This window comes from Notolabrus celidotus, chromosome 20 (genome assembly GCF_009762535.1).
Source record: "Notolabrus celidotus isolate fNotCel1 chromosome 20, fNotCel1.pri, whole genome shotgun sequence".
NCBI classification, from domain to species: domain Eukaryota; kingdom Metazoa; phylum Chordata; class Actinopteri; order Labriformes; family Labridae; genus Notolabrus; species Notolabrus celidotus.
The window spans coordinates 15713497-15785585 of NC_048291.1; the positions used below are offsets into that span (position 1 = coordinate 15713497).

Consider the following 72089-nt stretch of genomic DNA (forward strand, 5'->3'; position numbering starts at 1 on the left):
ACACACACACACAGAGCTAAGCTTCTAGTCTAACTCTCTCTCTTTCCTTCTTTCTTTCCTTCTTTTCTTTCTTTCTTTCTTTCCTATTTTCTTTCTTTCAAATACTCATTTTTCCCTCCATCTCCTCCTGTCCCTGGAGGCCTGGGTACATCGGTTCATCGACACATTTTGTTATGGTCGGTGGTCTCCATGGAGCCTCCTGTTTCATGTGACCTTTCTCCCCCTCCGTTCCGAGAGACTCGGGCGTCTGGTCACTCTGAATCACTCCCTCCGTCTGCCTTTGTTCGGGTAAAAAGGTTCGGCGGAGAAAGGGAACGAAGCGCATAAAAGGAGATGAATCAACAGACATCTCATGGCGCCTGCTTCTGCTAACCACGTGAAGGATAGTACTATTTGTACTCATCCACCTTATCACCCCTCCCCCTCCACATATCTCTGTACAACCTCCACCCTCCCATTGCCTCTGTTTTGTACTCATATGCTCTCTCCATCCATCCCAGGCACTCATTCTATTTTCACGGCTCATCATCAGAGCCGTTTGCTTCATTCCCATTAATAATGGAAGCATTTTTGACTGAATGAAAATAAACAAATCTCACAACTCGTGTGGTGGAGGCAGGGGGATACTACAGTGATTCCACCGGCTGCTGTCAGCCAATGAGAGTGGAGCTTTTAGTGGCTGAAATGAGATCAGAAGTGAGTATGTGCTCTGATCTTGTTGAAAGGAAAGTAAATTATTCAGGTGACATTTTTTTGCTGCAAATTCCCCTTAACCCAGCACAACTGTTTTCAGTCGGTGGGGGAACGCTGATATATCCAAGGAAGTAATTTTGTTTCCAGACAGTGTAAGATTTAAAGTGAAAATATGCATTTTGTGACAGCAATACTCAGTCATAAAAGGAAACACCATTTAAGATAATTAAACACATGCAAATAAGCTGATTAACCCCATATGCAAATTAATCCATTATTTGTGGAAGACATTTATATGTTAATGGACACAATGGCTCACTGTAGATTAATTATATATACATTCACTACAACATCATCTTTAGCAATAAATACAGATAAAAAGATAAGGATAACAATTAGTTGCTATCAGCATATCTCTCTTTCCTCATTGCTCTGATGTATGGCGCCGGCCCAAGTAACAAATTGAAGAAATCTCAATCTAATTTTCATGAAGCCGAGTGGAGCCTCTCTGAACATCCACGTCAAAGCAGAAGCTGTGCTCTGCATTCGCAAAGGATGGGTGTGGGGGGAGCGCTGCTAGTTGTAAGCTCTGTAGGATTCTCTCTCTTTGTCTTTTTCACCGACTCTCATCCCCTCTGTCTCCTGCCCCCCTGACCTGTGCAGGTCTCATGTTCCTGACTCCTCTCTCAGCAAGCAGCCGATCGATGGATGGATCTGACTTTACCCTGACTCAATAACCCCTCGTGCACATCCTCTTCCTCTGAGAAGTGAGCGTGCATGTGTGCGTTTGAGTGTGTGTGCCAGTAAAAGGAAGGGAATGGGTCTGCATGTGCAAGTTTGTCTTTGCGAGGCATGGTTTTGGGGGTTTTGGCAGAGCTGCGCATGTGTGTGTATGTGTGTGTCTGTGTCTGCCAGCTCCAGTCTCTCACCCTGGGGCCTAGAAGTCACGGCAGTGAGAAAACAGATTGATTTCTCTCCTCCCATGCACAAACAATTAACTACACAGCGCTCAATTAGACACACGCTGGAGACGCCTTCAGACAAGCCTTTGCCTTGACCTGGGATCTGTTTACTGCAAACCAACCTCTAGTACTTGTTTATCCCCTTAAACAAGCATCCCAGGTGTGGAGATGGGTGGGAGCCAATGGGATAATAGAAGGAAGGTGTCTATGTGCTGTGTTCTGGCAGAATTAGCTCTTCCTGTTGTTCACAGCATTCTAGGATTATGTGTCCCAGCACAAAATGAGTCAAGATTATCTTTAATGATGTAGATGGTGTGCGGTTTCATTATCGCCAGTGTTCACACACTGCTCCACAGCCTGCGCACACTGCTAGCTGACTAAGCGGAGTTAGGATGATAATTTAAAGGCAGGGGAATTCCAGTGGAGCATGGAACCCTCTGTTTCAGCCTCCCCATGTCCACCTTTGGGACCCATATTCTTGTAACACATGTTGATCACCCGGTAAAGGACAAATAAGGTTGTCCTCCCTCCGTCAGCTTTCTGTCACTTTTCATTTTTCCATGTGAAACACTTCAGTGAGCACGTCTTTCTCTGTATCTCTCCTCCTTTCCTTGAGCCAAGACATTTGTCAGAATTTCAACTGTGTCCTCCCACTGCTTCAGTAAACCCAGATCTGTCTGCTGACTGCCTCAAAAATAGATGTCTAGCAACAGAATAGAAACTGCTATTAGCCATCTCTCATTCCTATCCTACAGATAGATTTATCCAGCTGAGTGTAATTCATTTCACATCTATCACTCCATTTTCACCTTTTTCAAGAATAATTTTTTGAAAAATACTGTAATTAACAACTGATTCTCTCAATTATAATGAACTATCAAATTTGCAGCAGATGCAGAGAACAAATGAATAATCCTATTTGCAGAGAGATGTGAATTTGAAAAAGTATTCCTATTAAAAGTAGGAAAAACGGGTCATCAGCACATTAAAATTGAGCTGTGACAATTATTTCCACAGATGCTGGCGTTGATGTTAATTGTGATCCACTGCTGCATGGCCAAGTGGACACTCTAAGTGTGTCATTCATAACACGGGCTACGGGAGATAATAGAATTCAGGGTTGTGCATGTGTGCGTGTGTGTGTTTTAAAAGAAAAGACTGGAGAAAGAGCAAATGAGAGAGAGAGATAGAAAGAGAGAGAGAAAGAAAGAAAGAAAGAAACTGAGAACTCATAGAAGTACAAGCTCCAGTGAGTGTTAACATTTCTAATTATCTCACTGTCACGTCTGGAGGGTAAGAAGATAACACCTGAAGTCACCAGGGCGGCAGAGCAGGCACACACACACCTTTCAGAGTACGCACACATTCACACGCACACAAACAGGCACAAGCCCACATACCTCCCACCTCCTGAACCTCAATCCTCAGATTTGTCTCTCTCTGCACGAATGCCTCCACCTCTCACTTTCTTTTTTCTATCTTTCCCTACTTTTAAATTCTCCCCCTTTGCTGCTCTCACACACTCTGTGTGAAGTCTACGCCAGGTCCAGATTGTGGGCTCTCCCCTGTTTACTTACGCATGAGCTGATGTCATGACGCTGCACTCGTCTCACCCCTGCTGCCCTTCTATGCAGGCAGAACTGTAGGTTGCGTGCTTGTTTCCACTGATGTTTATCCTTGTCATGGCTATTGAACACGGCTTATGGCCTGTGTTTGATATTAAATCCCACGCTGAAGGGCTAGCTGGTTGCTCCACTGATCAGATAAATACCAGAGGGAAGGAGGGTGGATTTAACTGGTTTTAGTAATCACAAAAGCCCATCCCCCTCCGCCATCCACGCTACTGTACTTCCCAAACTGAGGGATTTGCATTACTACTGTAGGCTAGTTTGGACTCTGCTGCTATACTGTGTAAGTGTAAGCCCTTTACCCTACAGCCTGAGACATAATATAAGACCTGATAGTATAGCACTTCATTATTACTATACTCCACACCTCTGGCCAACCTGCTTTACGCTACAACTGGCTTAAAGGCTGATGAAATATTCACAGACCTGAGTGTTACAGCAATGTCTGGCACTGTGAAGCTTTTTAAGGTCAACTTTCACTGAGACGCTCGCTTGGCAGCCTGTCCTGTTTCCCTTCTGATGCCCTGCAGAGGGCCTTTTAGTAGCGTTCTCCTGAGACTTCCTTCCACCACTGTCACCCAGCCACCCGCCACCCCTCTGGCCTGCTAACCGTAAAGTTCTGTGAAAGCTGGAAACATTTCCTCCGCAGGACTGGGTCAGGGTGACTCACTGGGTGCTGGAGACCTTACTTGTGCTCTTTGAGACTGTTTAAAATTATAGAGACATTCACACAGAGGAGAGCCTTGAAATATTAATCATGTTAGAGTTAACAGAGCTGTCAATCAAACCCGATAGAGTGCATCGCCCCTGTGCCTTTAGTGCCTGGGCTCCTGTGTCACTGCCATCATCTGCAGAGTTACAAAAAGACAGAAATGCCAATTTTCTGCACAAGACATCTACATAAACACACAAGTAGCAAAGAGTTGAGTACAAGGCAGCTAAACTAAGAATAAATAAAAAGCTTGCACAGAAAAACTCTTCTAGCTAGTCGGTGAAGGATAAAAAACACAACACAACCCACATTCAGAGGTGCATAAACCATGACAGCCTGTTTTTAGTGACCCGGCATCCTGCTCAACAGCACAGTTCATCCCCTCTCCTCATCATCAAATCTGGTGACGCTCACTATGATGGCCTCATAGTGGTCCTATTAGCCAGCTACACCAGCACAGAGTTCCAGTGTGATTCATGGCATTTACCCCTCCAAGCTCCCAAGGAACCCAGAGCTCTGTCGCTCTGACATCACAGCCAGGGCCCTGATTGGTCACCAGATGGCTGCCCTGATTGGATTCACGCCCAAACTGTGCAGGCTGAATCACTGGCTCAATGCTGCTCTGGATACTGATCCAGCCCACCTGCACTGCCCAGAAAAGACACACACACATTCCCACACACTCACACTTTGAGACGTGGATACATGCACATACGCAAAGACAAGTATCAATGACATTCAATTAAAAATGCTCATTCATAAAAATTAGTCACTTAACTGCCAACAACTACACCTTCCACCTCTCAATCTGTCTTTACCTTTTATATGTCTTGTCAATTGATTTTAAAGCGCCCCTTTTTGAAGATTATGGCCCTTTAAAATCTAAGTGCCCTTGTTTAACTTAGCTTAAATGACTCTCCCTCTTTGCTTCGTGGGTTAGGCCCCATTTCAACATTTCTGAGCACTGTCCTGGGAGACATAAAGTGAATGAGAAAGCAAGGGCATACAAAGAGAGAGAGAGATACGAGAAGAGGTTTGCTGTGCTGTGTCAGTCTGTGAGTGTACTGAGGCTTTTACACATGTATCTACTTTCGCCTGCTCTCTCTGTTCGTGAAGCAATAAGTAGCCCTTAAGTGCAGGCATTCTCTTTTAAATACACTACAAATGGACGTCAGCTTCTACTTGAGCCTTGAGAGGCACTCCTGAAGCCTTCCTGATTGAGACATGAAACCAGAGCACTCCTCTATTCTCTCCCCTTCCTGCATTCCCAAAGGGATGTGTTTAGCGTGCCTCCTTAAAGATACCCCTGGCACACACATCCACACCAAATACACAGTTCCCCGAGGACAGCTGCAGGCGCACTGCAGTGTCCATCCGCACAGCTACACCTCAACTACATTCCTGGTGAGTCCCAGAGCTGCACAACTCTTTTAGAACAGTCATATCACTGCTGTCACTTATTTCAGTCCTGCAAACTCCTTTTCTTCTCTATAGTTTAAATTTCTGCTATTTTTTTAAGCACTTTGGTCTCACTCTCTTCCTTGCTTCCTGTTGTTTCGGCAAGCTGATCAAACACTTGCATTCCCAGCTTTCTTATCCCTCCAGAAGTGAAAGAAGAGCTCAGCACAACCCTCTCCTAAGCCCAAAGGAAACACAAGCACAACATTTGGCAGTTGGACAGACCTCCTGCTGCACCTGTGCCCGTTCAGGCAGATCAGTCTTTAGCTGGGGCCGCCTGCTGCCCCGGGGACAATGAGAGGGGATGGACGGATGGACTGAGGATTTGAGAGAAGGACTTGGACACCACTCCCCTGCCTTTGTGCCAGCGATATGGGTCGAGTGGACCAAATGTCTACTCACTGGCACTAACACACAGCTGTTTGGTGATCTGCCTTTGGGCCAGCCCCACACAGACACATTCAACATCTTGTCCAACATTGCCATCTCCTCCTTTTCTCTGCATTATAAAAGAAAAGGGGGGGAAAGGGAGGGTGCAGAAGCAGGGACACAATTACAATTGCTGCCAAAGCTACATTCACTTGCTATTAACAGACAGTGTGTGATCTAAATTAGCTCCATGGAAGTAGTAACAGTTCAGAAGGTTTGACTTTGTCAGTGGAATTTTAGTTATACGCATCATCTACACCTCCCTGCTTTGCATTTTAGTGCATGCAGTCTTTAGTTGTGTCACACTCCTTCCCAAAGGTCGTCATTACAAGAGAAAAAGCTTTGCTCTATATTCAGAGAGAAAGCGCTGCTCCCCTCTAATATTTAAGAAGCTGTTGATCACACCTGTTCCCTCTCCATTCTCGGATGTGGGAATCACGATGAAGGGAACGGCACAGAATGTGTTATCTGCTAAGGAGCTGTGACGCTGCGTTTCCATGACAACACTCCACCCAGTGTTACAGTCACTTTGCTGTCTTTTCCCTCGCTACCAGTCACTCTCTGTGAGACAGTCTGGGTCCTATAAAAAGGTCCGGCAGGAGTGGAGCCAAGAGAAAAGGGCAGGCTGCAGGCTCCCACAGAGACACCTTTAACTGATTTATGAGTATTTTTCTCTTTATTGTGTTTGTTTTCTCTCTCTTAACATAGTCATTAAGGCTAACATGAAGAATTTGGGGATACTTCTGTGCTGTTCATTACCCATTTTAGAGCTTATTATGAACAAAGGAAGCTTTAATACATTTTGCTATTGACTAAGAGCTATGTTTACCCAATTATGCTGAAAACAGACATTTATCAGAGTGGCACTTGTTTGTGCCCACTTTCCTCTTGAATAAATGAACACAGGAGCCTGTGGTGAGGCAGTAACGTTCTCCCCTGGGAGCCTGGTGTCTTGCAGGGCTGTCGATCTGCATGGTGACAAACTGCTGTCCTGGTCGATACTGACTGTTATTGATCAACTGCTGATGATCAATGACTGCCCCATGTCTGTATCGGTACTGTAATGACTGACATTAATGAGCCCCAGTGCTCCTATTATCCCAGCAAACATACTCTCACTTCCTCACACTGTGCGTCTTGCACTCACACTCACTGTGCTGACATACAGAGGCTAATACACAATGTGTTGTTTATTTAATTTGTTTATTAATTACAAAAGAAATCACACACAAACAAGAAGAGCCAGGCACAGTTGCACAAAGGGTAGAAATCTCGCTCTGTGCAGAATGATAAACTGGATCCAAGTCCTCACAGGGGAGAGAAGGGGAGTGAGCGCAGCAGAAGGGGGGAGGCAAGATGAGAGTGGAGGCAAGAGCATATAAGACCAGTGGTGATGTACACTAGCCATATCACTCTCCCTCTTTCCCTCTGGCTCTGAAGCTTTGCAGGAGAGAAGGGAAAGAGAAAGAATGTAAGTGAATAACAGTTTAGGTCTCTGAGGCTGCAGAGCGCTGAGGGCCAGTCTGGGTGCAGTAAAAAGGCAGAGCTGGGAGCAGACTACCACCACACCAACTCTTTTTCTCCTTATGATTCAAACATACAATCACACAGACATACTGAGGGCTTATAACAGACAAGTAATGGAGACGTGAGGAGAAAAGACAAGAGAGGCAGCAGCACAGAGGGGAGCCTGATGGGAAAAGACAAAGAGGAGGGGAGGGTGGAAGGGATGAGGGGGGAGATCAAGCACATAAAAGAGTTGTAATTTGCCTAACGAAAGACGAGAGTGACAGATAGTAGGAAAAGGGTATGTTGAGAGGAGGAGAAAATGATAGGCTAGGGAGCATGTCGACGGGTTAGAAAAGGTTGAAGGAGAAACACAGCACGGATGAAAATGAGAGAAGGTCAGATATGCAAATGCTAAAGGAGACGGAGTAAAGAGAGTGAGAAAAGTGAGTTAATGTGAGAGCTGAAAAGGACATGAGAAGGGGGATAGAAGGATGGGAGTACAGAGTGAAAGGGGAGCTGATGAAGATGAAGGAGGGCCGAGTGGGGAGGGTGGTCTTTAATCAAAATGTTTTTCAATTAATTTTACAATTAGGGCGCTGCTCGTTAGCTTTGGCACACACAAGAGATGACATTGCTAGCAGTGCTATGCGTGTCATTAATATAATGATGACAGATTGGTGCTCCTGTGGGACTGCCTCTGCTCCGTGACAGCTGGGCCCTCCAAACAACGTCACCTGACCAGCATGACATCACCTAACCTCATTCAACATGGCTGCCAGTGGTACAAGGGACACGGCCGGTACACAACAGCCACTGCACATGCACAACAGTCTCTGCCAGGAGGGGCAACGGCAGACAGACAGAGAGGCTGTTTTTTTTTTTTTCCTTCTCCCTCCCACAATCCCTCCCTTCGTCATTCATACAAGGACAAACGACCAAACAAACAGTGAAGGGAAACAAACTCCTGCCCACCTTTTTAACAAAAACATGCCCTAGGTGCATTCGTGTTACAGCAGCGCACTGTATATTGTCTCACACACAATCAATCACTTGAGAAGTAGAAAGCACACACGCAAACACACATACACATACTTAAACACATCCACATATACACACATCCACATACCACACACTCTGCTGGAGCCTGACTCTCTTATACACTGTTGTCATGGCAACCCCATTAAGGGAGGACACTCAGGCTGCAACTCTGGTGAAATCAGCTTGCCTCTCTTCTACCTCTCTCTCTGTCTTTCTCACACACACACATACACATATACACACACACACCTTCCTTTTCTTTCACTGCCAGCCATTTCTATTTGTCTCCCTCCATTACTTTCTCTCCCTCCCCCATTGTCCTTCTCCTTCTATCCTTGCATCACCCTTGGCGCACCTCTCTGCCCGTCTCCCTCCATTACTGTGCTATGTTTTTCATCTTCTCACCTCCCGCCTCCTACTTCCTGGGCGAATGTAAATATGTCATCTCGCTTCTCAAGCCCTCGTTGTGTTTAGATCTCTGACTTTTGGTCGGTCCCCTCCCACACATTCGGAGGACCTTTCTATCCTTCTCTCTGCCTGTCTCTATCTCTCGTCCATCCTTGGAGACACAGAATACATTTGTGATTGAGGCAACCCTCTCTTCTTGTGCCCTCTCCAATTAAAGGAGAGATTTAAAGGGTGAATCAGTCAGAGGGCAGCCTTGGAGGACAGCTTTAATAAGGGCTCCTTTCCGCACCGCTCTCTTTCCAGTCTCTCTCTTTCTCTCTCGTAGGAAGACGGCTTGCCATTTAGCTAGAGCCAGGACAGGAGACAGGAGGAACAGGTTACATGATAACCTCTCTCTGGCTGGAGCATTAAACAGTGGCCCTGCTTTTAAAAGGCCAGCCAACCAACAATGATCAACCTCGATTTGCGGGTGTTTTAACGCACTTAAAACAATCACATAAAAGCAAGCGAGAACTTAACTGCTAAGCCACACATTATTCAGGCTCATGCCTTGAGACTCAGCTGCCACATTAGTTCCAGCAGACATCTCATCCATCTTGGGGCTCATGAGCAGTTGGTGGGCTCACAGTGTAGCTTCACAACTTCATGATATTGATGGGATGGCATGCCTTAACAAATAATGGCCTGTTGTTTAGAAACCATACCGGCTCAGGAAAGATTGCTGAATAAACTCCGCCATCCTCTGTGCAGTTCACACTTATCGCTGTTAGTGCTTGTCCCCACAGATCCACCTGTTTGCCACAAGCCAGAGTATCCAGCCTCAACCCCCACTCACCCTGATCCACTCCAACCCACTTGATGAGCTGGATAACACAGTATGGTGGGAAGCACACACACACACACACACACACACACACACACACACACAGGACACCCCCAGAGAAATAATGTGGAGATACAGCAAGCGAATACAGAGGATAAGCAGCGAGGCCCAGGGCTGGCAGGAGGCCTGCATGATGAGAAGAGATGAAGAATAAAAGAAGGAGGGACAGAGAGAAAAAGGAGAAGGGGAGGACACACAGTGTGTGAGTAAAGAAAGGGAGGTGGATGAATGAATGGGAGATCGAGAGGGACGGGAAGAGCAAGTGGGGGGTAGTCTTCATTAAAGGAGTCAGGGATGTGAGATGTAGGGAGTGAGTAGGTGGTAGGAGAGTGGAGATGAAGGGAGGAGCGGGTAGCGAAGGGAGACTAAGGCATCTGCTGCTGCTCCACACGGATGTTTATACAGCCTGTGGCTTCCTGGGAGACACATAGTAGAACTTCTCTCCCCGGAAGCCGCCTGTCTTCTAACTCTACAGGCCTGTGTGTTTTTGAGTGTGCAGAGAAGTCCAGACACATTTCTACTCTTACTGCTCTTTGCGTGTATTACACACTGGCCAAATGTGCCTGTGGTGCGACTTCGCCTGACTAAGTATAGCATTAGTGTCTCTTTTGCATGTTTGCTAGCTTTCTCTTCCTCATCTCGCCTTTGGTTCCAGTGTAGTGTGAAGAAGCGCGACCCCTTTAGCAGGCTGGTGGTTGTGCTCAGCCCTGGGTGAGAGGGGGGAGGGTTGGGAGTGGATGGAGGGATGGCAGCAAAGAGAAAAGATGAGTGTTTATATTTAGCTCTGTGCACAATCAGTTGGGAGGACAGACTGAAGATTCAAAGCCCTGCTTAGTGCTTGCAGTATGTACTGCTACACACTAACCACAGAGTAGTTGACTTGGAGCACAGAAACTGTGTTCGGGCTAACAGCAGCTCCAGTATGAGAATTGCCTCTCAAAATGGAGAGTCTGCAGCGCAGAGTAGGGAGTTCTGCGTTGCAGCGTGGCTGTTATGAATATTTGAAGCAGCCATATCGCTAGGCTCCTGGTTGTTGCTTGAGGGGGAAAACATGGGCGCGGGCACAGAGCGGTTGGCAGTGCAGAGAGGCCGAGATAGAGGGGGGTGGTGGGCAGTGGCGAAGGCAGCGGCCCGTCCTGAGGCTGGCAGCAGGCGGCTCAGTGAGTGAAAGCAGGGCAGGTCATGTGTGGGTGGGGAGGCGGGACTCTCCTGCTGCTGAGACAGATGCCACGGTTGTTAGGCTTAATTTCTTCTGCCAAGCACCACCCCACACTGGCCAAAAACAAACTCAAATGCTCGTGGCCAGTGTTTGTCTGTTTGTGTCAATAGAGAAAAAGAGCACTGTTTGATTCGGTATCAGGCTCTTCCAGGAGCACACACAAGCAAAGAAGAAATCGCCTACTGTCCAGTCATACCACCTCCTATGTCCTCCTCTCTTCACTGAGCCTCTTTCTCACTCCTATCACCATTTCTCACCATCCATCTCCCTGTCTCTTTTTAGTATGTCTCGCTCTTTCTCTCTCCATCTTACTCCATCTTTCCCTCTGCAGCAAACCTGGCTCCCACTGCAGTGAAAAAGACATGAAAAAGGCAGAGAGGGTGGGGACAGACTGAGAGAGAGAGAGAGAGAGAGAGAGAGAGAGAGAGAGAGAGAGAAAGAGAAGTGAGAGATGAAGAAAGAGCAGTGTGGTATTTGGCTCAGTGTTGCATTATTGGCCCGGGTTGATCTGATCTGAGCAGATTACAGGAATACAATACTAACAAATCACCGCTCTGCCTCCTGAGCCTCACACCCCTTCAATCGCACGCTAACAACACACAAAACGTTAACACTCACACACATGAACACACACAAAAAAAAAATTGCACCCTCCACTGAGCCGACACCTGTGGCCTGTCTAGCCATCCTGTAGCTGCTGCTCTTTATAGCTTACACGACATACAACACTTGAGTGCACACGTCATTCACCACTCCACTGCTTTTCTTGACAAGAGGCATCACCCATGCAGCAAGACATAATTAACTCTCAACTAATAATGACTTAAATTAATACAAGGACAAGAAAGACAGGTTCTTAAAGCTGAATGCATTCAAACTAACACACTCAGAGTCGTCACCTCCACAGCTCTCTTTATCTCTCTTTACTCATCTCTTCTCTCAGCTGGGTTGGAGGCTGTGGGGGCGGGGGCGGGGCAGCAGTCTGTGCCAAGGCCAGTGCGACATGTTTTAGCTCTTTACTTGCACATTAATTCAAGTATTGATTATGTTTGTGTTAAGCGCGAGGGAAAAGAGAGCAGGGAAGTCAGAAAAACAGCAAACAGAATTCATCAGAAACAACAGGCGCAGTTGCCATTCAGGAAATAGAAATGCAGTTTGCACATTCACACACACACACACACACACACACACACACACACACACACACACACACACACACACACACACACACACAGACACACACAGAGACACACACACACACACACACACAGAGACACACACACACACACACACACACACACACACACACAGAGACATGCAGGCACGCACCTCTCGACTTCTAAGGATGAACACGTCATGCATACACTCGCACACCTATACATTTGAAGAAAGACTGAAAGCATCACAACAGCCTTCAAACCTGGCTCCCACCGCATCCCACTGACAAACAAACAAACACACACACAGACACACTCACACAACCTCCACCACCACACTCATTTCATGTGCAGCACAGCAGGTCTTTGAATGCCAATCCATAAACATTGATTCACACTTCGACAGCACTTATTCATTTATCTGTTTACTCATTCACTCTCTTATACATGTCACGTCAAAGAAGTGCCAGCTGCTGTGGCTGCTGTCTGGTAATTGATTGACTCATGTAGAATTTTATTTCATTTTTGTTCTCATGGGACACAAAAAATGAAAGTAAAGTTTCAGTTGTTCGTTATAGAAGACTGAAATGCTCCTGTGTACTTTTCCATCAATAAAAAAATCACTGTCTATCTCCTGCTGTAGTTCTGAACTGAGATCTACTGTTGACTGGTTGTCACTGTAAGATTTCTTAAAGAAAACAGAAAGAAACTGTGGCACAAATACATTATAGAGCTTAAAAAACCCCAGAGAAACTGTTGCACATTCACATCTTAATACAAATGATACTCTTGCCATTGTGCAGCACAGCAGTAATCTCTCTCACACACACACACACATATACGCACAATAGTGAAAGCGCAACCAAAGCACGTCATGGTGTCTTGGTGGTAGACAGGCTTTGGAGACAACAACGGTGAAAATTAAATTCCATTTAAGGCTAATCCCATTTCCAAACTCTGCAGAGTCTCAGTGCCATTGTGACAGTCAAGGAAATCTCTCTCAATTGTTCCATTGCAGGGAATTGATGGTGAAATGCGATATACAGCATAAATAATGGAGCTTGATCACCAAGAGACTGGTTCTGAAGGAGACTACGACAGGGTCAGACAAGCATGCTGCAGCCAAGGGTGGTGGAGAGGCCACGAGACAGAGCCATGCCAGAGGAGAAGGTGAGAGAGAGACTCAGGATTTTAGAGGGGACAGCAAACAATGTGTGTGCATTTACACCATGCTAATTCTCCTGACATTTCACGGGAAGTATTGTTTTGCTGCTGCTACGTTGACAGAGATGAGGTGACACCAGTGTCGCACACACGTAAACAAACTTGTTCAGACTTCTTGCCGTGGAAAGTGAATCAGCCAGTGGCATCTGAATGGATATTGAGGAAGAAGAAATGATCTTGCATGCTCTCTAGTAACAGCTCCTCTCTAATCGAGCACTGGCATTGTGTAGTGTTGCTCTCCCTATGAGAGTAAACATGCTCATTTAGTGCATGGAACAAAAGAGTTCCATGTTACAGTATGTCAACAAAGTTGGAATTATTATTTAATAGAGCGTAATATCAATTAAAGATACTGACCCTAACTTTGGTACCCTGAAGATGACAAGAGGGGAGGACAGAGGATCTACCCTCAAGTATGAAACGCAGAGCAATCCCACTTGATTACACAGAACGTGAAATTGGGTGTTCAAATGTAGCTGCAATTATGTGCCAAAGAGACTGGAGAGATGCTCATCCCTTTGGGCTCATCTGAGCAGAAACATCAGAAGACTGACACATAGAGATAGACGTGCAAACACCATCCACCTACTTCTCAGATTTGCATTCATTTCACATCCAAGTGGAATTTCACATCCAAGTTTACAGTCGGTTCACGTCCCAGCTGGCACTCAAACTCAGCCACTTGTGCATGCAGCTTGTATTCGCGGGTCAATGTGGTTAAAGCTGACACTTTATGTCAACACACCCATCACTAACCCCCATTACTTGCTCACTTAGTCTCTTTCATCATGCTTCACTCATTCATTGGCCCGCATGAGCATACGTGCATCAACACCCACGCGCCCTGCACAAACACACAGCCATCACCGACGTGTTTGTTCAGCAATTTGTTCGTTTGCTCAGGCATTCACTGCATCACAATAGTCTCACCCACTCATTCCACACTCGTTCATGGTCTCAGCCACTTGTGCTCTCTTTGCTCTCTTCTGGTCCCCAGTCTCTTCCACCACTTCTCAGTCACATGATCACTTTTGCTCCCACTCCTTCACTCCTCACCCATTGTTCCTCTTCACACTCTTTCTCTCTCTTTCTGCTCCTCTCCCACTGTCTCTGTCACACACTACACCTCCACTCGGTTCTTCCCCTTCATTAACCCTCTGGATGACACCGTCCTTGCACCTAGCCTCTCAGCTCATCCTCCATAACTCTCTCTGGCTTGGACCGCTGTCTCCCTTTCTGAATAGTTTGCCTCCACCCATTCCAATAAAAGATTTAAGAGCTCCTTTAAGTGCTAATCAGGTTGTCATCCGTGCAGCCAAAATCAGAGGGTTGATAAATAAAGGCTTGTCTCTGTTAGCTAGCGGCTCACTGTGTTTAAATAGGTGACACCGGAGTGCATCCTGAGCAAACCAGATCGATGCCAGAACCCCTGGGGTCCCCTGAAACGGCAAACAGAGACAAAGCTTAGCTCGCTAATAATGCAGGGATGGGCAGCTTGCTCCCTATTTTCAGGGGAACTCTCACCGGGCTTGTCCTCCACTCCCCCTCATTTTTTTTTTCTTCTCCCATCAAGACAGTCCTTTTCAACACGCCAGTTGGCCCAATTGCATAAACATAGAGACTCAAAACCTTTATTTCCCTATATTAAGCAGGAGGTTAAGCTGGTGCACTGAGGGAAGTGCATTAAAATATAGCAACAGACACAACAATTACTTCTATCTTCAGTCCCAAAACAGCACACTCTCTGCTGTCTAATCATCCCATCACATAGCACTGTGGCCAATTTGCCGCCATGCCCAATCTCTCCTCCACACTCAACTGCTCGCCGTCATTTGAAATAGCAAATCACCAGCCCTCGCTGTCACCCGCCATGCCATATCACCAAAACTCCCGCCTTTGTCCAATATATTCACCACTGAGCCCGGCTTGAAAGACATGTGCTGTCAATGACCCCTGCCTACACAGAACTACAACACCATGCCCCTCCTACACTCTTCTCACCCTGCGTCCACTCACACTCCCTCCCATGAAAGCTCTTCGGCCTGCAATGGCAATTTAGAGGTCCACCTCTCCCTCGGTGGTTCCTTTCCCCATGCTTTGATTTTCTGTCCATCAAGGGGGCGTGGATTAGCGCTCTCTTGTTTATCTGCTCGTCAGTTTTATCTATCTATCACTAAGCCATCCGTTGGGCTGCAGCGGCCTCAGCACTGCATTAATCCCCTATCAGCCAGCCAGCCATCCATCACCCTGCTGTCTATCACGTCAGATCCATCATCCGCCCATCTGTCTCACACCGCCCGTGCTCGGAGATGATCTCCTCGGAGAGCCCTACGAGCGAGTCACTGAGGGTGGAGGGGACAGCGGGGCAGGAGGAAATTAGAGGGAAATGCAAAAACACAAGACAGGGGAGAGGGAGAGAAGATTATACTCCGCTCTTCCCTTCCCCTCTGCCTCTCTAAGCTGGCATCCTGCTGAAAGCTTTCTCTTCATGTCACTACATGCTTATTAGCTGTTGTATTTGTTTCCTTGTAATTTGTTTGTTTTCCTCGCCTGCTAATTCCAGCCAGTGAGAGAGGTGCCAGCAGTGGGAGAGATAGCTGGTGGGGACGGGGGTCATAAATCCCATAAAACCCCGATGCAGTGAGCATCCCTGGCCCCTCCTTCTCCACATTGTTTGAGCAAGGAGGGGATATTGTCTAAAGCCCTGGGCTTTGAAACAGCTCAATATCTGGGTTCATCAGGGGTCATTTGTATTTCCATCCATATCTGCTACAATCGGAAGTTGAGGGAGGCGGACATGGGCAGGAGACAAGCTGAGTGTGGTGTAGGGCAAACATTAGTGCAGTTGCAGAGGAAGGAGAGTCTGAACAGGTGCATGTAAGGGCAGGGATCAGGGGCAGGAGAGTATTAACAGGTACACATTAGCAGAACCCATGAGTATAAAGACGTTCAGGTATGTACGTGGGCTGCGGCACTGCAATTATTTAGACAAGTCAACAAATACAGTCTGTGAGGGTGAGAGAGACTCTTTTCAGAGGGTTGTACAAAGAGCACAATGGGGTTAATGTAAATACTTCTACTCTGCAAAACAGACAGAGAAGAAGCTGGTTAACAGAAAGAAAACCCGAAACTCTATTGTGAATGTGAGTACTGAAAGTAGTAGATCAGTGGGGAACAGTTCATTTAAATACACTCTATAACCTGTTTACTGTGAATCACCTCAGGCGATTGTATTATCATGGTTTCCAGTAACTCGATTTGCTCAGTACACTGTGTTTACATGATTTATTTGATGCTAAGTAGCCGAGCAAAACATCTTTTTAGTACCACAAGGAAAATGAGGGGCTGTGTGTCGATGTTTTGTTATGATGATGACTTTACAGAAGCCTGTAACACCGACTCTGTCACTCGCAGAGAAAGATGTAACATAAAAGACGACTCTGCTGTCGCCCTGAGAGAGTGTGCTTCTCTGTCTTTGTATTGCAATGCTAGCCATGCTGCTGTCTGTGCAGAAATAAACAGGGGTGTGTCCAGGTTTTTTGAATTGGGTGGCCAAGCTGAGGCACTGGCTTTTGTAGGGGTGGCATGAAGTATGCACACACACATTTATTTACCCTATCATCTCCACTAACCATATCTACTTTACCTAACATTAATGTAACCACAAGATGTTATGTCCAGGTGTATTTTATTTTATTTTATTTTAAAAAGTAACATAACAGAGTGGGAAAAATAAAATATTTTTGCTTGTGTTCACCTGATCTCGTTAACTCTACCTTATTTTTAACTTTTCTTTCCACTGTTTCTTATTTTATACATTTTACTGTGTTGATTTTCTTTTATTTTAAGTATTTTATTCATAATCATGACTTTTATAATTTTACCATTGCTGTTATTTTCTGTCCGTTATTCTTTGAAGCACTTTGGGCTGCATGTTTTTATGTATGAAATTTGCTATTTAAATAAAGTTGAGTTGAGTTGGGTTGAATCTTAAAGGACTGAAGAAGAAGATATTTCTCCTAAATCGCAGCTTTGAATTGATGTGTGTGTCAGAGTACAGCCAGAAGGGATTGATTTTGGGATCAGACAATTTAGTGATTCCTTTCAAATTCTGTATTTAACTCAACTAAAATAATCCAGTTTAACACGTTTACATGATAACTGCAATGATTTGACAACTGCCTTGAAATGGTTAAAATCCAATTTCTGGTATTCATGTATACTCCTCCAGCAAACAAAGTTCTGTGATAGAAATTCAAATTCAAATTTTATTTCCTCACATGCATTTTAAGAATTTATGTATCCAAATCTCGTACTTCAAAACATTATCCTTTTGAGCAAAGTATCTTAAGTTGTTCAGCTTATTAACTATTTACATATAATATAATGCACAGCAGAAATGCCAGTGGAATACAGAGTGTTGCCCTTTGCAGTTCTTTGAACTTGTATGGTAATTATAACCTGAGCTGCAGCCCATGCCATATGATTAAATAAACATGTGGAGTAGGAGTTTTAATTTCTGCTGTTATTCATTACTTTATAAGTTTGCCCTCCAGTAACAAGCTAACACTGCTCTTGTTGGCCTTTCACCCAGAATTAAAAACAGCTTTCAGGACCAGCAACAGTAACGGCATACAGTTTTAGGATGGTTATGCACACTTCTTCCTGGCCCACACTAAAATATTTTTAAACCGTATCAGATGTTGAAAATGGGACAGAACCACAATCTGATGACAAACAATGACAGATTTAACATTGTCATTCTTATAGTGTGTAAAGTTCAAGGATATGACCAACACAGGCTAACATTAACCATAATTCCACTCTAAAAACAGAAAAATCTTGCAAAATATCTTGTAGTCAAATGTGACTGGTACATTCATGCAGTTTGAAAGGACTCTAGATTGATTATGGTATATTTTACAGTGTGGGCACTTGTGTTATTGCCACAAATCAACAAGTTGGATATTCATTTTTTGACACCCATCTAAGTTTGTGCTTCATGTTCTCTGTTATCAATAGATGCATTTCTTGTGCTTTCTTCCTCACCGGGTTGCTTCCAAGATGATAATTGTTTCATTTCACATGATAATCCACAGAGCTCGTTCTCAGCTGTACACAAAGTTCCCCAACACAACAAGATATCTGATCGTAACTGCTAAATATGTTTGAACATTTACAGTTTCAAATCAGTGCAGCCATGATAGTCTTCCAAAAAGATTGGGGAAGTAAATCTCAAGGAACATCAAAAATATTGTGACCTTTTTGTAAGAAAGGGGTGAAACGGGTTGAAAATCATTCTAATTATCATGTAGTATGGACCGCACCATACCTATATCAGATGTTTTTAACCTGTTTACTAATATAGTCATGTGAGATTTCGGCTTGGTTTGAATAAAGTCTTGTCAATGGGTCTCTGAATATGAACGGCCTCGAATTTACAGCTTTGATTCTCCTCTGTGTAATATCGGCATCTGTGGTCCTCCTTTACACATTGAATAAGAGGAAAAAGATGTGTCAAGGTTCTGCTTTTCTTAATAATGAGTCTAAACAAACATCTCCACACAAATGTTCTCCTTCCACATGCAGCTGAATCAGATGAGACAGCTGTCAGAAAGCATCCATATCCATCCTGAGTTAGCTCTAATTGGAGAACTACTCTTCTCCTCTGGCCCTATTTGACAGATACTGCTCAATCACCACACCAGTGCTGAACACCGCTCCAGCCTGGCAATATATGAGCTGCAATTACAAAAGGCTGTTACACAATGACACCACACACACTGCACACATTTCAGCACAGTCACACACACGAAATACTGTACGTCTCCGTGTCTGTGAGAAAGTGTGAGTGTGTGCATGTTCATGTGTGTGTTAATGGTGAGTGTACATGTGCTAAGCCTGCATCTGAGAGTTTATTACATAAAATAACAGCATGGAGAAAAGATATAACGGTATAGCAATGAAGGGGTGAAACCTGCAGTCCATAAAAGATGCAATTACAAGTTACACAAATATGCAAGGCAGGAAAGAGAGAGACACAAACATAAACACTCGCACAGCAGCAACAACACACACCTACATTATTTCGTACACACTGAATTAATCAGCTCTAAGACAAATAGCTGAATAAATACTGTGGATAACCAGATCAATATTGTACACTCAATTCATCTGAGTTCACAAAGATGTCAAATTCTGCATAGTTCCACATCGCACTGATTAAACTGGCACCACATTAATTCAGTAAATCAATAAAACCAATCTTTCAAATAAATCAAGCCGCATGGACGGCTAAAGCCAATTGGAGGGCAAGAACACATTAAAACTCCCTTGCTCCAACTGCATATCTATGTCAAGCAGGCGGCACACTGATTTGCTGTGTGGATTCCACAATTTGTGGAATGAAAACGATTAATCCATGAAACAATAACCAGGGTGCCAAGAAGGCACATGGTAATTCTATAATGATCAAAGACTCAATTAAATCCGTTTCCATTCTGTTCCCTAAATGCCTTACGTCTGTGGCTGCACTGCAAATGTGGGTGTGTCTGTGTGCTTTTGGTGGTCACTTTATGCCTCGTGTGAGTGTGTGTGTCTTTTTTGTCTTGGCACCGTGAGGTGACCAGAGGTTAAGCTGTGGTCTGTTGAGTGTCTTTTGTGGTTAGATGACGTATGACATGTGGTTCATGTTCATACTCTAATAGCACCACAGGGTGGGAGAAAAAGTGGTGTGATAGTAATGGTTATTGGATTATAAGCACATTCATATCCTGACAGACAAGCCGATGTACATTGTAAGAAATCTGTCCTTCAACCTCAGGCTTTTATGATGGCCATCAATGTGATTTTTTTCTTTCACAAAAGATTCCCCATTCCTTTGCCCCTGGTTCAAATTAAGTAGCAAAGCATGTGGTTTAAAAAATGCTCACCAGCATGTAGGTTTTAGAGACAAACTGAAAATACTTCACATTACCGGGAAAGGCTTGCTGAGCATGCATGGTCATTTTTAGCAGCATCTTACTCACACATACCTGGGTGCCAGAGGACAACCATTAGTTACATTTAAAATTGTTTGGGTGTGTGTGTGTGTGTGTGTGTGTGTGTGTGTGTGTGTGTGTGTGTGTGTGTGTGTGTGTGTGTGCGCGTGCATGCGTGCGTGCATGCGTGCGTGCATGCGTGCGTGCATGCGTGCGTGCATGTGTGCATGTGTGCATGTGTGCGAGGGGGGCGGGGGGTTCATTGGATGTTTCAAAATTTGAGAACATGTATAGCTAAATCAGCAACACTCCAAGGGGAGGATAAGTCAGCAACATGTTCATCATTACTGAGCCAGATGCTACTTCATATGTGTCAATACATTCCAAATATGTATGATAAAAATAATACTTAACATCTTTGTGGGCTTGAAGGGAGCTTTGAAGGCATGGGATGTAATAATGTGTGCTTTCTTGTAATAATGAACCATAAAACTCTCTCTGCGGTCTGTGTCTCCAAGTCATTAGCATTGCCGGTGTTAATGGTAAGGTTAGACAACAATTGGCCTGGCTTGAACCACAGCCTTTTTAGCGTCATATATTCATGCTAAAAGAAAGGTTTAAGATGGGAGGTCACAGAAAGTCTTGGTTTATTACTTGTAATGGAAAGTAGCCTAGGTCAGAGATCATTTGCGTGACAGTAAAAGGCATGGGGACGAACATACCCATATGATGAGGTATATTTAAAAAAAGGCTTTTGTGACTCAACTCTCCGGGAGGATCTCTGGGGTAAAAAAAAATGAACTGACCGTTGTAACGTTGTAAAGGTTAAAAATTTGAGATGATTAAGTTCTATTACATGAGAAATGAAGCAGTAATCATGACAAGTTGTACGTCCTAGACAAGACTAATCCATTTCATTTTGTTCGCCCTTATTGCAGTGGTTAATTATTTTTTCTTCTAGGATTTATTAACAGTCAGCTCAAGAGATGGAGACAGAGGGGGTAACGACATGCACCAAATCATGCCAGGACTGTAGTCACTGTGCATGGGGCACCTGCTCTACCAACTGAGCCCCACAAGCAACCCTATACTATCAGCTTCCATTATATATGATTCTATTATCTGTTGTTAATGTTTAGTTGTTGTGATGAAAATAAAGTAACAGAGAGAGTTATTTAGATCCTTGCATGAGTAGTTTGATTGTTCTGTGATCTGTTGGTAATGACTTGGGGATCCTGTAGAAGGTTTTGGCTCTGCTTCTTCACTCAGTAACATAGAATGTGTAAATGAATGGATAGAACAAACAGCTATTCCAAGTGAAGCCAGAAATTTTAGAGCTCCCTCTAGTGACTGGCTGCAGTATTAGACTTATAGCATGCCTCCACAATGCTCCTTTATAATAGATGGAACAAGAGTTAAGTTAGGAAACTGAAATAAACAAAATATTTATTTTTCTCTAACAAGCTTTCTGTCATAGCAGTATGTCTCCATCATGCCGGTTCATGTGTAAGTGTTCAATAAACATTTCATCGCCATGAGTGTCTGCTTCAAATAAACACAAGAATCTGTTCTGCTGTGGACTACGAACTTCAGGAATATTTGACTTGTACCGGCAAGTTAAATGTGTGTTTTTGGTTATAGCAGGAGGGCGTAACGTTAGCCCTGTGGCTTCCCCATCCTAACATATTGTGCATGCCTTTGCTCAACCAGCATATTTTAGCATCCATCAAATTTATGTTTGGCTTCATATCTCACAATTGGAGGAGTGAGGAGCATTGTGTCCATCCTAATATACAGTTAATGCTAAATAGAGACCACAGCAGGAAAGAGCTGCTTAGCGGTGGTTTCCCTCGTTATCATCTCACTACTATTCCCACTATTTAAGCTAATTTCTGTACACAAAACACAGAATAGTTGTGGACAAATACTGGAAGTTGTCATTTTGTTTATTTCAAGTTATGTGAAATTTTTTTTTTTTTAATGGAAGCTCTTAAAAGATTTGCTTAAATTTGATTTGATGTTTGAGCTATGGGAGACCACAAAACTGCACTTCTGTCCTTAACTGCTCAGCATCTGATCATGCACTAGACACAGTTGCAGTTGTATACTTGTAATGTAAGATGAATATGTTAATTTTGCCCTTTGACAGTTCATATGGCAGAAGTAATAAATTAATGAATGAATAATAAGCTAGCAGGTCAAAAATATGATTAATTATTTATATGTTGCGAAATGTTTATGGTAGTACTTGCGGTTCTGGAACAGAGTGGAGTACTGAATGTGTTAATTAAAACATGGTTTGTTCATTGCAGCAGGTATTCAAATACAACTCAACAGGAAAGTGAAAGCAAGAGCTACATGTGCAAGTTTTCTCTCATTCTAATCTCATTCATTTCCCCGATTTAAAACTTCTGTGATGAATTTTAGGTTTGTGTTGATTTTGGTTCCCCCTGGTGGACAAATGGAACCTCATCTCTATGCTAATCTTATCCTAAACATAATAAGTGATTTTAAAGATTTTTTTTCTTTTTTTTTACTAAAACTCTTGTACTGCTTCTTTGAACAGTCATAAACATCACTCACTATGCATCGTGGTCATGAAAAATGCAGAAAACTGCTCTCTTCAGCATACTGTAAATCAATTTGACACCTACCCCCCAGCAGCATTCAAAGGCATTAAAAATAACTGTATGAAAATGATTATATATGTTGCGGATGGTTGTTTGCTTTTTTACCTCATATAGAGGCAGTATTAAAAAGAAACATTATTATTTCAGTGTCTTTCATAACCAGCTAAACACTCCTCACAAGAGATTTAACGGCATCACATAATGACCATGAGCTTTACATTATAAATATTTGAGGTACTTATCTTAGTTGTACCAACATAAAATGGGCTTTAGAAAGTTAATCCTTTCTCTGCCAAACAGAGCAGAATTTGTAAAGTACCCAAAACTTTCCTACAAAAACAGCTAATGAAAAAGTTATGAAATCAAACTCCTTCAGCCCACAGCTTGATCTCCCTAATTGAATACAGCAAAGCTGGAGCATTATTTGCCTGATCACGAACCCATGCGCTAAATGATAAGTCTCATTGTACTCAGACTATTTGCAGCGCATAGATTCATTTTGCACAATATGGCCGAACTCACACTCACATTATAATACTGGTGTTGCAGAGGGTTTATTAAATAACAGCTGCAAAAGGTTAATACACCGTGGCGTTCATTCACTTTGTTGCACGGTGTCAGAGAGGTGAACCTATGTTACCACAAGTGTGCTGACTATTTTCCTGTGGTTTGTGTCCATATGTGCAGAGGAGCAGAGGGCAGGAGGATTGGAGAAGTGCGGCACGGGGCAGTCTCAGGTGAGACATGCATAGTCCCAACATAATTATAATCCTTAATTAATCCACTCCGGATGCTCCCAATACCCCCCCCCCACACACACACACACACACACACACACACACACACACACACACACACACACACACACACACCTTCTCTATCTCTAAGTCCATTGCTCTAGGTGTTTATGGACTTTTTCCATCACAGTGCACCTCCCCCCTCTCTGTCTCATCCGGCATCTGCCTACTGTATGTATAATGCTCTAGGTGTTTTTGCAGCTGTTTATGAATATACGTGCCCTTTCACACCTCTGTCTGAGAGCTGCACCCCCTTCTTTTCTGTACTTGCTTTGCTCTATCTGACATCTCTTGGCAGACAGGCAAACAAACATCTTCTTTAGGTCCTGTGTTTTGTTGGTTGGTCGTCTCACTACTCATAGCATGGACCCATACATACATAAACAAGCAGACAAACACGCACACACACAAACATGCGCACAACAGTCCAACACCATATGCTCTGTGGGGATTACTCCTGACACAAATATGAACCAACCTGAGCCGTCCTCTGTGGAGTGACTCAGGTGAGTCTCAGGTGAGCATCACTGCTTGTAGGGGCCAGACAGCCTGACGCATTCATAAGCAAACACAGACGCATTTACAAGCACACACAGACAGAGTTCCTGTTTATATACACGTCCCTCCTAATTCTGCCGCCTGAGCTAACATGTTTATAGCTCAGCCGATGTCGAGTAAGTCCTGTATTAGTCACTGAGTCTGAGGGCCCAGTGGCAGAAAGCGTGAATTTGACGTGATAAACGATGGTGTAATGAAGGAACACTGGACTCATGCAGTGGCACATGAAGCTTTTGTACATGGCACTAAGCTGCAGGTAATGAGGAAAAAGGTGTCAGTATTGACGCTGGGAGAGTGAGAGTGCCAGGTGTGAGAAGGAGCGGCGACATCTCCTGCCATTACCACTCAGTCTCCCCCTTAGTCCGCTCCGGCCGAGCCAATTAGATAGCTTCATCCGCCACTATGGTCTGCACCCTCAGTCAAGCTATCAGAAAAACATAAGGATTGATTGGACAAGCTATTAGGTCAATTGATCCCTGTTTCCTTTCATCTGTGTGCTCCTCCTTTCTCAGATGGACAGATAGGACGTGGAAAAGCTTCTGCAATTACCTGAGAACAAAAGTTCAACTAATATGGCCTGATGAACCTCTCTTCATCTTTTTCAATGTGAGGGTCCTTTTTTCCACGTCTTCCTCTTTTTCTTTGGTTATTTGAGTTTTGTGTTAATTTAGCTCCCGATTTATGTAAAAGCATATCATAATCAACAGAAACAAAGATGTTCTCGTTTGAACATGTTTGCTTCCTGGAGTATATCAGCATGCAGACGTGTCTCTGATTGTTTGTGTGCTTTTCTGTAGGTACAAAGGGATCAGAATTGATTGTGCAGTGTTAAAAGATTGCCATTATACACCCCTTGACAGAAGCTGGCATGACTGATTTCCTAAAATGTCAGACAACCAACAGGCTGAGATTATATTGATTTATGATCATTATTCTCGAGTGCCTTCAAAATTGTATCCTGGCACAGAGCCTTGAAAACCCATTAAATACATGTTTAGAAATGAAAACTGACAAAAACAGAATGAGCTGATAACTGGTGTTTGAAGTCGCTTTTAACAACATGAATAGGAAAATCAGGCAGGCTCAAAAGGGCAATCAGAGCCAACCATTTGAAACACTGGTTGGAATTTGGTTCTAAATGCAGTGACGCATTTTTTAAATGCCAATTCTGAGCCTCCTTCCCTCTGACAATTATCTCTGTAAATCCAAATGAATTGCTGGTGAGGCTGATTGGTCACATTGATTGAGCATCCCAGAGTCTTTTCACTGCTGTACACCAAGTCGTCTCTCAGTCGATTGACACAACCCAAATACACCAGGCACTCAATCCAATGTGTTGCTACATGGGCCCATCCAGCTAATTTAACACCCACTCCATTTATGAAAAAGAGTCCTCATCGATTTTTTCTGTCCATGTGCTCTTGTTGCTCCTGTTCATTTTCGCCATCCCGGCGCCTACACAGGCTCAAGCCTGGCAGCAACTGAATTGAATTAGTATGTGGTGAGGTTCCTATAAGATTGGCTCCTCAAAGCCCACACCTTCAGCCTCTCTCCAGATGTAGGAGACCATAGAGCCTGCAGTTACATACTGCTGCATACACAAAGAACTCCACAGCACAATAGCCACAGGGTTAAAACTGGACACACACTGCAAAGACAATTCCTGCTTGTTGCCCATTGCCCCACTCTCCATACACTTTAACCTTTTCTATTTCATTTCCATCTCTTTGTCCCTCTTTTTCCAATCCATTATTTCATGGTCATGCTCCAAAAATGTAATCTAGCATTAAGTAGAAAACAGTCAACACATTACGAATAGCCCGAGAAAACATAATAGGGTTTTCAGAATGCAATAATTAGTCCAACAACAGCAGTTTAAAACCATTTCCAGTGTGTTTTGTCTGCAGTGGTAAAACAGTGAACCACAATAACTGGTATTATAATCATAATGGCTTTCCTGTCAGGACAAGTCTTATCAGGCTGCTGACAACCACAGAGCTGCTGCTATCAGGTGAACAGAGCTGCATATGAAGGGAGGCAGGAAGGAAAAGCTACCTGCTACTACACGATAGTTTCCGAGCCAATCCAGCATTAAACTGTCCAACAAATGAAGCATTTTGACCAAACTGAAAAGAATCAAAAAGATTAGCCTCTGCCTATAAACAAGTGGTACATGGGTACAGACTCGCACCTTAAAGGACACTCTGAAAAAAGCATTTATTGTAGCACCGAAACTTTCATCACTATATCAGCCTACACTCTGATGAGAGGGAAGAGCTTTCTTACTATGCTATAATGAATCTACAAAAGACTTTGTGTCATCAACACATTCTGATAACAATGTTAACAAATTTGGATCTATTTCTTTCAAATGTCAGAAAATATGTAAAAGTGGGTAGGCAAATGTTGTTCCAAATGTTTGCAGAAAAGGTTGGAACGGGTAGCACAGTTGGAAACATTATTTTGAGAGTGATATCAAAATTGAATTTAAAAAAAAGGTCTAAAATGTAGCACCCAAATTCAACTGAATCAATTAATCGTATCATAATTGCAAATAATCTGCTGAATTACAGTAATCAATACGGACCTCATGCATGACTGCTCAAAGTCCTGCACAATGGACTGTGAGGAGCCGAGTGTTAGTCTTGCATTGCTTGTAGTTCTAATCGAATTTCATATCTGGCAACCTTTCATCATCAAAAGGCAGCGATGAGATAAAGTTTATCATCAGAGGAATCTTCAGGGTGAGCACTGAAGTCGTTCGCACTGTGACACAAAAGATTATCTAATCGTTCACTCCACAACTGCAGTATGTGTGCACAGCAAGTGTGTATGGAGTGTGTGTGTGTGGTTTGGACTACAACAGCAAACATCTAGATCCTGCTACACAAATGGGCATGAAGTATTTTCAGATTGATATCCATTTTTTGAAAAAGTAGGTTGTACTATTATACACAGATGCAAGATCGATGTTCTCACTGTGACCGAGTTGAAAAACGACTGCATTCTTCCGAAAGGAGGTTAAGTTTTTTTTTTTTTTTTTTCAAAGGAACATGATTGGAAAACAGTCAATTGGCTACACACATACACAATTGAATTGGTTTGTATTCATCCCCCCCCCCCCTTTAATTTCACCTTGTTGCTGAAATTTTACCGGAGCATGTTTTGCCATGACTGGGTTTTTTTTGAGACGTTTGCATAAAAATCTGGTGAAACCCTTCTGACTTACAGGAGGCTTCAATTCAAACAGTACTGCACAAACCCCGACTTTGGTTTTCAGTAATAGTTGTTAGATCTGAATTAGTTTACATCATCTGATACATCAAAGTGATGAGCTAACAATAGGAGTTCGACTATCACTTCAAATGAGAGACCTGAAGAAAACGGGTACTTTTTATCTCAAAGTAGAAAAAAATAATCATACATTAGAATTAGTGTTTCCTTGCAGCCGCTGAATGCAAGGTTTTTTTCTCTTCTATTCAAATTAATTTGTTACCCTTGAACTCACTGATAACTGTTGAGCAATGTGCCGTCACTATAAGTCGCGATTATTTTCATGTCCCACCATGCAGACTCCAAAAGACATCAGTGCCTCTCGCAGGTTAAAGACAAATCCCCTCCAAGTTTCAAAAACCAAAATCCTTGTTTGACACGTAGCATTCAATATGTGTACCTTGCCCTAGTGAACAGCCACGTTTACAAAAAAATAACATTGTGAAATATTACCACAACAACGAAGGCTTTAGCATCTTTTCAAACCCAGAAAATGTTATTCTCCAATTATTCTTCAAACCTACTTACAGAAGATGTAGTGCATTTAGAAGTCCTGGGGGTGTAAATCCTCATAGGTCATTTTCTGAAATTCATATCAGTGCTTTATCTTCCTGCTTATTTTGTATTAACATATTCATTAACCAAAGAGCTACAGGGGGTACATACATACTGCATAACAGAGAGAGTAGTTAAAATGTAAAGAAGCATAAGAGTATACTTTTGGGAGGAAGCATGTTATTCTTGTTCATGATAAGGTATGTGTGTGTGTGTGTTTTCATGTGTGTGCATGCTAAGAGAAAGTGTGCATCTGTGCACAAGTGGTGTACACACATGTGTATGCATATTGGTAAGTCAGAATAATTCAGTAATTTTGAGCAAAGACCGCCAGGCAGGGTCGTATGCAGCATTTCCTCCAAACTTCCAAACAAGGAGCTTGAATCCTGACCACAGTACTCACAGCCTCCTGAAATGCTGTACTTGCACTGAAATAAATCTAATTATGATTAGTGACTTATTAAAAGTCTGACGATCATTAATGCCATGCTAATGTATGACTATTATTCACCCATTGAAAGGCGAGAATAATTTTTCTGATGGTGATGTGACACACAGACAAGGGGGAAATAAATCCTTCTGTCTTCCCGGGGAGAGTGTTTGGCAGTAAACCAATTCCAAGTCTGGCTTCTTGAATGCCCAGATAACGCAATCAGACAGTTGCAATATTGCTGTTTTACCACCTGAAGAATTTGAATTTCATTCAGCCCCCTTCAGAATAGTAGACATGCCAATTTTTTTCCCCAAGAACTGGCAGGACAAACACAAAGCACTCCGGTGAAATGAGGATAAGGCTTTCCAGCAGAAAATAACTGTTTTTGGAGTCTTTCTAGTCCACCTCCTCCGGTTCAATTTTATCCGAATAATAACACACAAAGACAAAAGGTTTAATTTCTTCCATCACTACTGCAATGTAGGCTGTGGATGCATTTTTATTAGATGTTTCATTATTAAATTGGGAATTAGTTTGGCATAGTAACAACATGAGGCCATCTCAGTTTTCATCATATGATCCCCAAAACATTACGGGGTCACAATTGATAAAAGAGGATAAATTGGGGATCTTCCTGCTGTTGTTTTCATCTGTAGTAACGTTGTACATTTATTATTTAGGACGCGAGGCATTCCTGTTGTCTACTTGGGATTTAGGACAGGCTACATTTGAGGGAAATTAAACCATGTTTACTTTGTTGGGGGGACACAGGAACATTTCTCAAGGACTCATGGGGCCAGCTGGCCTGTAGGTAATGATTTGAGAAGGGACAGGATTAATGGTGGAGACTGGGACGAGAGGGATTGAGCAAAGTAGCTCACTTGGAGGATGAATACTTTGCTCTGATGCATTTATTCCTCTTTATTAAATGAGGTACTTCTCTTCTAGACTTCTATTTGGGAAAAAAAAAAGTAAGCAGCAAGAGGGATGTTTGCTAAAATGTAATTATGTAGCCACTATCAGGGACATCTATTTCCCTTAACATTTGGTTCTTGTTAGGGTGACTTTTATCCATTTGTACCAGAAATCATTACTTCATCACTCACAACATTATTAATTATTTATCACCCTGACAATTCAGCTTGTTTTGAAAGAATCTTAGTCACTTTCCTTTTATGGGACAGGCAAACATTCATTTTCCCAGCTCCCAGACCGTACCTTGTAATTAAAATTGCCAAAATCTATTAGAGTGCAGGCCACAGTGCAATGCATACAGGCCCACAAACGGGAGACCTATTCTCAATCCAAATAATTTAGAACATCCAGAACGCACTTCAAATATAAAGCGACTGCGTAAACACGAACTCCAAGTCTGTCAAAGCATGAAATATCAATAAATAAATCGGCTAACACGCCTGAACACATCACCCTGCCTGATCCTGGGAGCCTGGGTGGTGCACTTTACATGCTATAGTTGCACTGGTATCACATTAAGAACATAAAACATGAAGACTGTGCGTCGTTCCTACCTTGATTCCTCCAATCTCCTTTGCCTTATTTTCTCAGTGTGTCTCATTCATTCTCGCTGCCCTCCTCACTTGCTTCCTTCTCCTTCTCTCCCCCTCTGGTTAGCTCTCGTTTTCTCCCCTCTGGTCCCGTCTTCGTGCGGATGCATAAGAATTAAAAATTAATAGCGTGCTATCTTAAAGACAAACCGCCGAAAACAAGAGAGGGGAAAAATCCACTCGACTACAAACGTGTTAAATGCAGTGGGATGAAAATCCTCACGGACACAGAAGATTCTCGCGAAAATGTGCCCGTGTAGGCATCAAAATAAATAACAGCGACGACACCATTGTCCTTCTTAAAAACAAGAATAAGATTCGAGTCCGTACAGCATCAAGCGGACGCAAATGTCAGATTGTAGTGGGGTAATAACAAAACTGAAGTTGCAGTCGTGTTGTCGGTCCGTCGCTTCTTAGATGGCGAGCATGAGAGCAAATGTGCCGCGGTCGCAAAACGTCTGCCTAAGACAAACAGACACTGGATGTCTGATGTGTAACTGTTCACGGGACGTTTCTCTTTTCAATCTGTAGACTCTTCACCTTCGTGTAGGCTGTAATAAAAAAATCTCTACGGTCTGAAATCATCCGCTGGAATTAGAATAGTCTACTGAGGCCATCTGCGGTAATCTTGTGCGTCCTGACGCACCGAGCGGATCACCCGTTTCTAGTTTCCCTCTTCGTCGGTAGGCAGCGCACACTCTCATCAGGACCATTCACACGGTATGTTCGACCACTGCAGCTCTGCATCAGGCCTATTACAAGCCAGCGCATTCATCATTGCCTTTCACATACAGTTTGGTAGCCTAAAGACAGAGTCAAGACAGTTTTTATAACCAACCCTGACTGAAGGCAGGAAAAATGTGCCACCTCTGCCCGCCCACTAGTTAGATTGCTTCCTCTAAAGGAACAGCACTTTTTGGGATTATTTTTCTTTCCAACTTGCTTAACCAAGATAAGTTTAAGAATTCTTTAGAGGTCCTTAACATGCAAAATGTGTGAAATACAGAGATGTGACTGGTGTGATGCTCTAAAACCTACAGAAAATAGACTGAATACCTGATTTACATAAACGGATTTCACTGTTATTACTCCACAAACTGACACACTAGTTCTGTCTCACATCCTAACTGGTCATACAATACAGCCACTGCTCTGCTGCCTCAATCAAATCCACTCTGAATTTATGTTTGACTCAAATAGGTGTTCCTTTTTTAAAGTAAATATTTTCATAGTAATGAATCTGGTTTTTACCTGATAGCACACAATAAGCAACTAAATCTTTTTACATCTCAAATTGATTTAGTTTATCCTAAAAGACCTAATCAGAGCAGTAATACCATTGAGTAAAGACAACCTAACAACAGGGTTATGGTTGGGACTTTCAAATGTTCTCATTAGTGTTGCAGCCCGGAAACAATGCATCTTTCTAAAGTCAAAACACTGACTCTCAAAAGGGACAAAGTCCTTACAAGATAGCAGTATGGGGGCCAGAGCATGAGCATTTTCTGCACCAATATTGGTGTAGAGAGTATTTCTATGACAGACAAGTTGCTGTAAAACCAAGATGGAGTGCTGCTCTGGGCTGCAAGGGGGTCATAAATTGGATGTTCAGGGCTCTTCAGGTGGGAGCAAAAAATAGAAAATAATCTAAGGAATACAAAGCCATGAACAATTTAAAACGCTTTACAGAAATATGATTCAGCTGTTGGACATCACGTCAGGGGAGGACGCGGAGCAACAGATTTCAGCTGAACAAGAACTCTTTGCATTGGAAGAACCTGTTACAAGTCAGTCTGCTTAACTCCCAGCATGCACCTGACTAAAAAGTGATGCTTTAAACCATGTTGTCAAAACAGAGGCTACTCAGGATAGTTAAATTAAAGTAGTTCAAGAGTCAATCTTTTACCTCTTTACAGCGCACACTCATACGATCCCAAATGTGTACAATCAGAGGGTGTAAACAGCATTAGCTGAATTAGGCTACATGTAATATTGTGATGTACAAATAGGCTACATACCACAAATCCTGCTTTTCCACTGCATCATTTATGTTGTATGTTGTCCCACAGTCCATCATGCATGTATCAGGTACAGTCAAATCTTGATCTCTCGCAGCACCACACTGCATCAACATCACACAGAGAAAAGTGCAGCATTAGAATGAAACCACACAGAGCTACAATAAAAGGTTACAGCATAACATGCAGTTAGATGTGTTCTGTACATTGAGTCGTTGGATACATATCCAGTGTATAGAACCCTCTCATCCCATTCAAATATACCCACAGCCATAGAGCACTTCAATGAACATCTAATCAAAGAAATCAAATACATTTATCACTCTAGAGGCTAAACAATGCATCTTTTAAATGACAACAAACGACTTCTTTCTCCTTGAAATTGTTAACATTTAATCAAATCATTCTTAAATCGAGTGCACTGAGGACTTTCGTTGCTACAGCCTCACTCCGCCGGGGATCAGTTGCTTAGAATGTCAGCTATCGTTAGCTAAGATGGGAAGATGCAGTTATGTAACAGACATTAGTTTATCCATCCACTGACTTAAAGTCTTTTATCCACCCCTTCATTGTAACAATACATTCATAAACATCATTACAGGATTGAAATAAGAAGAGAACACAGGGAACTGTCATTCATAAATCCGGGTCCCATCTAAAGATATTATTGGGCCCAACCACCACAGCCTAAGCAAGCCCAGCACACAAACAACACCTCAATTACTGAAATGTTCCATTAAAGCTTTTGATAACTTCCCTCTGTTACATTCTTAAAATGTGAACTAAAAAATCACATGAGATAAAGCTGAATATTTCCTAGGCAACATCATCTGTCATTCCTACAAACACCAATTTTACACATCAACACATGTACAGAGTGGTTTACTGAAGTACACATTTTATTTTAATTGCAATGAAATAAACAGTCTGATTTAAACTCCCTGCTAAATGTATCTGTAACTCAATCACTTAAGTTACATCAACACTCTCTCTGTCACTCTTGGCATGCAGTCATCACAGCCAAGTTATTCTGTTATAAGTCAACAAAATAATTTCAAATGTGAAGAAATAAAATAAACTCTACAAGAGTTGAAATTAATAAAGAATAAACTAAACTATAAACCCATTTTAAGCATCTAACAGGTGTTTACTCCTTTTTAAAATTTGGTGTTTGGAATTATTCCTTGGTAATTCATGATAATCTTTTTTAAGTTTATTTGGGGGCTTTTAATGCTCTTCTTAAGAGAGGATAGGACAGAGGATAGAGAAAGAAACTAGGAGATAGATTGGGGAATGACGTGTTAAGGGTCTCAGGTTGGAATCGAACCCAGGCTGCCCACCTTCAGGGTGTAACCTTTGCATGTTAGGCGTGCGATTTAACCACTAATCCAAACTTGCACCCTAATTTATGATAGCTAAATCCCTGAACCACTCAGACTGAATTATTTTACTTTTGAAATTGTTATAGTCTATAACTCTGTTTAGTCTATATTATTCGTAAATCAAAATTGCTGCTATTAGCTTAAACCTCCCCCTCAGCTCTTCTCTCATTTTTCTTTTGTCTTTCTTTTCTTTTCTTTTTGATTTCCTGATTTTGTTTTGCATCATAGTGCAGCATTAGCCACTTGGCTCTCTTGACTGTGGTCAGATCAATCCTGTCTGCTGGAGCCCATCATGGGCCCCTTCCTCCCTTGGGGGCCCTGGGTAGTCAGTCCCTCCCCACTACGACGCCTATGAAGAGACATGTTTACTATCAGTGTTCTGTGTTCCACTCATTTCCACAAGTTGATATTGTTGCTGTTGTTTAGCTGAAGTTACATTTGCATCACTTTTAGGCAGATGTATTAAAATACTTCCTCTGTGCGACCAGAAAAATTACCTTGCTGTATTATTTTTGAAATAACTTAACATATATATTACATTTAGAACATAATGATCAAACATATGTGATTACATAATATAATGATATTATATATTATCTGTTTTTTCTTTGGCTCATCCTTGCCAGAGTGCTAATATCTATAATATATCCTGGATTATTCCCAGGCAGTCTGTGGTCTCTTGGTGAACACGGGGAAGGCCACACTGCCAGATGAAATTATTCTACTTCCATATCACTTGCAATAATTGCACCAGTGCACAGTGCATGTTGCGATTTCTCTCTCCCCTCTGAAAATGCCGTTGTCACTTTCTATTATGAAGGCTAATATTGGGCTCCACTGAATGGACTCTACATGCCTTTGCCACTTAGCCTTCTGTCACATAGTACCTACTCTGTTATACTGCTCTCAAATACAGTCAATTGACCTTCATGGGCCGCCTGACTCATTGTGCCAATAAACAGTAAGCATAATGTAACTTGTGCTCCATGGAAGTCACACACTGCAGGGTTTTTTCAAGATCAGATGTTACTCATGCAAAGTCACAGTGCTCAGTGTTACCACAAGAGACCCATCACCTACTATTCAGCATGGACCACCGATAACTAAATGTGGACACATTCACAGCATCAAGGCTTGCTTTGAGTAGTCTGAGCAGTTGTTCAGCGCAACTGCTGAACGCACGCCCGTCTCTTAGCAACAACAGTAGTGACTACACATGATTAAGTGCTGATTGGCTCACTAAACACAAGCAGTGGTCCCTTGTTATAAATACTGGAGCCCTCACTGCTTGATCACTTTACTCATGAATAACATCATATTAGAAAGTCAAATGTGTGGAATAGGGAAATAAAGACGTCTATAAAAAGCACTCCAGGAGTTCTATATGTGGTAAGTCAAAGCTGGATGTCGTTACATCAAGTGGCTAGACTGAACTGTATCAAACACAGGCAAAACTCTCATTTCTGAGTCTGTGCAGTAGACTTAAAACACAATGTATGATGACTCAGAAGATATATAAGCAGAATCAACGTACCTCATAACCAAAGCATAACAACAAATAATTAAAATAGTTCAAAATCAACATGAATTATTCATGTCTCTTCTGAAAAGCTCACACTCCTTTGAGCTTATTATCATCCGCCATCTTTCCAAACCCACACAACATCCTGTACATTCAAAGTTAATGACAAGAATGACATCAAGTTACACAGTATGCTAATATTCAGTACAGCTGTATTGTCTGAAGAGGCTCTCAAATAAATGGAAGCACCTCAGAATCACGCAGGAATTGTACATTTTTTGGGCTCAGTTACCGATCCAGCTATATTCAAAAAAGACTTCAATTTTTCAGATAGCACATCATAATTACTTTCCTGCTTTCGCCCCAAATAAAATGATCCAGATAAGTGTTGATAAATGCAGTGGTTAAAATACACAGGGGATGGGAAAAATGAAAGGAAATACAAGATAAGAGGCTGCCACGGTGTAGCTTTGTAGTGCTTTTTTGTACGAGTGTGTGGGGACGTTCTAGCACTGAATAAATTCATTCAGGCTCGACCATGACTGTGAAAATTTCAGTCATTGTTAATAATAATTCTTTTTGTTCACTTGTGTTCCATGTTGCATTTATATTCTCAATAGGGCGATGTCTTGCATGATAAGATAGACTTTATCAACAAAGCATCAGTGGTCCTGTTTGCCTGAGTATTTCCTGTTTTCTTCTCAAAAGAAGGAGAAAATGGACTCGTACAGCTGGCATATTTTAATTTGTTCTGGCTCATGTTTCATTAATGCCAATTTTTCCTAGTCAGAGCTCATGTTTATGCAGCACCATTATTTACATAACACCTTGCCCTATTTGCAAATAGCTCCTATTTTCACAGTTATACAGCTTCTTGTTTTGAAATGATTGACAAATTATCTCTTTTACCACCAAACAAAAGTGCATTTTTCTTGTCACAAGATTTGTTATGAACCCAATGTGCAGTACAAAATAATCAGTACCATCATTTACATTTTGTATTATTTGGATAAAATACAATTATTCATTCTAATGAATAAGGGACTGATGTTACTCATGTTGATATCAGTTATACATTAAAAGCTGCAATGCTTTACTTCACAATGCATCTGATTAGTAAATGTGTTATGCATTCTATTACACTGGTAGCAAGTTGTTTCACAATACATTCACATTTGTTTTCATAATGTTGCATGTTGTTAAAACATGAATAAAGATGGATTTTCAGCAGTGAAAAATCAATATCTTCTATATAATGGAATCAAAATATACTACAAGAGAAGCACCATTGTTGGAGGGAGTCTTTGTAGTCCTGCACGCTGCGTATAGAGTGGAGTGGAGTAGAAGGCCTGTGGGCGTAGATATGAACACAGTAGCAGGAAAAGAAACTGTATGGTATTTCCAGTCCTGAAAGGGGAAGAAACCAATGAAATGGGTTTAAAAGTCCAACAAAGGCAAACAGACATGTGTATTTGGAGCCAGCAAAGCGTTGGTGGAACACCTCAGCTTTTATATAGCAACCCTGTGACCGCCAGAGCGCTCTTCCCATCATGCTGTTTCCATTGGATGGATGTTCACAGCAAACGCAGCATTTCAACATTTTCAGAGGCCACATCCATAAAGACTACTCAACTACAACCCCTCTCTCTTTCTCTCTGTCTCTCCCTCCCTCACTCTGCCTTTCTCACTCACCCTCTCAATCTTGCTCTCTTTTTCACTCGCTGTGATTCTGTGTCTCTCTTTCCCTTTTGCAATATGACAAAGTCCATTATCTGCTCTTAGTACTAATTGGTGTATTAACGCCATGCTGTGGGTGACACAGTGAGAGAGAGAAAGGCAGAGAGAGAGACAGAGAAAGAGAGAGAGACAGAGAAAGAGAGAGAAAGAGAGAGAGAGAGAGAGAGAGAGAGACAGAGAGAGAGAGAGAGAGAGAGAGGGGACACAGGATGAATATGGATGAGGCAGAAGCAGGGCGGGAGTGAGGCTCTGGGGGAGGCAAGTACAGAGTGATTCTGCGGGAGTGAGAGAGAATGGGAGGCCAAGGTAAATCTTTTCAGCTACACAAGTGGTTAAGAGCTGCATTGCAAAATGACGTGTGAAGGGGGAAAAAAAGAAAACCATCCTGTAATGGCTTGTTTTTTTTTTTCAGTTGGCCTTCTCTGTATCCCTTTCTATTCTGCTCTCACCGTCACCACTTTCAACCCAATTATCCACTCTCCCTGGCGCCACTGGCAGCATATGGAAATGTAAATTGCTGGCGAGATTTTTTTTTTTTGAAATTGTGGAAGGTAAGCAGCTCTTGAGGATGAGCAGAGTAGGAGGAAGAAAAGAAAGAGATGACAAACAACTGAAACTGAGGGACTGCCTTTAGTCCCAATAGTTTGTCGGTGTTGCTACTTTATCCGATACACAAATCCACCCACAGATGAAAATGAAGTAGACTGAAGATGATTTATGCTGCTACTTAAACTCACACTGTGAAGCCCAAATAAAGTTTGTGTAGAAAGTAGAGACATTATGTTGCTAAATTAGTCGTTAAATCAAAATGACATGTAAAAAAACGCTTCACATATGGACTCTCCCTCCTTCTCAGACTCACACATGCCCAGTGTGGAATTCACACATTTAATTATATCCAGAGACTCCAACACAGTTGCAACACAGAGGTGCACTTCCTCAGAGCTCGAGAGGCTTTTCAGACCGGGGCCAGGATGTAAGCCCTCAGGCTGTTGAATAGCTGCTGCAGCTCAGGATGCAGAGATCAAAGGTGCTCATCTTCTCCCATGCATGTGACACCGAGACATGCACAGGCTGATTATTCAGATAAGCACATGTATCCTCAGGGGCGGAGGCAAAATGGAGGCGAGTGTTTTGTTCATTATCATTAAGATCTGGCTTTTCCTCTGTTCACCTCTACTCTCTCCACATGCTCATATTCCGCCCCCGCAGTGCTGATGAAGCCAACTTCTCAAATCTGCAATTTGCTCAATTATTTTCAATTATCCCGCCATCGCTGCCTCTATCATTCCCCTTAGTTCAATTGTGAACAGAAATCACTTGTTGATTGACAGCAAAGGCCAATTAGAGGCGGGATGAAAACTCAAACCCCCACGGTAATTACTGCTGATTGGTGTCACAGACATTTTAAAGGCCCTACCCACAGAACTGAAACCCTCATATTGACAAACGTCCTCATCACCATGCAGCTGCTCTCGCCTTACACCCAACTTTCTGCACATTTGTGGATTCCTACAAGGGTAGTTTAAAGTTTGCAGAATTACATAATGATGTGCTTTTAGATTTATTTACTCACCAGAAGGAAACTGTGTACTGTGAGAACTTTCAAAGCAAGTATGAATTTCTATCTACCGAGAAATACCAGATCTGTTTGCCTTTAGCAAATTAACTTCAAGGTAGCTCTGTCTCAAGGTTTCAGAAGTATTCTTCTGTAGTGGGCACACAAATCAATGATGAACTGCTTCTGAGCACGACACAGAGATCCACGAACTCAATCTACCTTCAGCAGTTTTGTTGTCTGGGTTCGTTCAGCATTATTTCAGAAGCTTAATGGAGGGTATTTCAGGTAAAATAGAAAGGCAGTTCCCTCATTTATGTTCATACTGTTGTGCATCTGTAGTCCTTTAAAGTTTTATTAAGTTTTGTACGCAACAATCCATTTATTTCTTTTTTTTTTACAGTCAGTAATGGAAATCTAAAACTTGACCTTGCTCCTGCTTTTGATTGTAGTCATGTTGTGGAAGTGGCACAGAGCACTGTGTTATTGATTGTTTGCTCTTTGAGCTGATTTATACAGTAGACAAACACATTTCACATTTCACATGCATGCATGAGTGCAGGGTTTGAAAACAGAAAAACTGACAGTCACAGCTTAAAGAGTGTTGTGTTGAATTTAGTTTTACAGCTAGTTCCTTAAAATCCATCACTTTTACAGGATTGTAGATTTGTTGTCTAAACTTCAGTTTGGTTAAAGGCACTGTGAGGAGTTTTTCACTGATTTTGAAGTCGTGTCACTTTAATACTGATGCCTCTTTATGACTTACATAGTTAAATTAGGTTATCAGTGATAAGATTGGATATTTCATTATGCTGAATTATTGTGGGTGGTGCTGTGGGTAGCGCTGTTGCCTCACAGCTAGAAGGTTCTTGGTTCGAGTACCCGGTCAGGGAGTTTGCATGTTCTCCCCGTGCATGGGTTCTCTCCGGGTACTGCCGCTTCCTCCCACAGTCCAAAAACATACTCACTAGTTTAATTGGTCACTCTAAATTGCCCGTTACTGTGAGTGTGTGCGTGAATGGTTGTCTGTCTCTCCTGTGACAGGTTGGCGACATGTCCAGGGTGTACTCACCTTCCGCTCGAAATCAGCTAGGATTGGATCCAGCCCCCTGTGACCCCGAACGGGATGAGGTCAAGATAATAGATGGATGGATGATTTTTTTTTTGCTTTTGTTCAGGGTGGATTTTTCTGTGAAAAAAATTGAGTTGATATTCGGCACTCGCCCTGAGGTGTCGATGTTTAGAACTCTGCTGGTCAAGTTTAGCAATAAGAGGAAAGTTAGCAAGCAGGAGTAGTTTTTTTTGGCCATTAGATAATTTAATTTTAACATATAGCTTAATTCTCATGGCTGATACTGGAACAAGATTAACAAAAAAGTGTATGTTTTCTGTGGAGGTGTTGTTTTAGATGGAGGAACTCTACAACCAGGGCTTTGCTCAGTAAAGGAGGAAAATGTCTGTGAACAGGATTTAATGCTTATGCTGGCGTGTGAATGCTTCACTGCTCTTTGAGGACAAAAGAGTTAAGCCATTTGCAAATTCAAATTACTCTGACATTTATAGAGACACCAGGGCACCAACCATGACACTAAGGCTGTAATGGGTAATGTTAAACTGGTACGTCTGGTCACCTATTGTAAGCCCACTAAGGGTCATGAATCAGAGTTTACAAAGTTTGGTTGTTTTTAAGTAACAGTCAATAATTGTGTGTGACTACATATCAAAGCATTGTCTTATCACTGCATCCTGCAAAAAGTTGTCTTGAACAAAGTAAAATAGTGTCAAAAAGGATCAACACTGCTTCAACAAGTAATGCACACTAGCAAGAGTCACATCTTTAGACAGGGAGTGACGGTGCTCATGGGAAATGAAGTCTTCATTCTAGAAAAACAATACCAGTTTTGTTTTGAAGGGGTCACCAGAATCAACGCAACATGACAACATGAAAACTCCTCACGTGCTTGTAAGTTTCACCTGAGGTTAATTCAGCTTACTCACCTGCACTCTTTATTTTAATAACATGTCCGTTATGCACCATAATTTAAAGTAGTGCTTGTGCTTCATGATAAAAATGGTGCAGAACAGAAAAACTAAAATCACCATCACTGAGATATGTTTACTGAACATTGAATCATCCCTGTGAAAACACTAAACTAAAATGTAATAATCACTGGCATTTTGCTTCAGATCATCATATTTACCATTTCAAATGACACAAGTTTTAAAAAGTAGCTTGATGATTAAATGCACGTTTGCCAGCTTTCAGTAATCTCCCATATCAAAGTCCTTCTTGTTCCTATTTTCTGTTCTACTTTATGCACATAATGTCAACAGATTTTCACTAAATTCTTTAATTAAAAAGTCTTTGCTCAAAGGGAATGTAAAAAAGGGTCACCCCATTCAATGCACATTTTGTGCTGAACAAGGGTGGACATTGTTTTTCTGTGATTTTAAAACCTGAGTGCTTTTATTTGAAGAACAGAAAGACATTGACTCATTCAGTGTTTGAACTTTCACATATAAATAACTTCACTTTATAGTCACAAGGTCGAGAACAACTGTTCAGCTTTGAGTAGAAAGTCTCCCCGGCGGCTGCTGAAGCCAACATTTCCATCTTGAGTTATTCACCCTGATTGAAGGTTGAACTTTTTGTTTCAGTCTTTGAGATTTCTTCACCAAAACTGAGTGGAACAAAAACACTTCAAACCTAAGCCTGATCTCCTCATTCCTCTGTAGAAAACAGTTCACATGGGCCAAAGCTGCTGACACGCTCCATTGTTTGTGTCGAGTGGGCCGCCTATGCAAGCAGTGGTTACTCCAGACTCTCTTAATGACATTAAGGGCCTAATGAGTTTTAATTGGGAGGAGATCTTAACTTGCAGGCCTAATTGCATCTGATTAAAGACAATATTAGTTTTACTGCTGGCAAATTGGTTGGGGAGGGTGGGTGGAGGTGTTTTAGAGGGATCGATGGTGTCCTTGTGGAAATATCCTAAATGTCCTCCAAATGGTGATGAAGAGATGGAAGCAAAGCATCAGAGCAGACAGCCAGGTGCAATGTTATGCAGTGATGCTGTGTTAAGGAGGGGGGGGTGATAAGATGAAGTAAAGGTTAAGTAGTGGCTCTTTGTCACGCTTAAACTGCTTTTCATATACACTTTCTGCTTGTGTCAAAGGTATATGTATAGACCGATGACAGAAAATGATGACTCAATTACGGAGATCTCAACTCATGATTGCTCCATCTGCTTCCCAACTATTTTAACTTTCACTTTCCAGTGGCTGAGGAGGTAGAGACTCATACTTCTGCATGTATTTTTGGAAAGTACAGGTTCACCGTTTTCTCAGGAGGATTAATACACTCCGAAGCAGAGAAAATCTACCCTTAAACAGAATTTGCAGAGTAATTTGTGTGATCTTCGACAGGAAAATCAATATTTGAGCAGCTAACTCTCAAAGATGGAAAACAGGTTTAACCAGTGCTCTCAACTCTGCAGACATCTCTCTTAACGGACTGGGAATGTTTAGTGGAATTTATTGTCTAAATGTGCTTTATTTTCTTTGAATATAATGGCCTGGATCTAAAAATACCATGATGTCTCTTGTGAATTACATTATGCGTGTATTTCTTTCAGCAAGGTTGGCCTCTTCCGTTCTGAAATCCTGCAGGACTTTTTGGTCTTTGATAACATCCTCTTACCTCCTGAGGCAAAATGCTTCTTCACAGAATCAGGACTAAACTGCTCAAAATTGTAACATTAATGAATAAAAATTCTATTCAGGGAAGGTGTTTATGGTTTCACTGGGAGAGCAGACTGACTGTATATGGAAGTTTCAGTGATATCATTAAATAATTCAGTAATTTGCATTGAAGTTATTGATTAAAATTTGCAGTGTAATGACTTCACTCTGAATTATGGGGCCAATTATACATATTTACAGCATACCAGAAGAAAACATACTCATGCACACATGCTTGCACACAAACATACGCTCTCTGATGCAAACAAGTACGCAAACATAAACACATAGGATGCTTGTTTCCCTCACCATGCCATGCATAAATACACGCCCCTGGATCAGCGGTGATTTAAAGCTAGACACGAGAGAGTTTAGTAAATTATGCGTGCATGAGGCTTCATTTCCTCCTCGTCTTAAGCACTTGCTTAATTGCCATTCTCACCTGAGCAATTGTATAATTTCCTTTATTTTTCTCCTCCTCTGCCCAGAATATGAGTCTATAATGAGCTGTGGGTGTCCCCCAAAGCTAAGCCTGGCGCCTTGAAATAGGTTTCACTAATTTACCAATTAGTCATAAGATACAATTAGTGTGCAAGTTCCCCAAGTCCATGAGTGCCCCCACCACCACCATTGGCCTCCCCACTTTGATTGTTCAATCTCTGCAGTGATCATCACTCCATTACTTTGTTCATGCTCTCGCCCCGCTTTGTTCAGCCTCGCAACAAAAAGCGAGGTCCCACCTGCACTTTGGATATTACTCTAACTCTGCATGCCTCAGAGGGAGCCGGTGAGGGAGTGGGAGTGCGTGAATGTGTCTACGTCCGCAGCTCTGGGTTTCTGTTTAAGTGCAGCTGGGACCGGTTTCACTGACCAGGAGGATGAGAACGGTGGAGGGCAGAGGGGGGGAGAAAAGGGGGGAGTGTCTGGAGACTAGAAAACTTATGAGAACTGAGACAAGTTACCGAGAAGCAAAGTGAAAGTTAGCTGGAGGTGCAAATCTAATTTATGGTAGCAGAATAACGTATTGTGTTTCTCTCCTTGGTCTGCTCAGCCATTAAAACTAAACCTGAGGACAAATAGGAAACATGAAGAAAAAAAACCACAAAAAAATATCAACGCTACTGAGCTCGCTGTTGGTTGTTATTACGCTGTGCATGAAGCTCTGGTTGAACAGCAATCAATATGTGAGAGGTCATTTGTCAGAGCCTTTTTCTGCGAGAGGAGAAGGCTTTTCTTTATTTATGGTTTTTACAGTTCACCTACACAGGATTTCTGAAAATTGCAGCCAATTCCCTTCTGTTTCTATCCTATTAGTGCTTCTTATTTGTATGCATCTCCACATATAAATAACCAAGCAGTGAGGGGTAAAATCTGATTTGACTTTTAAACAATGCAGTTAAAAAGAAATAGTGATAATTGATCAAATATAATGAAGTTTTGTAACCACTGAAAAACAATGAAGAAAAGAAAGGCCTTTTTGTTGAAACAGCTCTTTCAACAAACCCTGTCTAAAACAGCTCTCTCACTCGGCGACCACGGTTTAATACAACCTACAAATTATAATCTATTAAGATTTTAAAAAGTGAGAAACATGTCAAATAAAATGTGATTTATTAACAAATCCCAGGCTTACCAAGCCCAGATTTTTGTCTACAAATGTGTTTGACTGAAGAATATGTGTCATTTGTAGAAATAGTGAGACCAGGTTTTAGCTTCAGCACCTTCTCAGTTAGCAGAGACTGAAGCAGGAGTTTCTGTGTCGATTGCAGTTGGCATGAGGGGACACTTAGAGTGTGATCACACCAAACATGTTTGGAGCAGTTTATTGAGACTGTGGGACAGTTTATGTTTCATTTCAGTGAGCTAGAACAATAGCATTCGATCTCCAAATAACAGCAAATAACTGTGCTGAGACTGAGGGAGGGCAAAGAATGGGAGACAAAGAGACACTCTCTTTATGATATCCACTGGAAAATTGAAGGCTCTTACAAATAACTTGCTTCTCTTCTAACGTGTAAGACCCTGTGAAGATTACAGACTCTGATCTTATTGATGATGATTCACTTGGCACCACACAGCTCTCTTTTACACCTCTTTGAAAAAGCTGAAGGATCTTACGTTGGAAGAAGGCTTCCTTAAAATGTTTGAAAACTGCAAATGTGATTTAAAACTACAGCAAATATTCATTTAGCAGCTTTTCTGACAAGAATACAACAGAGGACCAACTGTTGGATCAGTTTACAGCACGGACAAGCCAAAGTCTTTTTAAAATAACTGCCATCATGATGTGATTTCATGCTGTCCATGGCAAAAGTACTTTTCCACATGACAGCGGGGGAAAAAGGAAAAAGAGTTACCTTCCTGAGGAGTTGGAGGTGTGCAGTCTGTCGCCTGCAGCCTTTTATCAGACCGTTCACTGTGGCTGCTGCTTCTTGTTCCATTACTCCCCTGCAAAATATAAAAATGGTCAGCAGACATTTTTTCAAAAATTACTATTGTCTTGTTTTGTGGACCAATTTTGGATAAAAAATGGCAGTGCCAAATACAACACTTTATTTTAAGGTTTCATAGGTTGAATGTGAATGTAAAGTAGCAGTAAAAGGAAATTAGAAGGTAAAAGGTAAAGGTAAACAGCTCTGCTATTGAGTACAAAGTAGAGAAGGAGAGGATGATTATGTGGGATTAAATGTAAAACTGTGAAGCAGGTTTACTTTCTTTGTCCATCATCATCAGGAGTGCAATTTCAATCCAGTGTGGGCTTGGCCATCTCATTGAATGGCTAATGCTGAACATACCTTCATCATAGAAGCTTGAAGATAAGACATTATCAAAGGGTTTCAGTATGCAGCTGTTGTTTATATAAAATAAAATCCCAACAGACTGAAACAGTCCACCTGCACATTCTTCTAAGTCCTGCTTATAACGTGTCTAACTACAGATGGAAAAAAGGTTGACTTTAAGTATTGATTAAAAGATCAGCTTTTGGTTTAAAAATTATATATTTATGCAGCTAAAAAATCCTCCTTTGGATTCTATAGGTGGTAGCGCATCATGGAAACAGTATTATTATCAGCCTACTTGCAAATCTAAACATTAGCCTGCTTCATTTTCACAAGTCCTATAAAAGTTAACATTTTAATTCACTGTAAAGCCAACATATTAGCCTTCCTCTGTCAGGTGCAGAAAACAACAGCAGTCCTGTATGGTCCTCTCCCCCATAACTTTTCTGATGACATATTCTTTCCACTCAACCTGTCCTGTAACAATGCTAAAGCCATTACCATATTGCAGTTTGTGATTGCTTTACTTCAGTCTTCTTCAATTTGGTCAATGTCTCTCTGCACTCGGCACCATGTATTTTTTTACATCCCAAGTGGTCGACCGATATCGGTTTTTCAACGGCCGATGCAAATGCCAATACTTTGAGAGCTGGTTGGCTGATAGTCAATTTACATAATGCCAATGTCACGTTGTTGTTGTTGAACATACATCTTAGCCAGTAACATGTTTTGGATGGATTTTTAATGAATCCATGCCATAGAAAAATACATGGTGTTATGCTGTAGATTTCACAACATGACTGATATCTATGCCAGATGCAATATTAAATTGAATGACTATATTATCATACCAGAATATATCAAACACTAACGTGTAACTGTTTTAGATTTGATCTGCTGTCTTTTAGGATGGAAAAAAAAAAATTTATTTAGAGGGACACTAATATTTCTCGACAGCAGCCACACGGAAAAGGATGCCTGTAATGTCTGAAGACATTATTTGTTTGTTCTTTTAATCAGGCTTATGAGCACATCAGCCGATATGGATTATTTGAAAATGCCATTTAACAACCAAATAAATCGGCCTGACCAATTAATTGGTCTATCTGGTCTTACATGATGTGTTCTCCAAATACATTGAGGGTAATGTTAAAGATAAGAATGTGAACATTCAGTCTCCTAATCGATTAAATGTTGTCACCCTCACTATCAGAATTGGCATCAGAATTAGTTGTCCGTTTAATGAGTTATCAATATTTTATCATTATAGGCCAAAGTGCCAATCAAATGTTGTGTCTAACCTGTCGCCATCTGTGATTAAATAAATAGATTTTTTCTTATCTTTGGACTAGTCAGTTAGTCAGAATTTAATTTTCTGTTCAAACGACTATAAATTAGTTGCTTTAGAAAATCCTTATCAAAAAATATCATCCATGTTATTTAGCCTGCAGATTTAAAATGCTCATGAGAAAAAAGCAGTGCAGCGCGGATTGATTTGAATCAAAGCAAGAATTGAACTCAGCCGAGTGATAGGTAAGAGAGACTGGTAATAAACAAAGAAAAATCTTTCTGCAAGTTTCTTTTTTTCATAGACTAACCCACAGGTCATTCTATCACAACACATTCACCAAACCTCGTACTGTATGCACCCATCTTGAGAGTATTTATTAAAACTTGCAAAGAGTGTTTCTGTGTGATGTCATTAAAAGGAAATTACAAAAAAGAAAAAGAAAAAGTTTTTTTATTTTTGGATGAGATGCCGTTTACTCGCCAGTATAATTGCCAAGACAAATCCGTGTTCCCCCGGTGGATCCTCTTGTTTTAGTACTCGGAGCAGACTCATCTAGCATGGTTGGCTGGACCAGACTCACTACCTGTCAATTCCACTACAGATCACCCCATTTAATGTAATTCTGTATATGAAGCTTTCAGACACCAGGAGTCATGGAGCCTTCTGTCTAAAACTTAAATATCCATATTTTCCACTTTGTTTCCATGCAAGGAAATATGTGGGTGTTACCATCAGCTGGCATAAAGACAGATAATGTATACATATACTTGTTCATGATTGTATAACAGCAATAAAAAAGTTTTTTCTAAGTAACTACAGTCTATCTGCAATGTTCAGAGCACATCTCTGAGCAGGAGAGACCCAGGAGAAAACAAAGAACCTGAATTTCCATGTTATCAGTATTATCCTGGAATAAACTCTGTGCTTCTAGCCCGAGTCTCTCTCTTGGTTTGATAATGTTCTGTTATCTATGAAAACCTGACACACAGGGGTAATAATGTATAATTAAAGCAAATAATTTAGTCAATTAAGCTGCAAAGCAGTTTGAATGAAAGGAAAATGTTCCATCCCATCGGTGCATATCAAATATGCATCTACATTTATTTACTTGTCATTTGCTTCACACTATTCTTTATCTCAGCTCGTCTGTTTCTCTCCCCTCTCTCTCCTTCACTCTATCTTCCTCTCTCACTCACTTCCTCTCAGAGGTTCATTCCCTTCATGCTAATGGACAACCCCCCCCTCCTCATGTCTATCTAATCAAAAATCAATTAAAAACACCTCGCCGCCGAGTCTCCAGAGCCGAGCCTAGGTTGAGGGTGGAACAGAAACGCTTCCCGCACTCTCTCCCTTTTTCTCTCCCTCTCACGATCTCTCCCTCTCGTACTCTCTGCCTCTCCCTCCTCCTCCTCCTATGGTCTCCCTGTCTTTCTCCCCTAAGCTCCGCCCTCCTGTCTACTGGAAGTTGGCAACATGATTTACGAGAACGGAGAACTTAATTTATATATTTTTTTCCTCTTGCATCCTCTCATTTATTTATTAGATTTTTCTCCCAGCCGCCTCTTCCTGTCTCTGGCGTGGAGGGGAGGCGGAGGATGGAGGGAGAGAGAGGATAGGATTAGACGGAGAGTGGTCTCGGGGCAGACCAGTAGACTGGCAGGCCTGCAGACATGGAACAGATCTGTCCCACACTTAATGGCATTAGTGCCGTCCCTGAAAGGGGGAGGGGAAGCCAGCAGGGAGACAGGCTAACATATTAAAACTGCTTCTATACCAGACGCTTGTCTACTCAAACTCCAACTTCAACTCCAACTCTCTTTCTGTGTGTGTGTGTGTGTTTGTGTGTATTGGGTATGCGTCACTTGCTCTGTCAAAACTAAACTCCTTGTGGAGACATACTGTTCTCTCTTCAAAAGCATTTACACGGCAGCACAATCAAAATTATTTTTTCTGCTCACACTACAGACTGCACACACACTAACATTGTATTGAACAAAAATTGTGCACTTTACCCTGCCTTCATGTGGACTGAGGCAGAAAAGTTGCTCTCCTCTTGTGTCAGGTGCAAATGGACTTCAGCTCCAAAGCTAATATGGCCCCCGGCGCACAGTGACATCTCTGTTGACTCTGTCCATGTGGATAAAACTACAATCACCTCTTTCTCTGCACTTGCTCCTTAACTCATTTACACTTACCCTCTTCCCCCGAGGATGTTACACATCTTACAGATCTGTGTGACTCTGGTGTGATCAGTGCTGGATTGCTGACTGTCAGCACACCTCCCAAAACGAGATCCAGGCCCCACGGCGCCCTTAGAGGCTCAAATTACCCTCTCTAACCTGCCTGGACAGCACAGTCATACTAAACACCACTACTGTTCCAGGAGGAAGAAGAAAATGGAAAAAAGGAGTTGGACAAGAATCAGGATGAGGGGTTAAAGCAAGAGGAAAAGACGATGAAAGGTGGAAGACTGGAGTCAGCAACAAAAGCCAGGGGACAAAAAAGAGTCAGAGAAGACAAAGAGGAGAGCACTCGCCTTAAATATGCACATTTTGAGTGTTTGGGACCGTGGAGGTGCTGGGGGAGAGGAAGTGGCCAGAGAATGTGAGAGGACACTGACAGACAGGTGGAGCCAACATGCTGTGTCTTTTGATTAATGGAGCGCAGAGTTAGTAAATATACATGGACCCCGCCCTCCAGCTCTTTCAGCTGTCTCAGCACAGCCCGCTGTGGATGGATGGGGGGATATTTTACTCGCATTTAAGAAAAGGTTAAGTCACGACAATAATGTTGTGGATCATGAAAATATTAGCAATGCTTCTCTCTCTGTCATGCAAGTTTGATTTATCCATCGTTCTGTGTGCAGGTTTGGAGCTGGAGGAGGAGGAGGAGGAGGAGGAGGAGGAGGAGGAGGAGGAGGAGGAGGAGGAGGAGGAGGAGGAGGAGGAGGAGAAGGATTGGAAGCAGGGACAGGAGAGGATCAGCAGACACTAACAGCCCGGGGAGTGTTTTCTCTTTATCTCTGTGTCACAAAGGCCACCCCGGGTACAGCAGGTGTGTCTGGGAACAGCTTTAGAGAGAGCTATTGATCCTGCTGAGTACTCCAACTGTATATAGCCATCCTCTGCCCACATCCACGCACCCTGAGGAAAACTATACAGGAATAGGCCACGCTAAAGGTCACCCTCTGATGAAGATAGGTATCTGCAGCAAGCTCCGCATACCTATTTAGTGTCTTAACTGGCTCGAGACCTTATTACAGAGTCACTCCACATTCACCCTGATTATCTTACAGCAGCAGTTATGTGGGGGGGATTGTTCATACCTCTGTGTCAGATAAAAGAGGAAGAACAACAGAAAACATGACTAGACTGTAAAAGTATATGGATAATGGCTAACAGAATACAAAAAGTTCAATTAGTAGCATGTTAATTAAATAGCTTACCTGCAGTGCACAGTAATTGCCAGACTCAGTTACTGCTTATTGCAAGCTATGAATAAAATTAAATACATTATCAAGGCTTATTTGTCACCTAAAAGTGTTTCACTCCCCATACTTTGCCTTTTTCATGCTGCTCCTGTAAAAATTATTTCCTAAGAATTTGATATTTTGCTCCACTAATGGTTGCAGGTTAGGCACAAGCTCTAAGAAGAAGAAAAAACACCTTCCACAACCAAATGAATAATTTCTTCATGAAGTGTACTTACAAATTAAAATGTTCTGTTCCCCAAGTCTCATTATTACAAGGAAACGTTTCCTTTCTAAAGGAAAAGTTAATAATGAAGCACATTTTTTCCACATCAGTTCGAATCAAGGTCACGACATGGCAATAGCATTCTGATTTGTATTCGTGATACAATTTATCCTGAATAAAACATTTTTTTATGGAACACGCTGAGGTCTCTCATAATCTGGTTAGCATTTCCTGCCTACCTTAAAAAGACATTATTAAACTGTTTCAAAATGCCCAATTGATGAATTGAACACATCTTTTTCAGGCCGGCGACAGTCCAGGGTCTACTTCTCATGCCTCCATAGAAGCAACACTCACTGAAGACTTTATTGTGAGAATTGTAAGTAACTGTATTAAGCTATGTGTTTCTGAGCCGTTTCTTTAAACACTGGCCACTGATTTGGTTTGTTGGAAGAGCATTATGTGCAGCTGTATGTGTTTAGCCTGCAGTTAATTCTGGATGGGAGTGAATGTCCATTAAATGTAATCTTGTTTTTCAGTCCAGCGCTCAAACCACAACTTCAGAGAATTGGCCACCGATGAAGACATCATCCATCATCCTACTGACGCTCCGCCAGAACACTTAGAGGTAAATATGGCTGCTTTTCAAGTTGTACCTGTCTTTTGAAAACCACAATCATAAACACACACACCGAGAGAATACAGAGACTTGTAACGCCTATCTTTTTCTTTAAATCTTTCTTGCTGGAGCTTTATTCTGTCAGCAGCAGCTTCTGCTTTTAATCCAGCGACATCATTTCACGTCCTTCATGCTGCTGCTGTATATCTATACATATGTCTGTCTGTTTGCATGTACGCAAGCTTCCTCGCTCCATCTCACCTCCTCAAAATGAATGGAGAAATCCAAAAATGATCCACTCAGTCATCTGACTTCTTGCTTTAATGAAATAGTGCTTTTAGAGTTGATCTGAGGAGCCTGCTGGAACACTTATCGCAGCATCAACAGTACTGCTGAAAAAAAAAGAAAGCTGCCTTAATCGGATTGCTGGAGCTCTAAAAGGTTTTCTGCACATGGGTTCCTCTACAGGCCGCCGGGCTCCGGGGCTAGGCTGGGCACCAGGGCCTGACTGCCAGCCTGACTCCACGGCTGGACTGGCTGATAAAGTCCAGAGACTCACTGGTGTCTTTGTTAGCCACAACCAGCCCACGAGTAAGATGATCCTAATTAGAGGCTTTGAATATGTGATTCAATCAGCGAGCACAGACGGATACACAAGCTCACAGATACACAACACCCACACCTTTTGATACGAAAAAAAACTGTAGATATTATGATACGTGTTACCGCACAATGCAGACACACACTTTTAGACTCCGATTTGCTTTTGTTCTCTCTTTTTTTTTCTCACCGTACACCTACACATCAGTCCATGGACTCACACTGAGGAATTCATTTATCAGTGGTTCACTGTGCCCTGCAGCAAGAGAGAGCTGCAGCAGACATTGATCAAACTGACTTCTAACATGAAGAAGTTCAAAATCGCACTTTTCAAATCCCTTTACTGCCAGCAACCTTCCACTACTGAAATAAAAGAAAGTGTGCGCGCACACACACAGTCACATTGTTTCACACACATTATTACACTCGGCAGTATGTTGTCTATTCTTGCAAACATGGAGCACATTGATGCACAGATCCCCATTCGCATTTTCACAAAATGCAACATAGCTCTTACATTTTTAGCGCACTCTCATACAAAAATGGAATCAGTGTCTTTCTCTCCTCAAACCCTGTGTGGCTGAGGAGTTTTTTTTAGAGTTAACAAAGATATTTCAAAAGTCACAGTGGAAACACTTTGGTGAATTGTTTTCCAGGTAGTCAGGTAGGCTTGCGTGTGAAAGTTCTCTGAATTACTGCTCATACTGCTGTTAAAGTATGAATCACCTTCTTATAATGCTAAAGTGGACACTCAGTATCTCCTTCACTCCTTCAATTCAGAAAAAATGTACCCCCAACCAATATAACTTTCTCTTTTGAACTCAAGATTCCTGCCTTCAAATTTGTAAATCACAGTCCGATTCTTTAAAATGACTAGGTTAAAAGTTGTCCCTGTTCCCCCGACTGTCTTTTTATATCCACAAGGATTTCATACTGTTTCATATGTTTTTTTTGCTGCATGTTTAATACAAGGTTATATTATCACAGACATTACTTCAATCATTTTAATGGGATAACAGATGAGCTCCAGATTAAAAAAAAACAATGAATGCAAAAGTGTGAAGGCCAGAACATTGAGACTGAAATCTCTCCCTGTGGTTCAGATGAGCTCTCTAAAGTTCTTAAAGAATAATCAAAACCCGTGTTCCTCCTCCATACTGCACAGAAGCCTGTTTGGCTTCCACAAAAGTCAAGGAAATGTACCATCTTTTCGCACAGCAGCTCCAGAGTTATTAGCCTTTGTTCCAACTGTTTTGCATATTCAGCCTCCCTCTCAGCCCACATAGATGTTAATGCACTCCCACACAAACAGATCGGTGTGAACAGGGCAAACATATTTTCCATCTCTCTCTCTCTCTCTTTCTCTCACTGTCTCTCTCACACTATCTCAACTGTCTTTCACTGCTGTCTTTTTCTGAATCCCACTCATATCACGCGCAACTGGGCACATACACTCTCTCATACACTCACACTCTCTCTCACACACAAACACACACACACACACACACACACACACACACACACACACACACACACACACACACACACACACACACACACACACACACACACACACACACACACACACACACAACAGGGTGTGCAAAGTAAGTTTTTTCTCTGTGAATCTCTGGCACAGGCTTTCAGTGTGCTAGATCAGCTGAAATAGGATCCATCCCTCAGATCCCACTGTACCTCTAACACACACTGATGTAGCCTGATCTCCTGTCAGTGAGACGGCCTGCAGGGAGCGAGTCTGGGGCTTATGGCACGGCCTCCAGAGACTCTCTCAGCCAGATGCTCAAAGAGCTTGAGAGCCAGGAAACAATAGCCACAGAGAGATGGACAAACAGACCAACAGACTTACAGGTATATTACAGGGCCAGGATGCTGCTTTAGGCTGCTTTATATGACATGATGAATATTTTCATGATATGACACAGCTCTCATCTGGAAAGCCACCAATGGCTTGAGACAAGTGCAACATAAAAATAGGCCTAAGTACACACGCAAGTGCACACTAAAACACAAAGAAACACATTTATTTCTCTGTGGAAATGATGTGACAACAGTGGGCAAGAAGACAAACCGTTCAAAGTGAATGGACAGTAAAAATATTTTTTTGGTTTGATTTTGGTTCATACTAGCAAATAGTTAGTGTAGTTTAAACTCTTTACTTCACAACTATATCTGTCAAGACCTAGAGCTGCCTATCTGTAATTACAGTTTTTTTCGATTGCTTAAAAATGATTTTGAAAACAGGGCCCATTTTGTCAAAACACAACACACAATTCACACAACCACACACACAAGTAGCAGAACACCTCAGATCCTTTGCAAAATGAAACACTTGTAAAAACTTTACACTAATTTATCAAAACCATATTTTGTGACCATATGAAACACACACATTTCATATGACTTAGGCTGTTTGAACCAGTCACACTGCTGCTGTTAATCTAAAACGCTTTTAGCAATTCTACTTCTCAGTGAAAAGAGTATTGTAAGTAAACAGAGAAAGTGCAAATATACAAAAAATTCACCAAACACTACACAAGACCAACGCTGCAGACTGATGAAAATATCATGTACTTCTCCCTGTATACTCAAATCAGTCAACATGTCAACATGGAGAAACACAACAAAACATGTACCAGTGTTCATGCTACTACAGTAGTGTGCATAACACTGTAAATCACAATCACAATATTTGTTTTCACAATAATATATATTTTGTCCACCCATTGGATGCATTCATTTGGTTAAAAACTATTATTTTTTCACTAAAACTGCTGTGATCACAATGACCACCACCTCTGTAGATCACTATTCAGCTGATACAGAAGGCTGTACACTAAAGTTAACGTGCTACGAGCAAAAGAGAGCAATGCTGATTGAGAAACATAAGAGATTAAACCAAGAGAGCCAGCGGTACTCATGAAAAGAATGCAGTAAAACCCAGAAACAATATATTATTCTCTGAGTGTTTTAAAGTTACACTCAGATTTTTAGAACACCTGCATCTCTGCACAAGCAGCTTAATTGTGTTGATATGCAGCTGCTCTTTATTCTTTCTAGCGTGTGTATGTATCCCTCTACACCATCCTCCATTTTTCACTTACAGCTCTTACACAACCAGACACAAACAGACCCTTCAAATTCACAGGCTGGCAATTACCAATGTTTTGTTAAATCCCTTTGGCGTCTCATTTAGATACATGGGTAACGTGTTCTGCTGCAGACTCACAGAGAGCAGGGGAGAGAGACAGAGATGTCACCTGGTCCCTTTACGTTTTCCTTCAGTCCTGCGAACTGTTGGATGTGAGCTCCACATCTCTGCACAATGACTAATACACAGAAATGACCCGAACACAGCAGCATAGTACAAAAAATCCAAAAATACAGACAGAATACAGAGAGCAGACTCCCTGTGGAGACCTATTTTGAAACTGCTCTGTACCCTTTTTTAGGGATATTCTCCTCATTATGCCTTTTGGTACTGTTTAGAGAATTTTGAAGAAGTTTGAATATAGACCTTGTCTATACCAGCATTTTGTACAGATTGCTGTTTAAAAACAATGAAATTTATGATTTAAATTATCAATATTGTTTCATTTTTACTAGAATCCCAAAGTTTGAAATTTAGGAAATTGGGACAACCCTACGTTCCACTATATTTCAACATACCATTTTAAGGAAATAGTTTGACTAAATTTCACAGTGAGTCGTTTTCTCAGCTCCAGATTTTGGTTTAAGTTAATTACGTTGAGTATTGCAAACTTTCGCAGTACGTGTCGTATCGTGGACCATGTATCATTATCTGGTGATGCTTACCAGTACCCAGCTCTGCCTGTAAAAGGTTCATTCATGTGTATGAAAGTTAAGGCTAATGTGGAGAGTTAAATTGAGATCACTGATGATTCATTGGAGCTCTCTTTCTGCAATTTTCTGATTATAAAACAGCACTGATTCACCTACAACATATGCCTTTATTTCTGAAAAGAGGGAGCTCCACTCTGCAACACAAACATGCTTTCTTCTTCCTTTTCTCCTTCTTTATTACTTTCTTACCTGAAAAAGTGTAAATATGGAATTATTGAGAAATTGATTGTCGCTCTCCTCTGGCCAGTGTGGCAGTCTTCCTCCCATTAATCTCTGATGGCTGCAGAAGAAACTAAAAATCCATCTGGGGCCCTCGCTGCAGACAATTGCCTGAAAGAACTGCTCCATCCAAACTGAATTAGAATCAATGTGGAACATACACAAGCAAGAGCATCATTAGATCAAGTAAGAGACCAAAGCAAAGAGAGGGACAGGAGGCGGAGGAGAAAAGCAGCTGAGCGCTCTCATCCTTCACTGGCTGTGTTATCAAGCCTTCAAATAAGATCAGGGTGAATGAAATTTGGTTCCTTTTTCAGATCTTCAAGCGATCATCTATGTGCCTGCCTCTTTTGTTTGCTTTTCTTTTACTTAAACACACAAAGAGTTTGCATGCACACATTCAAATCTCTTTCCAACTTTTCAAAGTAACTGTTAAGAGCTGTCTTGAGCCTTCAAGTTTGGGTGTAATCACCACTTTCTCTGTGCAGAAAAGAAGAGGATGCAGAGTTTGTTGAGGAGGATGAGGAGCATGAGGAGGCAGTTGTGAAGGAGAGGAGGGAACGGCAAAGGAGGGAGGAAGCAGTGGTGAGTTGTGTGCAAAAGACACAGCTGGTGTGGCTGGGCTGCATGGAGTGAGAGCAAGACGGGTGACAGAGACGAAAGAAGAGATGAAAGGCTGTGGGAGGGTACAGTGGAAGAAGAAAAGGAGTATTATAAGTGAAGCTGAGAGCAGGTCAGTGACAAATGGATATACAAGGTGATTGATATGCCTGTCACAGTGGCAAAAAGAGATATGAGTTAGGGAAATATGGTACAGGAACTAGAGAAGAGTCAGCAAGAGATTAGTGAGTGTTAGATAGGGAGATTTAGCCGTCGGCAGATAAAGAGATACTTTAGAGAGAGAGGAAAGCTAAAAAGCAAAGGAGGATAGGGTGGGCGGGCGATTTAAGTAATTTTGAAACTGATACAGATTGTAGGCAGGAGAGTTGTGTGAGGGGAGGAGGGGGGCATGGAGAGAGGAGATATGGTGTGAAAAAGAGAGATACAAAGAAAGTAAGATATGAAAGAGGGTGCGATAGAGATAGATAGGCCAGCCTGGAGTGAGACACAGTTATCGGCCGTGATCGATCAGGCCGGCTGATGCCAAATGGGGGGTGTAATGATGGGTAATGATATGAGCCTGGAGAGGGAGCACAGTGTGTGTCTGTGTTTGTGCATGCGGCCTGCATCCAAGACCACACACTGGCTCACACTTTCATTAATAGAGCCAATTCATCGCACCTCACAGAGTGGGCCCTAATACACGCCCCAATGACAATCTATATATACTGAGCACACATGTCGGAATCTCTACAAACAAAGCTTTCTCCCTCTCACTCCTTCAAGTCCAGAGTCTATCATCACTCCTCTCACTCTCTTTCCCTTGTCACTCTTTCTCCCAATCATCTGTCAGTTTTTTTTTCCTCCTCCATTTCTTTTTTCATTTCTTTCTCACCCACCCACTGCGAATCTCTTTGAATCTGTTCATCTGTTTTTCAAATTAACTCGTCCAACATGCGCTGCTGCCGGGCAGTGCAGCTTTTAAATTGATAAAACACCTAGTATGCCAAGCCACACACACACACACACACACACACACACACACACACACAGACACAAACAGACACACACAGACACACACACAGATACACAGACACACACACACTGACATGTTTATCTGCACACCCTTGGCAGACCTACTGACTCTTTAACAGTTTCCACAGCAACATGAAGTGGCGAAGAATAATGTATTCTGTTGTGGCTGGGGATGATTACTGTTCGCCTGTTCTGTTTCAGCATCACTATTAGACTCCTTGTCTAACCATAATGTTTAAAAAACACAACAACTGATTGTAACCCACAACCTGGGCGTGCTTCAGGATTAAACCAAACAAGAGATCCCTTTGATTGCTCATGTTAGGAGGGAGAGATGCAAAGAGTACAGGCTGCCTAAATAGTCATAAAAATGCATATTCATTGGCACCATTCAATGGATGGACTCGTCTGTGGCCATTACTATGGAAACCAAATCCAATCCAAATCAGAAATTTAGGCCAAAATCACATCTTTCAGAACTGACCACTTTCCAGCACCAACATTTGACCATACTGACAGTAACTCACAAGCAGGCTGGATCACTGATGAGCAGAATGATAAATAGTTTTCACAGGCGAACCAGCTGCTTCACATTATTTCAAACCAGTGAATATTTGCATTTTTTTTTCTTGGTTCTGATTCAACTCGATTTAACTGAAACTGAATGTAACTGATTGACTTCACTTTTTAACTACATGAGTAATTCATTAAAAACTGGATTCTCCTGTAACATCTTTAATAAGATTTGAATCATTCATTGACTGGATGCTATAACTATTCTCTACAGTGACTCATAAACAGAACCAGCCCTGCCGATTAAATTATAAAAACATGTTTCAGATAAGGAGTTCAAGCCAAAGCCAATTAAACTGACACAATGAAACCTCAAACTATGGAGGGCAGAATGTGCATGTGACACCACACACTTCTCAACTAGACATACAAAACACACAACATCAGGGTAGAGGAAAATGTGTTCCTTTTTTAGCAATCTAAGGACTAATTATGAATTTGAAAAGATGGATACTTAAAGGCTTTAGACAGAAGAGGTGACATGAATCTTTCATAATTAGCTCGATGGTCACAGCTGTGGATTGTAAATATGTTTCATCAGCAGTCAGTTAAACACAGCCTTCTCCCCATCTTACAGGTTGTTTGGATAAAAATATGCCGTTTGTTTTATTTAATTACAATTACCACTAAAGAACAGCTGGAAAGTGTAGCAGGGGTTACATCTTGTTTACCCACAAATATTCAGGAACACTTGCTCATGCTACTGTATATATGATGGGCTACTGTGCTGCAATAATGAGAGAAGTTATTGCAAATCTGCATCAAAATGTGTGGTGCAGATCTATTCATCTTGACATAACACAGCCGAATGACTGGAACATAAAGGATAATAACAATATAATTTTAATTTGCATCCTTTTGCCATGCATGCGCATTAAACGGCTAAACTAACGGATAAAAACATAAGCTTCCAGCTCACAGGGACGCAAACATCCACATTAAGATGCTGACTCAAGAATTTGAATACATGTAGCAATTCAAAAGCCTCATTCAGCAGACAGATAGGCTTGCCAGAATTTTACTAAAAAAGCTGTACAAAATTAAAAAGCTGCACGGAAACATGTTTATCAATTTAACATTGCATGTGGGCTGTTACGTCAAAGCGGTAAGGTAAGAGTTAATGTGTAGTGAGTGTGTTTTGACCATAGACTGTATAAAATATGGACGTAGTATCCGTGACGTCACCCATCTGTTCCTGAGAGCTGTTTTGAAGCAAATCGACGGCGGCAGCCATATTGGTAATGCGGAACTCAACTAGGCAGAGTGTGACGTGGTGTGAGTCTCTTAGCCAATAGCTGTGTGTTCCCGACCGGGAGTCACGTCAGTCATGTCCTTATTTGGGCAAAACTCATAATCTTAATATCTTCTGAACCGTCACGTTAGAAAAAAATTCACCCCCCGTACAGTGTTTGCCATTAGAGAGATTAGCTTCATAGGGCCAAGCCGTTTTTTGAACCAGGCTGTAAACATGTTTATTAATGCTGCAAAGATCGTCTTTTTCCCATTCATATCTATGTAGTTTCCGGTGTTTCTGCAGCCAGCCTCAAGCGGATTTTCGATGTATTGCAGTTTATATCACTTCCGCATTGGCTTCATCGTTTGAGACCGGAGTTTGCCGCTTGGTTTTGACAGGGGTCCACAGAGCATGGTGACCCTACACATGATCACACATTACCCAGCTATCAATCAAAGATATAAACAATTTGACTCTAAATGTTGATTTAACAGTAAAAACAACAGTTCCAAGGTTTGTAGTGCTTCTATGACAACAGTATTCTTAGCAGCCAACCTGCAGGTCAAATAAACATTCAATTTAACATTTCAATCATGGTTGAGTTGAAATGTTAGCTTTTTTCCGCTAGCACTTTGAACTGATGCATAAAATGACAGCAGCACCTGGTTAAGGTCTTCTGGCTTGTAACATTTTAAGTCTGTTGACATTTTCTTTTCACTCCACCAGTCCTACAACACTGCAAAAGTCCATTCTAGGTTCTGCTTTGTGCTTCGTGTTTGTCCACTTCAATTTGGTATACATCTCTTATTGTTCAGTTCCTTGTGTCTTTTAAAGTCTCACACTGTTTCCAGTAACCTCTGTTTACCTCCCCTCTTTTTCTATTCTTTGCTGGTGACTGGTCAGCCATTCATCAAAAAGTTGTATGCCCTCCAATTATAGTACAAGTACCGCTAAAAATATGTTCCATAGGACCCTTGTGATGTTGTAATACCAAGCGGCAACCTCCGCTCTAAAAATATGAGTCCAATGCGGAAGTGCTAAAAACTGCAGTTCATCGAGGATCCGCTTGAGGCTGGCACCAGAAGTACCGGAAACCACATACACACCAATTCAAAAATGACAATCTTTACAGCAGAAATAATCATGTTTACAGCCTGGTACAAAAGACGAGTGTAGTCTGGATAGCTCATTTCTCAATCCATATACATTGTACGGGGGTGAATTTTTTTCTAACGCGGCAATTTTGAAGATATTGAGATTACAAGTCTTCCAATGAGAGGCACAGCTGACTTGATTGACAGGCAGGAACACTGTGGCTGTTGGCTAGGAGTCTCAAAGCCCGCCTCTCTATGCCACAATCACTCAACAGCAGCAATATGGCTCCCGTCGACAATTAGCCTCTAAACAGTTCTTCAGAAACAGATGGGTGATGTATTATGTGTAATACTTACGACTAGGATATAGACACTAAAAATGGTTCTGAATGATTCAATGCACTAGGTGATACCATCGCAAACAACAAGGGTCTTAGAATTATAGTCCCAGAAATACAGTGGTAAATTTGCCAGCAGCCACATGCTACTCTGTGTACTGGGTTTACTCATAGTCAATTTGTTTACCTGTGACAGATGGATCCAAACCTTGCTTTTAAATAGTAAGATGGATCGCAGAAAACTTGAGTGAGAACATACAGCCTTTGTAGATTTGAAGTAATCTGAGGAGCTTAATGGATAAAATGGGTTTGGATTAAATCGTATACTGGACTTTCTGTTCATTTTGAACAGAATTAACATTTTATCTGTTATTGAGGTTAACATCTTTGTTAACAGAATAAAGATTCACATCGTAACATTTCTGATCAACTGTACCCATCATTTTTTTCTTTAAGGACAAACATTTTTGCAATTTTTGATGGACCGATTCCTCTACCTTTACATTATTTTAACACAGATGAGTAAGGTGTTTTCCACAATTAAAAGTTCTGTATGAAATAAGCCACATTCAATTGTAAAGAAAACTACTAAACTTCACATGTAAAATAATCCAAATACTTTATCTAATATCTAGTCCTGCCTCTGACAACGCAAATAGTTGATCACAGTTTGGGATTTTGGGGTGGTACCCAGGGTGACCAATCAGAATTCAGTGGGGACTGTGTCACCTCTGGCCATTTCCTGGCCACATTGACATGTGGGATTAGGTCGTCACAGGCAAAACTTTTCTGTAAAGAAATAACACACTATTGCTATGAGGTATTTATAAGATGATAAAGACAGACTACAATGTTGGGGTGGAGTGTCAGAGGAAGCCATAAATAAAGTATTTGCTGCTAAATAACGTTCCGGTCACTGCTCAAGTTAGTTAACCCACCAAAATTAACTTGAATGCACCTCTTATCAAATATCAAATACAACTTAGAATTATAAATACAGCCAACTAGTTATTCTTGTTCTTATTTGACATGTAGCTAAAACAAAGCCCTGCAGTGGTGGCTACAGTAAACTAAACATTGGTGGTATGTGGGGTTTTTTTGTACTCGTGTTTTTTTGTTCAATTAAGTTCATTAGCCTGGTGTCATTTGTTGTATTTAAAGGGGACATATCACGCTTTTTTCATCAATATATATTGGTCTAAGAGGTCCCCAAAACATGTCTTTAAAGTTTATGCTCAAAAAAACACTTTGAAATCAGATTTTGACCTGCCTGAAAAGTCCTCTTCTTCATTCCTCATCAGAACACTCTGTTTTCCCTCTGACCACGCCCCCTCCGGAAGTGGATGTGCCTCGGCTCTCCAGCACGTTGATCTAATGTTTACATGTTGGCTGAATATACACGGCTGCTCAGAGATCGCGTTACTTCAACCCTCTGAATCTGATCCTGACGGAGAGGCGCCTGTAGCAGGACCTTTCTGAACGATTGGTCATAGATTTAGTGTTTCTTGTTGTTTTATTTATCAGTATGTAGACGTGTGTCTTGGTACACAGCTACGAACATGTAGCTATGTGGCTATGCTAACTAGCGCTAGCACTTATCCATGATAAATAAAAATCATCCACTAGATCTTCAAATCTGCAGACGTGGGGAGTAAAACCGACCTCTGCCAGAAAGGCAGCAGGACCTTTTATGAAGGATTGGTCACAGATTTAGTGTTTCTTGTTGTTTTATTTGTCAGTATGTCGACGTGTGTCTTGGTACACAGCTACAGCTAGGACATGTAGCTATGTAGCTATGCTAACTAGCGCTAGCACTTATCCATGATAAATAAAAATCATCCATTAGATCTTCAAATCTGCAGACGTGGGGAGTAAGACCGACCTTTGTGTTTATTAAGACAGCCTACAACTAGCATGCCTCCCTCCTAAGCTCCTTGTTAGCACACATTTGTGCAGGTAATGAAAAACGGGGGAGGGATTCAGTATTATTTTATGCAGTCTATGGGCTGAACAAGCTCCGAGCTCTGACTCCGTGACAGACCGGATATTGTTGTTACGTAACAAAAACACGGAAGTCTGAAACGGCTCGTTTCACACACATTTACAGAAAGGTGTAGAAATCAAAACAGGGGCAGAATGGATTTTTTTCATTCTCGGGGGGTTTGTAGACATGCCAGGGACACATATTTCAGGTTAAGAACCATTAGAAAGTCAATTTTGCATGATATGTCACCTTTAAATATATAGAGATAAATAAAGTTGATATGGAAGTTTAAAACTCTGCTAACTCTCAAACTCTTCCTTGTGTAAAACCAACTTTGAAGAAAGTTATAACTTCAATGATTTATTCAAAATGACTTTATCAAACTACTCACTGCAAAGTGTTAATTCCTGTCAAAGTCTTGCAAATTCATCAAAAGTGAAAAAGCTTGCCGAATCATCCCCTACATGTTACTCAATTAAACCAAAGCTTCCAAAAAAAAAGTTGAAACTCCCCAAAGAAAAAGAGTTCCTGAAAAAAGCTGGAGTATAAGAAGCAGGAAATAGACACCGTGTGTCGGCCCATTATCTTTTCTCCAGCAACTCCTCATCACAACTTCACAAGCTGTGCCTAAAAAAACACTCATGTGGACAAACTGGCAAGTGAGCATGAGGAAAATAAATGAGAGGGAAAGGCTGGTTAATGAGAAATGCTATTTTTACTGCTTTGATGTCCCCCATCCACATAAGCACACAGCTTAGACAAAAACAAATTAGAGATGTCGACTGCATCCCAAAGACATTAAAAACATATTAGCACAACAACCATTTGAGACTGTGTCCACACATATGCTCATATGGTGTGTGTGTGTGATTGCATTTAAAATTCAGGAAAAGTACTCTGGATGTATCTCTTAGCGATTGTCCACACTGGCTGGCATTATGCATATGACTGTGAGCAGTTGTTCCTTATGGCTAATAGTCGACAAATATCAACATAATGACACCATAGTTTCTGCACGGCGAGATGACTCAAAGGCATAGAGCCATGATTTATTTCTTCACTGTGAACCATATAGAATACAGATCAACTATACTGACGCGATGAGGAACACATCTGAAGGCACTTTGTCTAACTTTTGAAATTCGTACTTGTAATAATTTCCCACTGGGAGCGTCTGTCTTCTCATGTAGCTAAGATTCATGGGAGCGATATGGTCAGGGAAAATGCAGAACTTCAAAACCATTCCAGAGCTTGTAAAAATTGCCTAATAGAAAGATTAATACCAGTCCCTCCAGGATTTGCGGGATTTTTTTGTGATTGTTGTGGCCCAAAAAGCCTGATTTTGCTTTTTGAAAAAAATTGCAGTGAAAGTTGCGATTTATTTTTTGCTTTTTTCCCCCCAATAACATCTCAGGGGCAAGTAAATACTCTAAATTACAGTTGTTTTTAGAAAACATTCTTGATGTGGCCACTGTGACTGTATTTTGATTCTCTTGATTCACAGAAAAATGTATATTTACATTTTACATTTACGACGGTCCCTGAATGCACCTCGCAGCGACTGAGGCACAGAGTCAGTTTGCGGCACTCTGAAATGAATCTGCATCTTTGATGACTATGAGTTGATCAAAACTTACTCAATGTGTCTGATGTATCACCAAACTGGATTAAATCAAGCTGTAGACGCAGACGTTTTCACAGTAATGGCTGCAACAACGTCAAACCTCAAATATTAAACAGACGTCCCCCGGTTGTGTATTTGTTACTAATGCACACCGAGGGTAAAAATCATCAATGAAGATGAGACAGATACATGGAGGAGGGAGAGCTGGTTCATAAAGCAAAACCTGCTGCAGAACACTGTGCCCCTCAATCTATAAATAACAACGTTGTCATCGCCTGCTGTCCCCTCTTTTCACCCGTTCTCTGTGCGTGTTTTGCTGTTGAAAAGTGCCGATCAAGTGAGGACTTTATGTTCAAAGGAAGTTGAACTGATGATAAAACCAATGATGTACAGGGGCTGAGATTAAGGTAATTGGTCAAATTTGCGGGAAAGTTGCGGTGATTGTACAAAATTGCAAGACCGCGAAAAAAATCACGCTGATTGGTTGAATTTGCGTTGATAGTTGCGATCGCGAAATTGCAACTTCCTGGAGGGACTGTAATATGTACTAAAAATAAAAATGCTTGAACGATTTCTCAGACAAAATGTTCTTTTATGATTTGCACTGCCTAAACATGAAATAGAGCTTGTTCACCCTTGACATTTCTTGCCTGTTGTTGTAGACGAGTCCACACTCAGCGAACTTTGCCTTTTAGCAACCATTGAGTAAATAAGCATTCCGACACTTCCTCCAGTATTTGCCTCACTTCTGACTTTGTGCTGAGCAGCACTCAATCGTGTGTCTGGATTTCCTGATATTTGACCCTCACAATGAAAAAAAAGATCTCCTGCAAAAAAAAAATATTTTTCATATGGTGAAGAGAAAAGTTCCCAGACAAACTGTCTGTTTTTGACATAAAAAGCAGCACGCCAGATTGCACTCTTTTGGTTAAAGCAGATTTTTTAAAACTTTAACCTTCATTCGTTCTCATGGTCAGGGCCTATTCTGCACTGCCTGCACACTTCAAGTACAACTGATTTATTCACATCCCATACAAAATGGTTAACTGCAGACATAGTGTACTGATTTCATATTTGTACAGACAGGAAACATAAAAAACATTCACATCTTGTCATGTCACAAGTTTGACAGCAAGATCACTCATGGTTAGAGCTGGTGTGGGGGTAGGGCAGCTTTGGCTTAGTAGAGTCTGTTGTCTCTCAATCGGAAGGTTGGGAGTTTGATCCCAGCTCCTACTAACACATGCCAAAGTGTCCATTGGAGAGATAGAGATCCCCAAATTGCTCACAGTGACATAGCCAGCAATGTGTTTGAATGTGTGTGACCAGGATTAGTTAATACCAGTGGTCCCCTAATAGCACCCTTTGCCATCAGTGTATGAATGTGGTGTGAAGATTTGAATGTGACGAATAGTGAAAAAAAGTGCTTTGAGTGGTTTGAACGAGTGGAAAAGTGCTATACAAGTACAAATCCATTTACCATCAATTAAATACAACTCGCAATCATCTCCCCTTTTGATATATTGGTAGACCAAACTCTATCTCTTTTGCAACATCCCCCCGAGGTTGCACTGCTCAGCTATTTTTAATGGGGTCTCTGGGGTCTGTGCATAGATGAACACTGCTGCACATTCAAGTCACTTAAGGCTGACCAATGCCATGTTTGATGTCCTGTCAGGCTCAGCTTGGCTTGAAACAAATATTTCATTATCAATTGTGAGCTAATTTGCTTGTCATTGCTAAGCAAAATTTACTTTATCTCCACAATGTCAAGTGTTTTGGAGGCTTTGACAGATGATTGTTTGCTGCAAGGTGTTCAGTCTAATTCCAACAATACAGACCGAACAAGAGATGTGACTTCTTTGTTTGTTATTTGACTAATTAAGTTTGGCCACTTCCTACAGAGTGCTGGGAATGGTGCCATTTATTTATTATTCCTAGTGTGCCTAATTTGTAGAAAAGCTTCTAGATGTCATTTTCACCAGGATGAGACATTGCTTTTATTAGTAGGCTTTGTACTTATATAGTAAAATAATTTTTGACGCAGTTTTTTTTAGAAGAGAGTGAGATGCAGCTGGAGGTAATATTTGGACAAAGTAGTCCCAAAGTTCCTCAGAAAAAAGAAAAATCTGTCTGTCCTTTACCTGGGAATCTTTCTCGTGAAAATCGCAAAAAAGAGCTCTTCATGTCCATTTGCAGCTTAGTCCTTTGTTGAACATTGACACGGGGAGAGGTGACAGACAGTAGAATAATCATACAGAAAAAGTTAATTTCCTGGCGGTTTGGTTTGCTTTTGTAGGTCATATGAACACATCAACATTAATTTAAGTCTGTTTCATAACCAGCTAAAACGTGTTATAATATGTTTAACTGTACCAATAAATTCCCCCCATTTTGAAGAATGAAATTGTAAGTGTGAGCTACCACCTACAAGCAGAGTATACAGGTGCAGCAGATGGATGTCAGCAGGCAATCGCTGATCAAAACACTGATAAGACTTGTTTTCCATTTTTAATGTGGTCTTAAGAACTGTTCTGAAATGCAAAATAATCTAATTTTAAACATGTGATTAAACTACAATTAATCACTATCAACTATTGAAATTTTGCTATTAATCCCAATTAGAAAATGAATGATTTGACAAGTTTGAAAAGTAAAGTAAAAATTAAAATGTCTTCTTTATCAGGACTGTCTGTAAGATATGTGAATACTGGATCAACCTTTTTGATCAAACTAGATTTCGGAAAAACCTGAAGACTAATGGCCTTTGCAGCACAGCAACATGAAAATGTCTCACTTGAATCTTACTTTTTCATAATGTAGATACAAAAATGACCAGATTTGCATAATGAGTGAAATGCCATTCACTTTGAATGTTATTTTCAAGAGAAGTCTTTACTTCACTTTTGATATAAAACATATTAAAGGGATATTTCAAGTTTTTTAAGAGGGGTCTTATGAGTTACTTTACACTATTGCTCCTGCTAGCCACAATGAGTGCCGGTGAGTTCTTCCCCTTTAATGAGAAAATTCCCAGAGGACCGGCATTCCGCTGCATGAGCACAGATACACGCTGGTCAGCTGTTTGGGTCTGCCTGCACTTTTAGGATCAAAAAATACAAACTGCAAAAATGAGTAATTCTGACAGCGACGATGACATGCCGTTTACTGTGGACACAAGAGAATACCTCTATGAACCAGAGTTTAGAGTAGAAGAACTTCAGATGCAGACCCAACGTATCGAAGAAGAGAGGGGAGAAAGTTCTGTGCTAACGAGAGAGCAGGAGAGATCACGTTACATGGTGGTGCCGGTGTGTAAACTGTGAGCCCATGCCAATGAACCCAGAGAGCTTCTGCTGTCAGGAGAGGGACTTAAAGACAGGTACGTCCCATCTTTTAAATTTGCAGAAAAGTGAGTTTAATTCATTCTAAAGACAGATACCGCTACGTGATCCTACTACATGCTTGTTGATCCAAACAGCTGATCGGCATGTATCCCTGCTCATGCAGCAGAAGAACACAGGTCTGTGAGGTGCGTCCAAAGATATTGCCAAAACAAAGGGGGCTTCTGACGGCAAATTGAATAGCTCCAATTTTTTCTACGGGTGCATGCATTTGCACCGTGATGAGTGCCTGGACCATATTTTCTCAACTTTAGCGTAATTACGCAAAATAGGCGGCCCCGTCAGCAGAGAAAATAGCCTAGCTTACCTGCCAGTCATCTGGGAATTTTCTCATTAAAGGGGAAGAGCTCACCGGCACTCATTGTGGCTTGCAGGAGCAATAGTGTAATGTAACTCATACGACCCTACTTCTAAAAAACTGAAATATCCCTTTAAGAGTCCTAAAACTGTTAAAGCTGTCTTTATTACAGAGAAAATCAAGGCAAGGTTGCAGCTAAAATCAATCAGGTTTTTCAACACATGGGCACAAGTGATACAGGCCATGCCTGAATTCTAGTCACCTCTTGAGTTTTCTTTCTTTATTTGATTTAATTTATTTTCCTTGAGTTAATTTCAGTTGTTTTTTACCTACACTTAACTATACTACAACCTGTGAGTATATTGTGAAATAAGATGATAAGGATGTATTAGTGACAAAGATATTGGATATAAGAAATTGTCTCATAGGAGATATGTTAAGACTAACAAGTTTCAGTGGAATACAACTATATGTGTGCTTGTTGTGTTAATTGAAAAATAATAACGAATAAACAGTTAAAAAAAAAGAGTCCAAAACTGATTCTTACAGCTAAAAATGTTGAATCAAACTTACATTAAGTTAGTCTTGAAGTTTCTATGTGACAATTCCAGAATGAGAAGTACACAAAGATAATACTGAACATTCCTTTAGATGCATTCTGAACAAGTAATGTGTGTAATACATCACCCAAACTAAAGAAGACCATATGCCGTCTGCTGCTGCCTTCCATAATGATGCACATGAGCACTTTCCTGATGCAGTGCCTTAATCTGCAGGACCACATTGTTAAGACTTTTTTTCCAAATTCATATGACCATTAACAAATGATATACATACTAAGATAATCTCTATGTGGAAGGATTTGTTTGGTTTAGGCCAAAAAGTGATGTTAAAGTTATGAAAGCATTCTACTTTTTGACTGTATAAATCATGATAAGACTGTGGCCCTGAGAATCAGATCTGTTTGTACAAAGCAATATAGTTTTGATGCTGATCTAGTGTATCAGGTTAATGCATTATTCATTTGCATTATAATCTGTAAGTTTCTGATATAATGCACGTTATGTGAAAAATAAGAAGAAGCTTGCACATGGAGACAAGAGAAGAAGAGTTGGAGCCGTATTCATGACATTAAGGGAATGATAATGAGTGACACCGAGGGCTCTCTCTGTATCTGAGGAAAACAGATGAGACAGGAGAGATGAGAGAAGATTGGTTAAAAAGTAAATAAAATAGAAATGGGTGCAATAACTGACCACTCACTCTAGACCAGAGTCAATATATCTAAGTGGATTTTCACCAAGCTGCGATAGAAGAAACGCTTCGGTACGCTCACAATGCACACACACACACAAACAGCCCCAAACACACACACCAAAACAAACAAACTCAGAATTGGTTTAATTCCACCAGCTGGGTTTGAATGTGAGAATAGAAAGTGACATTATACACACACACAGCTACGCTTTCGTGCCTGCCTGCAGCTTCATTGGGTAGGTGGGGGCAGCAAGGTTGCAGGCTGCAATATTAAACCATCAATCACCCCCCAAATTAGGCATTTTACATCACACAAGCACTCACGGCTCCCTCTCCTTCTCCCACAGGTGGGGTCCAAGCCACGGGAAAAGAGATTACATCACAAAAGCAATGATGGTGTAGCTAGAGCCATGAATACATTACAGCATCATATATAGGCAGAGCATGGGCGGAAGGCAGCAGCAAAATAATAAACCTAATGAATTATATCAAATCAGCGGTTATTTCTTTACTCTGAGGTACAAGAAGTATGCATTTATGCAGAAACTTTCACTACAATGTCTTTGTTGCAAGGTAGTTTAAACTAATCATAGAAAATTGGAACAAGTTATTTGTATTTGTTCACAGCGTCTCACATCCAAATCGTAACCAAATATATTTTCCGTCTTGTGCCCCTGTTAAACACGGCAAACGGCTCATTTCAATCACCCATGGTGGAAGAGACGGCACCGTGTCCACTCTGCTGTTTCTCATGTTTTGATTATAAAAACATCTGGGGTATCAATGAGCCGGGAAGCCATTAACAAGCAACGGCGAAAAGAGCAACAGAAGATGGAGCGGAGCACAGGCGCGAGGTTAAAGAAGAAGGGAAGGAAGAGGAAGACAACATGAGGGGGAGAGGACAGAAAGGAAAAGAGAGGGTGAGGGTAAATGAAGCATGGAGTTGCATTTATCCCAATTAACTACAGCAGGGGTCTTGGGTGAGAAGGGAGAGGGTGTCCACCCCCATTAACAGTGTTTACTGACATGCCTGCTGATTACAAGCTGGGGAAAGAAAGTGATGGCACAGCTCTCCTCTGCCTACAAACATGAAAAATTTAACAACATAAACAGACGCACAAATGCCGAAGGATTTCATATGTAGCTTTTGATTCCCTCGATTCTCCTTTTTCTCATTTCTGTTGCTCTGTGTTGTGTAGCGGTGATAATGGAAGTAATTACACTCACTCTGTGTCAGTTCCACAGCACAGCAGCTGCAGCATAGGCCGGCTGTGGCACCATGATGCCCGCTGCCTGACCACATCCACAAACACTGTGGAGAATCACTGTGGAAGGCCTGCGAACTGTCACACTGAAAACACAGAGGAATAAAATGGTGTTTGTCCAAGAAAGCCAACAGTGCGGGGATTTCTATGCTGTATTTTTCACTCTCTATTCATTCTACAAGTTTTTTCACCAAGCTCGAATATGTTATGTGGTTTCAGTGGGATTTGCTGGATTCCAGTCTTATGGTATTGCCGAGATAAGCTGCCCGTGGGCGAACATACTGCTGCACTCCTGACCCTCCAATACAAAACGATGTAACCTCTGCAGCTCAGGATTGCGGTTGATACAAGGGAATAGCAAGGCAGACAATAAAGAGCATGGAGGAAATGTGTGCGTCTCTCTTGAAGAAGGGGAGGAGGACAAAGGAATGGAAATGCAGAGCAGCGTATCTCAACAAAACCAGAAAGGAAGAGAAACAGAATGTGTGTTTGGCAGAAAGAGAGGCTGTGGGAGGTGAAAATGGAAGAAGAATTATAAATACAAAGTACTTGTTGGGTAAATGAATACATGAAAAAGAGACATTACATTCAAGGATTTATGGATTATTGTATCTCTGCAAAATTTAGAGGCAACAGTTCTGCATTTACATCATACATGAGTTGAAGCAAATAGGTGAACAGAATGCACCTGATGGATTATTTGGAAGAGCAACAAGCACAGCTAAGACAGCCAGGCACTAAGCCTCTATGGTTGCCCTGGCTAAAGAGAAGACACTGTCTGTGTGCAAACAAGAGCACAAAGAGAAACAGAGGAAAAGTAGAGATGCTTTTCTCCCTTTTCAACCCACTTCTCTAGGTCTGACCTCCGTCTGCTCCAAGCTGGACCCTAGCCTTTCTGAAGAGAGACACCTAGTGGTGTAGACCAAAGAACAGCACCCTGCACAGGGTCAATGCTCTGCTGCACTGCACATCACTGTTACACCTTCTCTCCTCCTAAAGGACACTCAACTGAGCCACATTAATCAAACTCATCCAATAACTACAGCTATTATTGGTGTGATTTGCACATCGCTCACCACTCTCCTCAGACGCCTTCCAAAGAATGAGGTCGGTTTGCTTTTTGGGGAATTGTTAAGGGGAGGGCTCCCTGTGAGGTAGGACAAAATGGACTGTTGGTTATGGATGAGATGTCAGCTTTTGTGGCTGATCAGCTTGGTGTGTGTGTATAAAGAAGGAATGAGACTCATATTACTGACCAAGGATGATTAAAAGCCACCCTTCAGGTAGGCGGTGTAATTAGAAATCAATTAAACTCAGAATGCAAAAACAGATTGCTTTTGGAGAAGGGAGCTAACGGCAGCACTGAAAAGTTAAAAATTACGCCAACATTTGCTTTAAACAGAAACTGAATGTTCTGGTGTTTTAAGGCATCAGCTTTACAAACGTGCCAGACATAGCCACACACACACACACACACACACACACACATGCACACGCACACGCACACACAAACACACACACACACACACACACACACACACACACACACACACACACAAGCACACATCTATACACACAAACACACACCATGGATATCCAAGTGGAATCAAAAAACCCTCCCATCACATGAACTGCAGGGAAGTGTGAGAATTAATCAATCACACCTCTCAAGCTGGTGGAGGGTCTCTTGAAGGGTAAATAACACTGTTAAAATTAATGTGACTGGTTGCATACAGGATATCATTGTTCTCCTGAAGAGGGGGTCGACATGACAATTATGACTTGACGGTACCTTTAAAACACCTGTCTCGCCTTATAGGTCTGACTCCGAATCAGCTGACGCCAACATCACAAACTCCCTTCCAGTCAAAAAACAGTTGAATCATGAAGCTCTTGAAAAGCTGATCCGCCATGACTGCTCTACAGGACTCTCTGATAAAGCCAGACAAGGTGGTATTACACCAGCGAGCCCCAATCAGTGCGGCTACAGCCATCTATCATGGTGTTATCTGAGGAAGAGGTATATTACCTGGGGCCCAGACGGCCCTGGGCATGCATGGATGTATGGGGCCGATAGCGGGGCTGGCTGTCATCCCTCTGGGCTGATTAATGAGGAGCCCGACCCAGTGTTTAATGTGTTTAATATGGGCCGCTGACGAGGCCTTCACACTGACGAAACCCGACTGTCTCTGACTGATGAAGTCACCTGCGGCTCTGCCTCACGCTTT

The 72089-nt window shown here is 41.6% G+C and overlaps 1 long non-coding RNA gene across 2 annotated transcripts; it reads right to left on the bottom strand.

Moving 5' to 3' along the window:
* Positions 1-7114: 7114 nt before the first annotated feature.
* On the bottom strand, positions 7115-32420 carry LOC117831923. Of its 2 annotated transcripts, none has more exons than XR_004635105.1 (4): positions 32336-32420; positions 32130-32233; positions 30076-30205; positions 7115-7322 (listed from the first exon to the last, which is right to left on the bottom strand). It is a non-coding gene; the product is annotated as an uncharacterized LOC117831923 (long non-coding RNA). The 2 variants fall into 2 exon arrangements; XR_004635106.1 differs by lacking the exon at positions 7115-7322 and adding an exon at positions 8726-9182.
* Positions 32421-72089: the final 39669 nt, after the last annotated feature.